This window comes from Rattus norvegicus, chromosome 13 (genome assembly GCF_036323735.1).
Source record: "Rattus norvegicus strain BN/NHsdMcwi chromosome 13, GRCr8, whole genome shotgun sequence".
NCBI classification, from domain to species: domain Eukaryota; kingdom Metazoa; phylum Chordata; class Mammalia; order Rodentia; family Muridae; genus Rattus; species Rattus norvegicus.
Window position 1 is genome coordinate 105,754,567 of NC_086031.1, and position 72,089 is coordinate 105,826,655.

Below are 72,089 nucleotides of genomic sequence, written 5' to 3' on the forward strand. Positions count from 1 at the left end.
GACAGTTTCAGCATCCTTGGTGCATGGTGAGAAAGAGTCTCACTATGTAGCCTAGGCTGGCCTCAAACTTGAAATCTACCTACATAGCCTGCAGAGTGCTACAATTATAAGAATGCACTGTTTTGCCTGGCTAGCTTGGTATTTATTGACCATGAAAGTTATTTATGGTTTTAAATTCTCTTTATGTGTATGGCTCTTCTGCCTTCATGGATGCCTGAGTACCGTCTGCATTTGGTGCCCACAGATACCAGAAGAGGGCACTGCATTTCCTAGGGCTGGAACCACAGAGGGCTGTGAGCGGCCACGTGTGTGTTGGGAACTGAACCTGGGGACCTCTGGAAGAGCAGTCAATGCTCTTAACTGCTGAGCGGTCTCTCCAAACTAAAGGAAATCAGCAGAGAGCCACTGGGGGATGGGGTTTAGAACACAGACTCTAGATTAGCCATCCAAGTCCTAGCCCAGCTTCCACAGGAAGCCTACACACCACCGCCTGTGCCACCGCCATGTCCCTAGTGATCCCTGAGAAGTTCCAGCACATCCTGCGAGTCCTCAACACCAACATCGATGGGCGGGGAAAATAGCCTTCGCCATCACTGCCATTAGGGGTGTGGAGCAGAGACATGCTCATGTGGTGTTGAGGAAAGCGGGCATTGACCTCACCGAGAGGGCTGGGGAGCTCACAGAGGATGATGTGGAGTGTGTGATCACCATCATGGAGAACCCACGACAGTACGAGATCCCACAGAAGGACGTGAAGGATGGGACGTACAGCCAGGTTCTGGCCAACGGTCTAGACAACAAGCTGCGTGAGGACCTGGAGTGGCTGAGGAAAGTCCGAGCCCATAGAGGGTGGTGCCACTTTTGGGGCCTTCATGTCCACAGTCAGCACACCAAGACCACTGGCCACAGGGGCCGTACTGTAGGTGTTTCCAAGAAGAAATGAGTCTTTGGGCCTTTGCTATTAATAAATAGTTTATATACCTATGGGGAAAAAAAAAATCCTAGCCCATCACTTACCACACGGCCCAGAAAAAGTACTCACTTGCCTATATCTCAGTTCCTCTGTAAACTGAGGGTGCTGGTGTACAGTCAAGGTCAAGTGTAAGAGGTACTCCAGTTAAAACTTTCAAAGTTACAGCCATGCCAAGCACATTCTAAACCCTGTATACATTCTGTGCGTTGATTTGTGATTGCTGTAAAAACTCCCCTCAAACTTAACAGCCTAAAATGTGATGCTCTCTTGGTTCTTTTGTTCTACACCACTTTCTATTAGCTGTGTCCCAAGGCTGCTGGAAGGTCCAAAGGGTCCTCATGGGCAAGGGTGACGCTTGTGGCTGGTCATCAGATATGTGCTCAGCCGAGTGTCCATCTAGTTGAGGCCTCTTTGTAGAACTCCTATGTGGCTGCAGGCTTCCTCATGTGGTGATTGGATCTCATTGAGAGTCTCCTAAGACTGCATATGGTTCATCCTTGTAAGTCACCTCAGGCCACTTCCATTATCTTCTACTGAAGCAAACAAGCTTCAGGCCCAGCCCAGATAAGACTGGGGTAGAAGTATGCCCTACCTTCTATTGACAGAGGGGGTAGAGCCGATCTGTCTGTCTGTCTGCAATCTATAACAACTTAATATTACTTTTGTAAAAGTATACGTTGGGGTGGGTCTACATGAATAAAATATTTGATAAAATCCATACTGTTAACTGAATAAATAATGCATCTATAACAAGAAAAGTAAGTAACTTTCCCTTCCTGTCTTCTTGGCCTGTTGTTTTGTTTGCTTGTTTATTTTGTAGGTAAAGTACCCTGATTAGTCCTGGATATCACAGAACTCACTACATAGACCAGACTGGTCTTGAACTTGCAATGATCCTCCTGTCTCTGTCTCCTGAGAGTCCATGCTTAGCCTAGTAATTCTCTTATTTTGAAAGATTACATGAAGATTTAAAAAATTAATATGAGCCAATACTGTGATAGCTTTATCAAAAAAAAAATAAATAAAAGAAAGGGAGGAAGGAAGGAAGAAAGAAAGAACAGACTTAGGTCAAATTACATACATTAACAAAGTTGTGGGTCTAAGGAGATGGTTTAGTGGCCAAGAGTACTTCCTGTTCTTACAGAACCAGGTTTGGTTCCCAGTAGAGCCACATATAACTCTGGCTCAGGGGGATCTGATGCCCTTCGGGGCTCCCTATGCATGTGGTGCACATAAACTCATGCAGGTGCACACACACATGTATGCAAGTGCATGAACATGCAAATATAATAAAGACATGAACCTAAGGAGAGAAGACACTGTAGTCTAGATCAAGAAGGAAGAAGGAAGAAAACACTAACTGTGTGCTGTGTGCTCACTTCAGAACACCACACGCCATGCTGGATTCTGAATGCTGAGAAGCACAAAGGCTGATGTATCAAGGCACAAGTGAGGTCAAAAGGACCCCATGGAGAAGGCTCCAAGGACACCGGAGACAAAGACGTTTGCTACAACACCTATGCTGCATCTCAGGAAGGGCTGCCATGGGAGGGAGGCGTAGCTTCCAGTCCTGACGATCCAGGAACACTGAATGGCAGTGACATGTCAGGGGAGCTTGTCTGAGGTTCTTCATACAAAGAAATTATAAGCTGTAATCTAAATTATAAATCAAAGCACTCTCCCCTACAGGCTACAGCTTGCAGGTTACCTGGAGATCCGTGTCTCAGAGATCTGGAAGATCAGAACCTCACCCTGAGGAGGTAACTGACCCAGATGACATACCAAGTTCCTTCCAAATCCCCGAGTATGTCACGTTGACTTATGTGGGAGTAAAAATCAAACACGTGGTTGTTTGCTCGCAGAGCCTTTGCCCACGCCGGGTTAGAGGCAATGACCTGAGCTAAATGAGTTCTTCATGTTCCTTGATGGCTCTTCATGTAGCTCTTGCCCTTCCTGTGAAGACCTAATGAGTTACAAACATCCTCAGGCAAACCCTAGCTACACAATGATATCTGGGTGTTCACAGCCTTACAGTTTGAAGGCACAGATACACATCCTCACCATATGGATGTGTCCTAGTTAACGTTGCCAACTTGCCATAGTCTACAGTCATCTGACAGGAGAGTGTTGGTTGAGGAATTGCTAAAATCAGATCGGCCTGTGGGCATGCGTGTGTAGAGGGCTTATATTATTAATTTTTATGCAGGAGGACCAAGCCCATTATGGGCAGCACCGTCCCTAGGCAGGTGGTCTTAAGTGGAATCAGAACTCCAGTTGGGCATGAGCCTGTGACCAAGCCAGAGAGCGATCCAGCAAATAGCATTCCTCACGGCTCCTGACCTGCCGTCCCTCGGTGAGAGACTACTACCTGGAAATGTAAGCAGACAAAGTCTTCCTTCCTTAAGTTCCTTTTAATCATAGTGTTTCATCTCAACAACAGAAAGGAAACTAAAACAAGGCACAACAGCCTTCCTGGATCTAGTCATTACCATAGATGGTTACCCGTGGAGGTGGCAAGGCCCCAAAGAGTAAACGGTAGATTCTTGACAGCGAAGAATAGCTTAGGGAGAACGTGGGAGTGTGAGTTTCAGACTTTAAGAGATGGGAAATGGAATCCGTTAGGAAGAGCTAAGAGGAAGAGGTGGCAGTAACCTCTGTGTCACTGCACAGCTTGGCTGGGGCAAGAGGGCTGTGTGCCAGTCTTAGGAGTTCAGCTTTCCCAAACACAAATCATATTGTCTCTATTGATGACTATAAAAACTGCAATCACCTGGACACACCAGGAACTTCCTGATATATGTCTTTCCCTATGAGAGAACATTTAATACCAGTGCAGCGGTGATGTCTCCCCAGGGGCCAGGGTCCAACGGCAGGAGCACTTGCTCCTCCATCTTCTGTGCCTTCCCCACTGCACTTTGCCCACAGTGGCGGCTCCCAGCAGCCATCTGCTCAGCACGAATCCTGTTATCTTGCCCTCAACTGGATCAGAGATCACATATGAAATTGTGTTCAAAGGGAGACCCAGGCTTTCCGTGAGAGAGAGGCTGTAATGTGGAAACCGTGGGTGGTGGAGAGGGGAGAGCCTGCTGAGCTGTGACAGAGGTGTGGAGAGAAGAGGAAAGGAAGCAGATGCCCAGAGAGGAGCTGAGATTGGGACAGGCATCTCTTGACTGGGACTGCGAGCTGCCCACTTCTCTGCATTTTATTGTTTTGGAATCTGACACTTTCCTATCCTCTGGGACAGCCATGAGTCTGTACCTTCGTGGATCTTTGCGTTATGGAAGCCTGGGTGATGGAATGGGAACCAAATGTTCACTAACAGCATTTGACATCTGTTGGGTAAAGAGACAGGTTCTAATATGTTTGCCTGGAAAGTCCAACCTCAGGGCCCTTCAGCTCCCTCCTTGTCTGTCCTGTGGCCGCTTTGGGGACATTTCCCCACAGGAAGTGTGGTGGCAGCTGTCTCTGTCTCTTCAGTGCGCCTCAGGCAGAGCGCTCTGCTGATCACTCTGCTGGCTTTCACTAGTGGGGCTCAGCAGTCCATAATCCCTTCTTTGTAGGAAGGAGGTGAGTGTCCCTGAAGCTGTTCTCACAGGAAGTGACTGACATAGCACAGAGGCAGTTCCTTAGACAGCTGGGGCTCAGTCTGGCTGTGACCCCAGTATTGCCTTTCTTCACCCTCAGTCCCCTTTACACTGGGCACAGGCCTTGCAGTCAGAGAGGTCACCTCACCGTTCCTTTCTTTTCTTTTTTTTTTTCTTTTCTTTTTTTTTCCTTTTCTTTTTTTCGGAGCTGGGGACTGAACCCAGGGCCTTGCGCTTGCTAGGCAAGCACTCTACCACTGAGCTAAATCTCCAACCCCTCACCGTTCCTTTCTACATCTCTTCTTGACCTCTGCCCATGGACTCTGCACCCGGCTAGCATCACCAAGAACCTTGTACCGATGACTAGGAGGTTCCTCATGCTGCAATCTATTCTCATGTGCTTAAGTACCCGACTCCATGTCTATCTGGGAGCCTGGAGGCCCATGTCTGGATTGGTTTTGTGTCTCTGGTCTCTAGCCTGGTGGAGAATCCAGCTGTTTGTATAAACATCTGGGGAGTAAATGACTGAGTGAACAAACAATCAAACCAGCTCAGCTCCATTCCTTTTACTGCCCTTCCAGTCTGACATCGTGAATATGCTGGATTTCTCTAGTCATGTTTGTGGGAAGGAGTGTATACATGTATGTGCACATGTGGATACAGGTGCCCTCCACTGTGGACGTGCATGTGGAAACCAAAGGTTGCTGTCTTTCTCTACTGCCTCTTAGATTTTGAAACAGTCTCTTACTATACCTGGAGCTCACTGCTTTGGTCAGACTGTTCATCCACTTGGTCAGTCTTTGGGGTTCACCTGCCTGTCCCTTACACCACATTATGGATGCTTTCACACCAGTGCCAGAGATCTGAACTCAGGCCCTCAAGTCTGTGCAGCAAGCACTTTGCCAACTGGGCCATCTCTCCAGCCCCTGATTTTTTTTTTCTCCCTCATGAAAATTTTAAATTGTATTTATTGTGTGTTTTGTGGTGTGGGGGTTGGTTACACAGCACATGGCAAGCTGGTGGCAGTCAGAAGGCAACCTTCCTGCTTCTCTCACTCTGTCTCTGTGTGTCCAAGGATCTGACTCGTCTGGCTTTCATGGCAAGCACACTTATCTGTTGAGCCGTCTCCTGGCCACCAATGTTTCTTCCATAGTAGTTGTATCTTTTTTCTCCCTTATATCAAAGACTATGAAACAAACACCTTTCTTTTCAAACCTACTAGCACCACGCTGCACATACTGGGTAACCATTCTGAGAGATGTGTGTGTGTGTGTGTGTGTGTGTGTGTGTGTGTGTGTGAGAGAGAGAGAGAGAGAGAGAGAGAGAGAGAGAGAGAGAGAGAGAGAGTTCTTTTGCTTTTACAAAGCTTTCAATAGCAATCCTTTTTGCCCTCCTTCTCTGTTAGGGAGTTTCACAAATGGTGATTACTTTCCTGCCCTGTCCTTGCCCCTTCCCTCCTGTGGCCTATGGTCACCACCTCAACTCAAATGACCTTTGGCATGAACAATCAAGAAAAGGTTTTGCTCAAACATCAGAGAGAGGGGCAGCCAATTAGCTGTCCTGGCTGCACACAGGGAAGTCCTCCAGGACACATTCCTGCCCTTTGTCACTTGCTGAGAGGAGCAAACAAAGCTGTTGGTAGCTCACCAGAGTCCTGGCCAGTAAGGCAACAGATGTGCTTGGTGCTGTGGTGACCTCTCTAGGGGACACACACCCCTACCATGACTCTGAGGCCACAGGCTGCTCTTCCTTTCCACTACAAGGCAGGGAGAGGGCAGAGTGGCTGGCTTCATCCTAAGGCTGTGGAGGACAGAGGGCTGAGGAGAGGAGAGCCAGACTGGAGAGGCCATAGAGAGAAGCTCTCTGCAGGGCTGGACCATCTCTCAAAGTACTTGGTCCTTCTCCTGAGGAATACCACCTCTCCAGTTGCAAGGCAACCCCACAGCAGTGCTTCCAGGCCCCCGAACTCTCTGGGCACAACAGCTCTGCTATCGTCCTGGTCCACATCACCTTCTTCAGTGGCGAGACAGTTCCCGGAGGGGAATAAGTTTATACAGAGGGATTCACGGGGAGGGCAGCTAACATGCAAGTGCCCGTGCTATGTCAAGAGCCTGTCTTCCCTCCTGTGCCCTCTCTTCTCTTCTTCCTGCCCATTAACAAGGAATTTAATTGAACTATTAAATTGTGCGTGTTCTGAGTTAGTGATAATCTCCTCTAAACGACTTCTCTTTCACACGTCTGATTTGCTGTTCAATCTCTCAACTTCCCGCCCATTAGGCAGGACATGAAACTGATGGACTATTATTCTGACTTCAAAAATATGGAAATTGGGGTTGGGGATTTAGCTCAGTGGTAGAGCGCTTGCCTAGGAAGCGCAAGGCCCTGGGTTCGGTCCCCAGCTCCGAAAAAAGAAAAAGAAAAAAGAAAAAAGAAAAAAAATATGGAAATTGGCAGGGTGTGATGATTCACACCTTAGTCCCAGCACTTGGGAGGGAGAGGCAGGTGGATTCCTGTGAGTTTGAGGCCAGACTGGTCTACATAGTAAATCCCAGGACAGCAAGGGCTACAAAGAGAGACCCTGTCTCAAAAACAAACAAATAAACAAACAAACACACAAACCAAGTAAAGTAAAATTAAAATTAAAAATGAAAACAGGGCTGGAAACAGGGCTCAGAGGTTAAGAGCACCAGCTGCTCATACAGAGGTCCCTGGCTCAGTTCCCAGCTCCCATAGGACAGCTCGCAACTGTCTGTAACTCCAGTTCCAGGGGATCTGGCATCCCCACACAGACAGACATACAGGCAAAGCACCGACAAACAAACAAACAAACAAACAAATAAATAATAGGGATAATTTAAAAATGAACAGTAAGTAGGAAGGAGGAGTCCTGCCTTCGGGAATGGGGCTGTGTGAGATACACCAGGTGCAGGAAGGCAAACCCTCTGCACACGGAGACTCTAAAGTGAAGAGCGAAACTCACAGAGGCAGTAGATGCTGGTTACCAGGAGTGGGGGAGGGGCAGAAGGATGCTGACTCATTACAAGGTGAGTGAGTTGTAGCTGTGAGGTCTCGAGTGTGATTACGGGAGATGTCAGTCATACGTGAAATTCTCGAAGGAAGTAGTCTGGTGTTGTTAACACAGGGACTGAGATAAAGGTATAAAGATAGCAAGAGAGTTGGGGAGGGGAAGCGAGCTGTGTGTGAGAAGAGGACGGTGTCATGGATCTGACTGTAATAAACATGGCATCACCACGTATGCACACATGGAAAGCCTTCTGCATCTGCCCGCTGTGCTACACTGCAGCCTGCCTCCACAGGTCCCCATGGCGGGACCCGCCTGCTCCCCGTGTTCCTGGCCTCACAGACCGGACCTTCTAAACCCCAATGCCAGATGAAACTCCACACTTGTGAAACAGACATTTAAAATATATCTAATTCTTATTTGTCAATCACACCTCTAGAAAGCCTTACAAAACAACAATTATGATGGCATGAACCAGGAATCTGAGCTCTTGAGAAGCTGAGGCAGGAGGAACAAGGATTTAAGATCAGCCTGATCTACGCAATGAGTTTGAGGCCAACTTGGGCTGCATGAGAGCCTGCCCCAAAATATAAACTGAAGTAAAACAAGAGAACAATAAAAAACCGCCCCGCCCCCACCTTTTACATCAACTCAGTGCAAAATAAGCATGTTCCGAATATGGGAAATATTAAAATAAAAGTAATTGCTCTAATCATTAAAAATACAGGAAGTTGCTTGTCTTTTTCTAGCTACACAACAGAAATTCTTCTGTTACATTTCTGTCTGTCTCTAACTTCTCATGAGAAACTGAGTCTCAGACCTATTCTCAGAGCTACAAAGTAATTGAAACATAGGCCTGAAAAACCGGGGGTAAATAGGACCCCGTGGCCCCGGCCTGTAACTCCGGCTATGAGGGAGCTGACGCAGGAGAAAGAGCTGGGGTGTGAGGCAGTGGCCGAGCCACAGGCTGCAGATTAATCGACACACGGGAGGATAAACTAGCTGTGATTGACCCGTCACGTCTCCCCTCTCCTGCAGTCAGATATGGCTGAATTGGCAACCTTCTGTTCAAGGGATGCACATGAATGTGTTACTTCCTGTCTATAGCTTCCTGCCTGTGCCTCTTCCCTAGTATCCTTCCCCTTCCCACACAGTGGGACCCAGCCACAGCAGTGACCCAGTCTTGACTTCAAGGCCTAGGCATGGAGGAACATGGTGGAAGAAATAGGGGCCATTCTGTAATTAGGTGTGACAGGGCACCTCGGGGCCTGGAAGGCTTACCTTGAGTAATTCCATGAGAAAGAAGTAGACCTCTTAAGATCTGGGAAGGTCGGCGGGACTCTGTCAGAGCAACCTGATTACTCTTATGAATATGAAAAACGACCGAGAAATGCTGTTGATGTTGAAATACCTACAAACCATGACATTGTCTCAACAGCTGAGAAACAGAACTGGTGTTAGTTACTGGAAAACTGGTGTCATTTTTCTGTGGCAAAAAGTCTTTGGCGAGAAGTCACTTGCAAGTGGTTGAAGGACAGCCTGCTTGACTGTTAAACCCTTAGCTCTGGAGGAGGAGGCTACACTGTTAACGTGTGCTCCTGCCTCTTCCAACATTTCCCCCCCAGGCATTACAGAAAGATAAAGCTGACTGGGCCGCACCGTCCACAGACAATGCATCCAGAAGGAGCGTCTCTACAGTTAGAAAAGACAGTGCTTGTATACCCTGAACAGGAAGCCAACTGGAGTTGCTCAGAACATTTCCCAAAGGCCACTGAAGACTCCCAGCAAGTCATGAGCCAAGCATCCAGGAAAGTGAGAATATGGTCTAAGGGTCTCCACAGAAGTCTGAGCTCCAGATGGAGAGACCCACTCTCACGCTGGGCTGCTTCAGAGAGGCAAGCCACATAAGAACGCTGTCTGTGAAAAGACCTGGGGAGCTGACTGAAGACTTTCAAGGGAATTAAATTGTCAAAGAAACGATAAGGCTCATCAGTTTAAAGAAGTGTGTACGAGTTTAAGCCTTCAAATGTCGGGGGGTGAGGCCCTCACATCTGTATTGTCAGAAAACACTGTGTGAAATCGTCACAGCTCGCTAGGCATGGACTTTTCAGTGCACACATTTCTCTGGGTCAGGTTCTGCCGGGAGACTTCACTCAGAATGTCCGCCTCAATCTATGTCCCAGCTCCCTTTCCCACAGGAACCTTTGTTTCAATTTTGTCCATGTTTATCTCTGTATTTACCCTGCTGCAGACACCTGCAGGTGGCCCTGACCCCAAAAACTCTCTATTACCCAACTACACTATCTGTATATTGCATCTGGGAAACCAACAGGATTAGCTGTTATAGGCCAGATGTCAACTTCATATTGGAAGGGCTTAAGACCAAGAGTCTTGATAGAACTATGCTCAGGTCTAGCCAGATGACTTGGTAGCACTTTTCCCAAAGAGTAGACAGTGAAAAGATGAACCACGGAGAAGAAAACAGCATGAAGAAGTGATGTAACAACAGCTCCCTCCAAAAGCTTTAAAAGGCACAAAGGAGGAGATTCAAGTGACCAGCAAACAGTATGAAAGGATATTTGGCTCAATTGGTCATGTGATGTAAATTCAGTTCCAGCTGTGGCCTGTGGCTTCTCCTGGGACACAGCTGGGACTGCCAGTCTAGCTCTGTTGAGTGTGACTAAGTCATAAGTGAATAAATGGGGGCAAAAGAAGTCAGGCAAAGCTGATGGTATCCAAGGCAAGAGGATGAAAACAGTACGGTGTGTACACAGAGTGGGGTGCTATTAAGCCTTACAGGAAGAAAAGCCCGCCATTCGTGACAGCACAAATAAATCTGGAAGACATGTAAGTGACATTAGAAGGCGTAGAAAGAAAACTGGTGCGTGACCTCATTTAGACGTGGGATCTGAACAAGTTAAATTCAGAAACGTGGAAGAAAATGCTGGCCGTCAGAGCTGCGGGAGGACGGGAGCAGTACAGCTCATACAGCAGCTCAGAGAGCAGTGCACTCGAGGAGCCTCCTGGCAGAGGGAGGAAGAAAGCTGTGTCCCCGACGTTAAAGCTCTTCATCCATGTGCAGAAAACAATATGATCAGCAGAAACTTCCAGGCAATGCCATGCTTTCTTCTGTGCCATTCCATCCAGGGGCGACATTTTCATCCCAAATGGTTGGAGACTTAATCACAGCTGAAACTGTTAATCACAGCTTATTGATTCGATTAAGGTGATTACAAAGTTCTTGCCAGGAAGTAATAGACTTCAAAGTCCATATATGTTGAGATCATTCTAGTTGCCACCTGGAAGTTGGCAGTCCAAAGTCTGGAGAAAGGAGCGTAAGACGTATCAATGTTCACTAAGAGTCAGCACGGACTGATATGGCAGATGTGTGCACTCCTGTTACTGCAGGGAGCTATTTCCAGCTTGACACAAGAACCCCCACCCATACTAGAGGCCTGGAAATGCAGGGAACAGGGAGCAGATGGGACCTGTGTTGAGATTTGCTAGCAGAGAAATCTGTAAGGGAAAAAAATATCAAAGAACCAGGAGAGAACTGTCCCAGCCCATGGGCTCATCAACCCAGGCATCTCTGAAGGCCTGTTGTGTGGCGACCTCTATGGTGGAGGCAGAATTGAACATGACTGAGAAAACTGGGCTCTCAGGTCTTTTGGCTCTTGTCAGTTGGGAGGGTCCTGGGCTGTCTTGACTCCCATCTGTGTGTCATTTTCAGGCTGGCTTCTGTCACTGTGCCCTAACAGCTCCTCTGGGTACCAATATTTCTTTTATCCAAAACTATCTGGCTATTTCTGCCTTGTGTACCCCTGTTCTAAACAGGATGCTGTAGCTTAGAGGTGTTTTGTTTCCCAAGAGTTCAGATCCAGAGCCTAGTGCAAGATGGTCAGTGTCCCTGGGGACGTCACCTTAGGAAGGGATTGTTACAGCTTCTGAGGGCCGTGATTGGTAGGGAGAAGGAAAGAGCAGCGAGGTGTATATACCTGTTATCCTAGCACTTGGGGGAAGAGGCAGGAGGATCAGGAGTTCAAAGCTAGATTGGGTCACATGAGACCTTATCTCAAAACCAAACCAAACCAAAGGGGGCTCTGAGGATATGGTTCAGTGGATAAAGAGCTTGGTGAGCAAGCACAAGGACCTGAGTTCAGATCCCCGGCACCGGTATAAAAAGCTGGGCATGTACTACCTGAGGACCCAGCTATACCTCTCTTGGGCATATACCCAAAAGATGACCCAACATATAACAAAGACATGTGCTCCACTATGTTCATAGCAGCCTTATTTATAATAGCCAGAAGCTGGAAAGAACCCAGATGCCCTTCAACAGAGGAATGGATACAGAAAATGTGGTACATCTACACAATGGAGTACTACTCTGCTATCAAAAACAATGACTTCATGAAATTCATAGGCAAATGGATGGAACTGGAAAATATCATCCTGAGTGAGGTAACCCAATCACAGAAAAACACACATCGAATGTACTCATTGATAAGTGGATATTAGCCCAAATGCTCGAATTACCCTAGATGCACAGAACACATGAAACTCAAGAAGGAGACCAAAATGCGAAGGCTTCACTCCTTCTTTAAAAGGGGAACAAGAATACCCTTGGGGGGGAATAGGGAGGCAAAGTTTAGAACAGAGGCAGAAGGAACACCTATTCAGAGCCTGCCCCACATGTGGCCCATACATATACAGCCACCAAACTAGATAAGATGGATGAAGCAAAGAAGTGCAGGCCGACAGGAACCGGATGTAGATCTCTCCTGAGAGACACAGCCAGAATATAGCAAATACATAGGTGAATGCCAGCTGCAAACCACTGAACTGAGAACGGGACCCCCGTTGAAGGAATCAGAGAAAGGATCGAAAGAGCTTGAAGGGGCTTGAGACCCCATATGAACAACAATGCCAACCAAACAGAGTTTTCAGGGACTAAGCCACTACCCAAAGACTATACATGGACTGACCCTGGACTCCAACTGCATACGTAGCAATGAATAGCCTAGTAAGAGCACCAGTGGAAGGGGAAGCCCTTGGTCCTGCCAAGACTGAACCCCCAGTGAACGGGATTGTTGGGGGGAGGGCAGTAATGGGAGGAGGATGGGGAGGGGAACATCCATCTAGAAGGGGAGGGGGAGGGGCTAGGGAGAATGTTTGCCTGGAAACCGGGAAAGGTAATAACAATTGAAATGTAAATAAGAAATACCCAATTTAATAAAGATGAAGAAAAAAAAAAAAGCTGGGCATGGCTGGGCCCCTTATGGCACTTAAGGGGCCAAGTCACTGGGTCATGACAGATGGATTTGGCTGTTTTTGTTGGCTGATTTTTGGTTTTTCAAGACAGGGTTTCTCTGTGTTGCTCTGACTTTCCTGGAACTCGATCTGTAGACCAAGTTGGCCTCAAACTCAGAAATAGGCTTGCCTCTACCTCCGGAGTTCTAGGACTAAAGGTGAGAGCCACCACATCCAGCCAAGAGTCAGAGCTTTGAAAGACACGGCTATTGAAGTGCATTCTGGGCTGAGGCTAGAACAGTGTGAGCCTTCACTGAGACCCCCCCAGAGCACAGCACTGCTCAGAGAGGACGGTGAAGACAGGCAGTCTCAGGGAGGAAAGAATTGGATTTCAGCAATTACTAATCGGGTTTTAGCAATGCTAAAACATCCGAGTGAAATATATGGAGAAAGACTGGGGACAGACAGGTCTGGGAAGGTGCTGCTAGAAGCTGTCGGTGTAAGAGAAACAACCATTTGTTAAATGCAACACACAGGCTGATTCCAAGCCCTTTCCTTACATTTCCTTACATCCTTGTTCATTTAAATCCTTAGCCTCTTCCAGAGCTCTGCCCTTTGTTTTGTGTGGAGACAGTCTCTGTACTTAGTCGAGGGTGGCTTTGAACTTCACACCCTCTCGCCTCCACTTCACAGATGCTAGGATTACAGGTGTGTGCTGGTATGCCCTATCCTGAGCATCAATATTTCTATCACAGTTTTGTTAAAAAGTAAATAGACACACAAGAAGTTATTTCCCAAGGCAATCCAGCCAATCGGTGGTTGGATGGGACTCAAACCTGGTACCCAGATTGTGAATGCTGGAGAGTTGAGCATGGGTAAACTGGTTTAGGAATAGAAAAACCCACCTGTTGGTCCTTAACTCAAAATGCCACAGTCCCCAAACGATGGGACTATTCTGACCACGCATTTGCTCACATTTCTTTAGCCTCCCCCCCACCCCCCTTACATGGTCGAGTCTTTTTGGCTACAAGTGCCTGGAAACCCTTGATTCAGCAGGCCAAAGCCACAATGAAAAGTGCCCCCATAAAACAGGAATGACAAGGGAGGCATCTCTAGAGTTAAGGGTCATGGAGAACTTCCTCTCCTCTAGTCTGTGTCTTTAGCTGGTCACTACGCAAAGCCATTCTCTGGATGGACAAGAGGAGCTGCCTGAACCCAAGTGCAAGTCAACACAAAGTCTGACAGCACTCATGGGCAGAGGCCTCCATCTCCACGGCATCTCTCTTTTATTCAAGAAACCTAGACCGTAAGATCTGCCCTCAAATCCTGATGCCTACAGTTGGGTTACACACCCATCCCTGATCAGTCACGACCCCTGACTGGTTTAGTGAAGCTCATGGCCATGTGGAAGACAACAGATCAACAGTAACAAAGTTGGGGTTCTCTTAGAAAGGGTAAGCCTGCAGTGGAGTGGGGACTGGAGCCGGGAAGGTGGGGAGAACGGTAGTGTGAGAGGTGAGAGGGTTGGTGGTAAGGCCACTGGGCACAGGACATCAGCACACAGACTGTTCTTGCTGTGCTCTTTAGAGCACCATCATCCTCCCAAGGGGTAAAAACTGAGGATGGGGGTTGTGGGGAGGATTTTACTTCCTTGATGTGTTTGGTGGCTTGAATAAGAATGGCCCCTACAGGCTCACATATTTGAATACTTGGTCACCAAGGAGTGACACTATTTTAAAGAATTAGGAGGTGTGCCTTATTAGCAGAAGCGTGTCACTGGGAATGGACTCTGAGGTTTCAAAAGTCCAAGCCAGGCCCAGTGTCTCTCTCTTTCATCCTGTGGCCCAGGATGTAGCTATAGGCTATGGCTTCAGTGCCTGACATACCACCATACTGACTGTCATGATGATAATGAACTAAAATTTCAATTCTTCAAAACTATAAGCAAGCCCCAGTTAAATGCTTTCTTTTATAAGAGTTTCCTTGGTTACTGTGCCTCTTAACAGTAATAGACAGTAACTAAGACAGTGTGTAAAACACAAACACAGACGGAATCTGTGAAAGAAATTGTAGTCTATCTAAAGTTAAGCATCTCTGACACACATCCATGCACTTCTCTTGGGTGTTGGGGGCACCACGCAAACACGACCTGCTCTGCAAAGAGCTGTGCTGTACTCAGAGCAGCATTTGAAGAACGTCTAAAATCCACCTCTGGCTACTTGTCTTTCCGTCTCTCATGGTTCCAGAAAGAGTGGCCCCTGTTCATTAAATGTTCTGCCTGTGATAGTCACCCTGTTGAGTGCCTGACAGGCACTGATGGGCTGTCTTTGTCAGGTGACAGGAAGGTCACGTAATTCCTGTGGGGAAGTGGGTGAGTGGCACTTAGGGTAGAAACAAGACTAGTATTGAGGATTTCAATGATGAGAGTCTTCACTTTCCACAGGAGAACAAGATTGCAAAGATGGCTGGAGGCAGCCATGCTGTAATCAGGAACTGCAGCATAATACACCCACACCCACACCCACACCCACACCCACACCCACACACGCACACGCACACGCACACACGCATGCACCCTAAACAGTAGGTATTCTTTTAGTCCTGGCTGTAAATGAATAGGGAAACAAAGATAACAGTTCAAATGCTAGTATTAACTTAACTCACTAAAGTATAAAGTACTATAAACACTGAGAGGAAACAGCTTCACTTGTTAAAAAATAATAATAAAGAAGAAACTTTCTCCAAAGCACTTTGAACAGTGCCGTCCTGTTTGGTAACGCGGAGTGAGTGCTTTCTCTCTGCTCACACTCCTGAGTTTGGATGCCTCCCATCCTTGCGCTTGTGGCACTGGGATTCTCCACCAGAGATGGCTGTAATGTGAAGCTTCACTTCTTCTGGGAACTTCATCTGGCTCCCCAAACTTGCTTTCCCTCCTTAAGTCAGGGTATTGTCCCTCTCGCCTGCTCCCCCAGCTCCTGGGGCTGCACAGGAATCTCGACCAGTGGCAAGGCCTGCAGTCACTCAGGCTTGGTGACAATTTCACTTCTAACGTTACTCTTTTCATTGCTTTGGCACAGTGCCATTTTGGGAAGACAGATTCCTCCTTTTGGATTGTCTGTTTCTGTCAAATGTCATGTGGATCCATCAGGAAGAGACAAGGGATCAACAGAGCAGGCTTCCTGTGTGAACTAACAGACGGATACTGATCGGTCATCAGCTGACAGGCCTCGCAGGAGCTGGTGCGGCTGATGGCTGGTGATGGTGCATGTCCGTTGTTTATGCAGTGATCTGTAATGTGGAAAAGCCATTTGTACCTGGTGCAGCCAGAGTCGCTCAGAGTCAACATGCCACAGAGGCTGAAACGGGAGCAGTATCACCAGGTGGCTGTTATTATGAACTAAAGCATGGTAACTAAAATCCATCCATCCTAAAACCATACAAATAAAGATTTGCTTGCATAGAAAGAAGCAGGCAGATTGGTGACTTTATCAGATGAGGCAACTGGGGCACAAATAGCGCCAAGTGATTTAGTTATGCTTGCACAACAGGGAAATGATCACTTGAGACACCTAATTCAGATCTCCAGATTTCAGATCCAGCTCTCTCTTGTGAAGGTCACTACACAAAAGGGGCTGCTTGCTCATGGTTGACTTTCCCTTATGCCTGCCCTCTGGCACCAGCCAGACAGGGGTCCAGCCTTCTCTTCCCCCTCAGTCTCACTAGATGGAATATGCCTTTAAACAAAAGGGGAACAAACAAACAAACAGACTCAACACAAGTCCTTGCTCAGGCCTTACCTTCTCGCTTTATCATCGAGTATTACAGTTCCCACTGCAGTCATTCCAGGGCAGTGCATGCAACATGCTGAGTGGGGTGCAAAGGCGTATACTCAGATATGAAGGCACTTTCTGTGTCACTGGTTCAAAGAAAAGCAATCAGATCACTGCCTTGAAATCTGCTAGGCCTACAGCTTGGCTGAGGGTGGTCCCTGCAGGTCTTATATAGGGAAATGTCTTAGTTAGGGTTTTCCTCCTGTGAACAGACACCATGACCAAGGCAAGTCTTACAAGCGACAACATCTAATTGGGGCTGGCTTACAAGTTCAGAGGTTCAGTCCATTATCATCAAGATGGGAGCATGGCAGCACCCAGACAGGCATGGTGCAGGAGGAGCTGAGAGGTCTAAGTCTTTGTCTGAAGGCTGCTAGCAGAATACTTGCAGCTAGGATGAGCCCACACCCACTCCAACAGGGCCAGGGCACTTCTTATAGTGCCACTCGCTGGGCCGGGCATATACAAACCATCACAAGAAGCTAACCTTGCCAAGACATAGGAATGAAAATCTGGTGCAGATTGACTTTATCAACCTGGATTAGACTTTGAGGAGTATAATATCAGGGTTTATTCCCAATATATTTAAGCCCAGTGAAATTTTAAAAGTTTCCTGGTGTAATACAATCCCAAGTGTAATTACATTGAAACTCAAGTCAGGTTGGTGTCATCTGTTCCAGAAGATGGGTTCTAGAGATAGGCTACCTGTGCTAGCTTAAGGGCCTAATGGTCTAGCCTGGTCTCTGTCATACAGATAACAGAGGTCATTTGGGCTATTAGCCACCTCTGATTATGAGAACTTAGGGGAGGCCTCACTAAGCCATCTCCAGTTCTGGTTGTAGGAGCTTGCTATGGCCTGGCCCAAGAGATAACACAGATCACCAAGCTCTTAGTCACTCCCAATTCCCAGCTTTCTGGATGGAAGAACACCCTTTTCATCTTTCCCATTGGAACAATGTGCCCCAGAGGCTGGATGGGAATAGTGTCACCAGGTGACTGCTAAGTGTTTCAGTTAATTGTGTGGTTAATTCTCTGGAGATCTGTGGGTGCAGGGACCGTCATGCTCTGTTCCCAACATGTGGTCCTAGCTGCACCTAGACTAAAGGATTCTGCTCCTGCTCAAGCCCCTCCTCTCTGGACTGCAGCTTCCAGCGAAGGAACATCTGGCTTGGGAAGGAAAGTTGCCTTCGGGGACTGCATACCGCGAAAGCAGCAGAAGAGAACATTGGTTGGGAAGAAGAGGAGGAAGGGAGAGCCGGCTGGTGCTCCGAGGGACACCCTCTGCATGGAATCTCCAGCACAAGTAGGTAAGGTCTACTCATGACTTCTCCGGGTTCCCTTCCTGTCTTTTCTACTATAGCTCGCTGACTTCCTTGTGAGTCCACTCCAGAACCAAAACACGTGATCTCTCCCTTCCCTAAGAGAGTTACCAAGTGGAGTCCTTCCATCCCCTTGGGTTGGAGTTTCCCAGCAGTCTCATTAAGTGACTCTAGGTGGGGCTGGGACAGACACTCAAGGGAGGAGGTTGAAGCCGCTGACAACAATGGGACTGGAAGCTGTTGAAAGAAGGAAGGAAAGGTGGCCCAGTCTGCTGTTGACTTGGGTCCCAAGCATGCAGTCTTGCACCAACGTCTCACGAACTGAAAGACAGCAGTGTTCTGTGTGCCTCGCTAACCTCCATACTCACGTACCTAGGCTTGGGACAGCATTTAGACAGTTTTTCCTTTGGGGGGAATTTCCTTTCTCCCCATCTAACGACTTCAGTGCAACAGCCAATCATGAAACCCTTCTCACCTTGCAGTGGTGGGCATGCAACCCAGAAATGGCCAATCAGATCCTTCTCCTTGGCCTTGTATATATGGATTCAGGAAAAGAAAAACCTTAACTAAGTAGAAGTTAAGCTATTTGAAAGCAGAGCCACCCTGGTATAGAAGAATCTGTCCACCTATCTGTCCATCTGTCTGTCTGCACCTTTATTTATCTTCTGGATTTTCATAATGTTTACATACGGCTAGAAACCCTGCTGAGAGCCGGTTTGTGTGTGGAGTGTGCGAGACAGCATGTTTAAGTTGTGCTGTCTCCTGACAACCTATGGGCAGCTGAGGCACAGACCGGCACAGGCAGTACAGAGGAGCAAGGGTTCATAGCAGACTCGTTTGATCCTCAGGTCCTGCAGCAAGTCTGTCTTCCAAGCTGCCTCTCAAAGATGGGTAACCCAGATCCTGTCCACAGAAGCACAGCTTGTAAGGGAGTTGGAGCTGTGTGGTATAAAGGTGGCTGAACGCTGTCACAGAAGCAAGTAAATTCACCAGGCTCCACTAGGGAGAATTAGTTTATATCTAACTGTACTTAGTCACCCACCCAATTTGTGGGATTCCTATTTCCTGGGATGCCAAAGCGAACCTCAAAGTGCCCAGTCCCCCAAAGGTATTTCAGGCTGTTAGGGATACTGGCCATTGAGTAACAAGCAACATTCACAATGTTCAGCACAATAGTTGCATCCCGTAGCTCCCTCCTGCAGAGCCTGGTGCTGTCTGGTCATATTTGCAGTTGCCCTGAAACCACTTGAAGGAGGGTCCCCCCGCCCCACACACAAATTGCAGGGATTCCTTTTCAGGCCCCTGATTAGGCACAAACCACACCCAAACGCCTATTTTCTCAGAGAGATGGTTTATTGAGTGAGGAAGGAGAGTGAGAGCGGCTGTCAGCCCTGCAGGCAGAAGGACAGCAACAGATGGCCTTGTAGGTGTGATTTATAGAAAGAGAAAAAGGGGAGGTCCGTGTTAGAATGAGCTCGGGTGTGGTGGCATATTTTGATTGGGCATGCTAATTAGGTGAACCAAAGGGGACTGCTGGTTGCTGGACTTCAATACTTTGATGCCTGGACCTTTGTAGTTGGCCTCAGGAGGAGGACATGGCCAAATAAAGGAATAGACATTGCTGGCTAGCTTTAGGAATGCAATCTTACGGTTTTCAGCAAGGCAGAGGGAATCGGGGAGAAGGGCAAGGCCTCCAGAGCAATGTTTGCAGAGTCCCTTCACTCTTTCTCCCAAGAATAACTGGCCTTAATTCTCAATCTCTGCTCTACATGTTCAATGGATCCCACTGCTTCCTGCTATAGCCACAGCGAGCAGGAGCTGGGATAAAACTAAATATGTATTATTATTATCCATCATCTGCTGAGAGAAATTAATATGCACATGTCACTGGCAAGCCATTTGCCAGGTGTGTGACTCTGTCTGTCATTTAAGGTTGGTTTTCAACCTTTTCTTTCCCTTACTCTGAAACACTGCTTTCAAACTGGGCAAAGCAGCAGCGTGGGCCTACCCCTCCCTTTCTCATGTACAAGTGGACAAGTCACTGACGGTTACTATGGAGGGAGGGGCCTGTGCAAAGGGTATGAGGAAAGATTGGGTGCATATGCATCTTAGCCACCAAGGCATACCTGACCATGAACCCACTGCCTCGCATTCTTGTCTATAGGCACAGTGACAAGAAAATTACCAAGATGGCTCACACTGTTAGCCCCAGCACCCTGGTCTAAAGATCGAGCTCCAGGTCAGCCAGGGCTACACAGAGAAACTCTGTCTGGAAAAATCAAAACAGTAAATAAATAAAACCAAGAAAGTTAGATGTCAACGAAGCGGTTAAACCCACACCACTGGTCTTAGATCTCAACTACCTGCAACAGTAGAGTTAAATGAGCAATGAATCACAACTGAAAGCAAGAGTGCCAGCGACTGGAAACTTTGACCCACTTACGACACACTGGTGAGGAAACGCCAGCCCAGATGATGCGCACGGGGCCCGGCAGGCCTCTGCTGTGCCGCTGTCAGCCTTCCTGGTGGCAATGCCCACACCAAAAATCCTCAAAATTTGGTTCCCTCTTAGCTTTGCTTGTGAATTTCACTTAGCGAGTTGTCACGGAATAGGGTTCAGAGGTACATAAAGGTAAAGATGTTACAGTCTGCATTTGCTGTCTTCCAAAGGCTCACGTGTTCAAAGTTTGTTCCCTAGTGAAGCAGTGTTCAGCGGTGAGGGTTTGGGAAGTGATTGGACCATGGGAGCTCTGATCTCGTTCATGGGTTAATCTACTGATGATTGACAGATGGTCCATAGTGTGGTGGGTTCTTAGGAGGTGGGACCTGGTTTAAGGAAGTCAGATTTGGGGGCACCTTATCCTATCATCTGTCTTACTATAGACCCAGAACCAATGGAGCCACTCAACCATAGACTGTAACTTGTGAAAATGTGAGTCAAAACACATCTTTCCTCCATTGGGCTGGTTTGCTCTGAGTCTTTTGTCACGGTGCTGACATGCTGACTAGCATATAGCGTATATAGCTTGCAAATGGTTTAGCTCAAAGATTATAGGAAAGACTTGTTTTTTCCTGACTCAGTTTCTAAGTCAAATGGGCCTGAGGGAGAAGGGGCTGGAACATAGCCAGATCGTTCTCAGGAAATTTAGACAAGATACTACACCTGAGAAGCAGGGATGTTTGTCTCCTGTCTTCCCCTCTTGGAGTTACCCCAGGGCCTCAGGCACTAAGAAAACGCCCCAGCTCGATAGGTTACTGCACTGGCTAATGTGTCTTGGAAGGTTTTCTTACTTGCTGATTTTAAAGAAACCAAGCATCCCAGAGCAATGAAGGCTGAGATTGGAGGCTCACAAAAGATTTGAACTATCTTAGTTTAAAAATTAACAACACCAAAAAAAAAAGTTAGGAAGTAGTTTGGCAGAAAACCTGCAATGCTGGCCTTCAAAGGGCACTATGCCTGGGTATTTCTACCTTAGAAATTAACACTTTCCCATCGCATAACACTTCAGCTCGAGAAACACATTCGCGTGTATTACCAAGTCTCCAGAGAGCAGGTGTAATCTCTGAGGTGACCTGAGGTAATTCACAACTCTGTGACCTCTTTTCCCTTCTTCCTCTAACCCTCTCCTCCTGTCTCCTTGGGTTTGTATTCCTCCTAAAGCTTTTCCTTTCTCTCTTGTTCATTTTGCTGTTTCTTAGTTTCTGCTTTAATAGTTCTTTTAGCTTTTGTTCAGCCTCAGAATAAGCCATAGGCCTATGCAGGGTTAATCAGAGTTCAGACCCTGTTCTAATCCAACCAGGACTTTTGAAGTCTGTTCTATAATATCAAAATATTTATTTTTCCAAATGAGTGAGGCAGACCTTCCATGCAAAGCCCTTTGTTTTTAGATACTCAAATAGTGAGTGGGTTGTGCACGGAAAGCCAATGGGATTCTGTCTACATTCTGACCCCTGAGTCCTGGCCTTCAAAGCCGTGAGAAAATGTAACTCTGTTCTTATGCTACCCAGTTCATGGTATAGAGCATGACCCCTGGACAGTTTAGAAAAGGGAGCAGCATACACAGAGACTCAGTTCCCCCCACCTTGTCACAGGATTGTTTTAAGTCTGAAACGGTCTAAGAGAAACAAGCTTCAGAGACGAAGCTGTAATGATGATGAAAGAGATCGGCACTTGTTTTGGAAAAGCTTGGTGTGTGTGTATAGTAAGAGCCACCTGCAAGGGAAGGTGCCAATACTCAAGAAAGGCAGACAAGCCCAAGGCTGCAGAGAAGGCATCCAGCAAAGACTTATGCATAGAATTACAGACAGTAGGTCATCTACCTGTGGCCTCCATGAACCAGCCAACACAAGCTGTAAAATCTAAAGTTCAAAGCAGCAGAGGTCTCTTATGGGCTTCATTGTGCCCCACCTCTCCAGATTTACATTGGAAGTTCTGTCTATCTCAGAATAGGACCTCGTCTGGAACATGACAGACAAACGGTTATACAATATTAAAATGAAATTAAAAATGAAGCCATACAAGTGAGACTCGATGTAAATGATAGGTATCTTCTATAAAGGGGAGATTAAGGACACAACCACACACAGAGGAAAGACTGACCATGTGAGAATACAGGGGGGAATGGCTACCTAACAGCCAAGAAGGGAGGCGTGGAGCAGGCTGTTACTTCACAGCTCTCAGAAGGATTCTGTCTACATCCTGATCCCTGAGTCCAGCAAAGACTTATGCATAGAATTACAGACAGTGGGATCTGCATATCTCAAAGAAAGAAGAGATTTACATGCTAAGCTGGACAAAGGTGGAATGCGGCCAATTGGAATGTTCCCCAGCTTTCCTGGGTCTGTGTGTAGCATGAAATACTGGGCTATGACAGTGTTTATCCTACAGGGTTTGGAATGTGTGCCAGGGTCACCTGATTCCAGAAATGGCGACAGTGGATGGCAAGATGATTTAGTGGGTGAAGGCATTGGCCACCAATCCTGACAACACATCACTGTGAACGGGATGGTAAATTCTAGCTGTCCTGTATAAGGGGCTCACAGTCCAGGTATTTTATTTTACTCAAAAGCTGTAAGCCTGGATTGGGCAGCTTTGGGGCTATTCTAACTTATTTCCCAGCCATCTGTCCCTTGTTTCTTGCTGGTTTTCCTGGCCATGTACTCATAGTCTGTCTTCTTTCAAGCTGGCCTCTTCCACTCTCCGTGTCCTTTCTTCCTTCTCTCTCTCTCTCTCTCTCTCTCTCTCTCTCTCTCTCTTTTCTCTCCTGAGAGCCTTACTTGATCCTTAAGTCCCACCTTTCTCCCTCCTCTGCCCATTCACTGGCTCTAGCCTTTTATTGACCTTGGGGAGCAAGGCTTACGAAGCATCACTTGGTTTACATGAGGATCTGCTCAAAGGGTGACCAGATCTTGGGAGGCAGTATTTAGCATTTAAATACAAGCAACACCAAACCAACCCCCTACACATCACCACATAAATAAATTAAAAATGTAACTTTGAAATGGCTATCATAACCAGGAGCCTGTGGTTGGCTCAAGCTGGGTTCCTACTGTGCTAACATAGTGTTCTTTGATGCTAAATCAAAGTTCCTGTCTTTAGAATGAGTTCTCTTCAGTGGGCACACCTGAATCCCTTCCCATGGCTTGTTGCTTTCTGTTCATAGTACTTAGAATCCTCTAATGGTCTCCATGATTGCTACTTGTCTCTGCTGAAAAGGGCATTGAGAGAGGTCCAGGACTTTGGGCTTGTTCACTGCTGGTCTCATCAACACATGCCCGGCTCATACAGGGTCCTCACTGGGGTCAGTGTTGAGACTACATTTGCATCCTCTTGGCTTCGTTGGACCACACCTACTGATCCTCTTAGACCTGTTCCCGCAGTCTTCTCCAGGCTCCGCCCTCCACCCCACCTTAGAATGCTTCTTCCATTCCTGAGCTGGGGACTGAACCCAGGGCCTTGCGCTTCCTAGGCAAGTGCTCTACCACTGAGCTAAATCCCCAACCCCTCTTCCATTCCTTTACAAGGACATTTCCATCACTCTACAGAGCACACTACATTTTCACAATGCCTGCTTTTGCTCTGCTTCTTGTTTTTGTTCTCTCTCACCCCTCCCTTCCTCCTTTCCTTCCCTTGCTCCCGCCCCCTTTCTTTTTGTGTTGTTGGAGACTAAACTCGGGGCCTTAAGCATGATAGATTAGTGATCTGTATCTCCAGCTATAACAAAATACCCAAGGCTGGGTAATTGTATAAAGAAAAAGATGCGTGTTTATCTCAGAGTATCGGAGACTCAAGAACATGGTGCCAAGCACCAGTTCACCCTGTTGAGGGCCTCGGCAGAAATGTGTCAGTTAGTGGGTGGTGAAAATATAGATCATAGATAAGGCAGGAAGCCAGGGACTGTTCCAGGGTCGAGTTTGGCCTCTTGTAAAAACTCATGCTGTCGGGGCTGGGGATTTAGCTCAGTGGTAGAGCGCTTACCTAGGAAGCGCAAGGCCCTGGGTTCGGTCCCCAGCTCCGAAAAAAAAAAAAAAAAAAAAAAAAGAACCAAAAAACTCATGCTGGCAAGAAAGCTACAAACTACAGGGGCCCCACAAAGATATAACATAACCCCAAAGACTTCAGGACTTCTCACTAGGCTCCACCTCTTGAAGGTCCCACTACTTCTTACATTGTCACAAGGATGCCAAGCTTTAAACAGACACATGCCCATGTCTGACAACTTACAGTAACCAGTAACTCGGGAGCAAGTGAAGGGCGTGGGTCAGCCATGGCTCACTGTGAGGTACCAGCCTTACTATGTAGCCCGAGAGCTGAAATAACCAAACATGAGTATGGGAAAGAAGGCTTACTGCCAGTCCCCAGAACGGGATGGTAGGCTAACTTGGATGATATGAAATCAATAAATCAGAGCAAAGATTGCAGAGCCTCCTTATAGATGAAAATGAAGGTCTCCTTGATATGCAAAGTGGAGTGAGCGTCACCTGGTGCATCTGTGAACGCCTTGGACTCTGATGTGGCATGGTGACCTTGCTGGAAAAGAGAGGGTTGAGACCCTCAGAGTGTGAAGTAGCTGGCCTGGGACCACAGGTATCAGACCATCCTGGGAACAGGCTGATGGGAACTGTACCCCAAAGGTGGAGGAAAGGGAATGGAAGTGCTGTGAGGCAGGTAGTATGGAGTTCAAGTACAACAGACTGATTTCTCTTCCCCTGAATCACGATGTTGTTTGCATTTTAAAGAGAAGAAAATACAAGCTGTGAACGTCTCTTTTCTGAGGGAAGAAGTAAGGCTCTCAGGTTGATGCTTCCCATGTGGAAAGAATTGAGGACAGGTCTGCTTGCCTGCCAAAGCAGCAACCTGTGGAGTTTCTTAATCCTGGGGCTGGGGCGGGGCCACAGATGTCATCCTGCCTGTTCATTCGTTTACTCACTGAAATGTTTCCAAGCCAAACACTAAATTATACAAAAATAAATGTTCACACCTAGTCCAACTAAAGACCATAATCTGGATCTGTGTAATCCATAATGCAGTTGGAGCATGTGCTCTCTGGCAGCCTTCGGGGCAGGAAGTGGTTAGGGAGCCCACTTCACAGTGGTGGCAGAACTGAACAAATTCTAGTCCACTGGGTCAGCCTGAGATTACAATAATATGGCTTCTTGCTGAGGATGTTGACAGGGACTATTCGAGCAGAAATATAGCTCCAATTAGGCTACGGGCACAGCCATAATAATCACTTAGCTGCAGTTGTCAGTGAGCCACTCAAGGGAAGACTTGGTTAGACAGACCTGAGATGCCTGCAGACACGTGAGAAATTGTTGCCAGTGTCACATCTCTCCTGACTAGATCACTGCCTTCCAGAAGCAGAAAGATGAGCCCAGTCTGAGCCATAGCATCTAGTTTCAAAAATACAAAGTATATCTCTCTGGGAAACACTGCAGGGCAATCCCCTAGATCGCATGCATGTGTGTTCTTGGCCTCTCTTGTGGGTATGCTGCATGAGTGATGAGAAAATGCTCCGTACTTATGGGTGTGAAGAAAGCACATCCCTGAGAAAAGGAAGTTGTGAACATTTGAATCTGTTTATTCTCAAAGTAACAAAACCTCACCTCCGTCGATCTCATTGGCCTCAATTTGCCAAGTGATAGCTGGCCACGGACAAGCACACATCAAACCATAGTTCCATCTCTCTGTCTGTTTATATGCACCTTTTAGAATGGCTACAAAAGGGTTAAAGGAGGTACTGTAGAGTTCAAGTTCAAGGAGGCCTTCTTGGCAGAACAGAAAACTAATACAAATGCTCAATTACTGCAGTGCTGAGGTAAGAGAGTAAGAAGCCAGTTGCTGTAGAGTCTCGGGGCTGAGTTGAGCTGCAAAGGTTCTGTACCTGTAGAAGTAAGGTACAGGAACAGGTGTGGACAGGCAAACTAGGTAATTTGAGTGCATCAAATCTTTGCATCAGTGGGGACTAAGCTGAGTGAAAGCCTAGGGAAGGAAGAGAGGTCCTCTTTTCATCCTTTACACACACACACACACACACACACACACACACACACACACACACACTCAAGCACGCACATTTATATACACACACTATGCATACTCAGAATCACACACTCAAGCACACAGACATACTCCTGCACAGGCGCACGCACACACACACACACACATACACACTGTCTGTCTGTCTGTCTGTCTGTCTGTCTGTCTGTCTCTCTCTCTCACACACACACACACACACACACACACAGTGGGTGGTCAGATGACAGGTCAGCAGAACCATTACTACTGCAGTGTTGGGTGTCTAGTGTTTGATAGCTTCTTGAACCAGAATTCTGATCTGGTTTTAAACTACCCATGCACTGATGTGTTCCAAGTCTATCTTGATAAATTTATAGTTGGTCTTTAATTTCATGCATCAGTTATTTATTAGTCTGTGATCATGAGTGGTATGGGACAGGTGACAGTAAGATGTAGAATCCCCATGCCTCCACATCTGCACTCAAAATGCTACTCACAGAATGGAGTCTGCAGGGACAAGGCACAGCCTGAAAGCCATTGTTTCATACAACAAGAAATAATGTAGAGCAAGGCATAGCCTGGTCTACACAAGGTTCCCACCTCTTGTCACGGGTCCCTCTGTCTGGCACTATGCTGTTCAGGGAGATGGAGCAAAAGAAGACAAAAGCAGGTAACAGAGAACACTCCAGCCAGCCCTGCCTAGGCTTTCTGTCTCGTAGGACTGTTGAAGGTTGGGATCCCCTGATCTGAGAAGATGGCTGGGGACAAGAAGTTTATGAAGGTTCTCTCTCTTCCTTTTTTATTTTGTTTTACAAGATAGAGTTTCTCTGTGTAGTCTTGGCTGTCCTAGAACTAGTCTGTAGACCAGGCTATCCTCAAACACCCAGAGATTTGTCTGCCTCTGACTTCTGAATGTTGGAATTAAGGGCTTCCAATTATATTGTTAATGAGTCATAAGATAGCAGGTTTCAGATGGCAGAGAGGCACTGCCTGCAATCCCAGCACTTGGGAGGCAGAGGCAGGATCTCTGTGTGATCAAGGCCAGCCTGGTCAATACAGTGTGTTCTGGGACAGCCAGAGCCACACAGTATGACCCTGTTTCAAAAAAGAAAAAGATGTTTCCTTATGGCTTTTGTATACCTTCCATTTTTTGTTAACCATACTGTGGTCGGTTGAATAAAAATGACACCATAAGTTCATATATTTGAATGCTTAGTCATCAGAAAGTGGCACTACTTGAAAAGGATTAGGAGGTGTGGACTTGTAGGAGAAGTATGTCACTGTTAGGACAGACTTTGAGGTCTCTCTTAGGCTCCAGCTATGCTCATTGTGACAGTCTCCTGCTGCCTTCAGATCAAAATGTCGAACTCTCAGTTCCTTCTCCAGGTACCATGCTTGCCTGCACTCTGCCATGTTTCCTGCCATGACAATGATGGACTAAACCTCTGAAACTGTAAGCCAGCCCCTATTAAATGTTTTCTTTCATAAGAGTTGTCATGGTCATGGTATCTCTTCACAGCAAAGGAGACATTTTCCTTACTCATCCCTCTGCTGATGAGCATCAAGGTTGACTTCTACCTGTTGAGAATAGAGCAGCAAAGAACAGACAAGTGTAAGTGTGTGTAGAGCAGTGGCTCTCTACCTTCCTATGGCTTCGACCCTTTAATACAGCTCCTCATGTGGTGGTGGCTCCAACCATAAAATTATTTTCAGTGCTACTTCATTACTGTAAGTTTGCTAGTTATGAATCTTAATGTAAATATCTGTGTTTTCCAATGGTCTTAGGTGACCCTAAAGTATATGAGCAGGAGTCATGGTGAGAAGACTCCACTAGGAGTGGCATAGCTGTGTCATAGGGTAGTTCCATTTCTAACTTTCTGAGGTTTCTCCAGGCTGGTTTCCAAAGTCATTACACTGGTAACTGGTAACTGCTTCCCTCACATCCACATCAACATTTGTTGCCATTTGTATTCTTGGTGAATATCCTGAGTGAGATGAGAAAGATTCTTAATGTAGTTTTAATCTACATTTCTCTTGTAGCTAAGAATGTTTTTTAACAGTTTACTAACTATTTGCAATTCACCCTTTGAGAACTTTCTCTTCAGTTCTATAACCCATTTTATTTGTTTATTATTATTATTGTTATTTTTGTTGTTTTTTGAAATAGGGTCTCTCTATGTAGCCCTGGATATCGAGGAACTCACTGTGTAAAACAGGGTGGTCTTGAAGACACCCTTGCTTCAGAGCCCATTTTAAAATAGGGTAGTTTGTTTCTTGTGCTTAATTTTTTAAACCCTTTATCATATTCTGGATACTAATTCTCTATTGGATGTATTGTTCATAAAAATTCTTCTATTCTGTGGGCTGTCTCTTTACATAATTAATAGCATGAGATCCTGTCAATTGTTTGTCTTATTGGAAATGTAAGTTGCCTGTAAGTTGAAGCACACTCTACTTTTTCCTCTAGCAGTTTCAGGGTACCATGTATTTTGTTGAGGTCATTAATCCATTTCGGTTGAGTTGTGTTGATGAGAAATAAAGATCTAGTCTCATTTTTCTCCATGTTGAAATCCTGGTTTCCCAAGCACCATTTGTTGTAGATGTTTTTTTCTTCAATGTGGTTTTTTTTTTTTTTTGGTGTTTTTGTAAAAAAAAATGAGTTGTAGTTTCATGGTTATGAAGCAGCAATGAAAATAATTTTATGGTTGGGAGTCACCACAACAAATAAAGGACTGCATTAAAGGGTTGCTGCTTTAGGAAGATTGATAACCACTCACTCTTGCAGAGTGGGGGATGGAGAAGGGGAGAGGGAGAGAGGGGGAGGGGGGAGAAGGGGAGAGGGAGAGAGGGGAATAGAGAGAGAACGTCTGTGAAGAATTGTGTTCGAGTTTTGATGAGGATTGCATTAAATCTGTACATTGCTTTCAGTAGGGTGGCCATTCTCAAAGATTACTCATATCAAGGAGCATAGGGTTCCTTTCCATTTTCTGGTGTCTCCAGGAGGGTCTTAACGTTTTCATTGTGGAGGTCTTTATTTCCTTGGTTAAATAGGTTTCCACGTATTTGTGTGTGCTCGTGTGTGTGTGTGCTGAGGTACTGAGAATGGCATTGTTCCCTTGATTTCGTTTGCAGTCTGTCTATCATTGGCATATAGGAAGCTTCCTTATATTTGTGTTTTAATTTAGATCATGCCACTTTGCTGAAAATGTTTATCAGCTCCAAGAGATGTGTGCTGGAATCCTTAGGGTCTCCTATGCATAGAATAATGTCATCTACAAATGTGCTTGGACTTTCCTTATTTTACCCTTTCTCTTCCTCTGGTTGTCTCTACCTGAGACCAAGCATCTATTGAAGAGAACTGCAGAGACCGCACACCCATGTCTTGTTCCAGATCTTAGTGGACATGGCTTTGATTTTTCTCCATTTGGCAGGGTGTTTGCTATGGGTTTATTGCATATTAAGCTGAGGTTTCCTCTACCGTCAACCTTCCCATAATTTTTATCATGAAGGGCTTCTGGACTTTGTCAAAGACCTTCACTGCAGCTATTGAGATGATTGTTATTTCTATCTTTAAGTCTATTTGTGTGATCAATTAACATTTATTGATTATGTATGTGTTCCCTGCATCTCTGGAACAAAGCTAATTTGATCACAATAGATGATCTTTTTCATGTGATCTTGAATTAGTTTTGCTGAGAATTTTTGTGCCTGTGCTCATTAGGGAAACTGGTTTGTAATTCCCTTCTTTTTGTTGTCTCTTTATCTGGTTTTGATATTATGGGAATACTGGCTTTATAAAAAGCCTCTGGAGGCCTTCTCTCCTTTCTTTAGGGGATAATTCAAGCAGTGTTGGTGCTAGTTCTTCTGTGGAGTTCTGGTAGGACACTGTGCTGTCAGTCCCGGGGCTGGGGTCTCTATTAGTTGGGAGACTTAACGATTGTTTGACCCTCACTGCTGGTTATAGATGTCTAGATGATTTATTTCACCTGGTTTAACTTGTAAACCCTCTATCATATGTGACAGGCTCAATGATGACAAGACTCCATCGCTGCTTCTATGGCTCAGCCTCTGAGCTATGTTCCAATCTCCTGGAACCATTCCCTCCCAGGCCTTTACCATATACTCTGTTAGGTTCTCTGCCACAAGGAGATGGTCAGACACATGGAGGCACTGACTCAGCCCAAGAAACCAAAACTTCAGTAGATGGCTATGCTTTGTTGCTCAAAATGGCAAATATTCTCTTGGAGAAAGAATGGATTTAGAGAGAAGCCCCTGATGTGGTAGCTGCCCAGGGTACTCAAGATCTAGTACCTGGCCTCTCTTAGGAGGCTGGCTCGCTATGCAAAGTATCAGGAATAAATACCCGAGGTGGAGTCCAGCTCAGTGGTAAGGTGCTTGCTGGGCACACACAAGGCCCTGGGTTCAATCCCAAGTAATCACCTCCCTCTCCACACACACAATGTCCAACATGCTGTGTCTTCCCAGGGTGGTCGTGCCCCTGTCTCCTTTGCTGGTAGCAGCGGCCAACTCTAGGAGAACCCATCCCATCAGCCTGTGCTCCCACCCTGCACTGGAACCACAGATGTATGTTAGAGAGTTTCCTTCCCTTACTAGGTGAGCTCTGCTTCCCGAGGAGAGGAGGTATCTACTCATCTACTCCATTGTACCACCTTCCATCCTGGAGCTCACAGCAAGCTCCAACCAGTTTCTTAGAGTCCATGGCCTCTTTGGACAGCCGTGTCCCACCTTAGATATCTCTAGTTGATATTTTCCCAAAGGTGCTAGAATTGGAGTCCACATTGGCCAGAGCCAGAGTTGCCTGGCGTTGGTTTCCACCCTTGTCAGTTCTCCCCTGCACATTCTTGCAGAAGGCAAAGGAAATGCTAAAAATGGTTGCTTTTCAGGGAATTCAATATTGGCTTTTCATAGTTTTGAATGTTACTCTCCATCAATGTTATTAATAATTAATATAGCAATAATCTATAAATATCTATAATTACTCCCTTACGAGGTTACATTGGGATCTAAAGCCAATGTGTGTAAGTCCATGACACATCTATGATATTGGAAACATCAATGATAATTATGAAATTCCACATTTCCAACCTCACACTGCTGTGAAGATCAATCGTGATAAAACTGGGAGTTGTCACTTAGCATTGTGCTCATCATAGCATGTGACGAATAGGCTTTAGTATCGAAATGACTGTGGTTCTGGGGCTCTCACCATTGTGCTGGGCCTGGAGGTCTCATGCTGTGTCCTTGCTAAGGTTCTCTGCATCCTTTTCTCCCTTTTGAGATATGTACATTTTTGAAATTAAGAAATTTTTGGAAGAATTCTATTGTGTTCTTTCCTTCTGATCCTTGGCACATCTATTTGTACTACTTTTTGTTTCCCGTGAGTTCTCCAGGCCATGGTCTTGGCATTTTTCTAACTCAGGACATTCTTGCTGCAAGCCTGTCAGGCAGATTCAGCACATTCAGTGATATGGAAGCACTCTGTTCAGTATCAATCAGTCCTTGATTATTCAGTAGTGCCCTGGACTCTGGTCATGACATGATGCTTGACTCATGCCTTGGTTGTTTTCTGCAGGAGTCCCCTTGCCCACTCCTGAGCCACCATTCAGTGTCAGTAACAACTCTCCTTCTACATTCTCTCAGTAGTGCCTCTCAGGGCATGTGGTCTCCTCTCACCTGTGTCCTGTCTTGTCCCTCTCTTGCGCACATAGGTCCTTTCTTCTGCTATGTTTCTTCCTTTTATCTGTAGGCCCCCCCTTTGGAAGCTATAATAATATCATTTAAATTTTGTGCTATTTCTCATACTCCATTTCTAAAATAAGACTATGCTAAATGGCTTGGCTAACAGAAACATCTAAGTGTATTATTTATATGCAAATATACAATAATTGGGGCTTTTAAAGATTTATTTATTTATTTCATGTATATGGGTACACTGTCTCTGCCTTCAGACACACCAGAAGAGGGCATCAGATGCCCATTAGATATGGTTGTGTGATACCATGAGGTTGCTGGGAATTGAACTCAGGACCTCTGGAAGAGCAGTTGGTGCTCTTAAGTTCTGAGCAATCGCTCCAGCCCAATAATTATGTTTTTATAGACTACAGATTGAGGCTGCTCAGTTAGCACTTCCCGCTTTTCCAGGGATCTCAGTGTGAGTAGTGCCACTTGCCCTGCAGCTTGCTGTCTCTCAGAGTGGCAGGTGGCTTTTGGGAAGTGCTCACCCATGCAGCTGTGCCCTGAGACTCTGGCTCCCTGCTCTATTTGCCTGCTCACAGGCCCCCCACTCAAGTGCCCAGTGGCCAACTATGCTGTATGGTGAGGGAGAAGAGGCCTGCACTTCCACAAGTGAATTTTCACATTTACCAGCTTTGGTTAAGTAAAAATGGCTAGAGCCAATTACTGGAGGGATCAGAAGTAAGTGGGTTTTTGAGTTCCCTGGTTGAGCTGGGTGAAAAAGAGTATGAGGGAGAGAGAGGAGAAAGTGCCATGAGAGGAGAGGTGCCATGACTGGTACACGGCTGGGGAGGTATCTAGACCAGCAGTTAGAAAGGTGGATTAGGGGTTACCCCCAGTAAGTGTCAAAGCCATAAAATAACCACAGTCTGAGTCTGATTTATCTGTAACCTAGCCAAGGATAAGCATGAATTGGTTGTACTATAAACTGGCTAACCAATCTGAAGCAAGAGCTTATTTAGAACCCAGGTTTAGATCACAGGTCTACCAGGTATTGTTTTATAAAACAGCAGCCCTGGGGTTGGGGGTGCCTTGGCAGGCCTTGCCAAGGTGTCCCCCTGAACAGTCAAGCCATGCAATAGGCCTAATATAAAAGGGAGGGAGTTTATTTGGGACCTGGAGGAGGGGTAGAGGCAGAGGAGAGAGAGGGACAGAGAAAGACAGAGAGAGGAGAGTGGAAGAAAGAAAGAGGGGAAGCGACTGGGGCTCTTGTAGTGAGCACGGATTGTACCTGGCTGTTGGTAGGTAATAGAGAAAATGTTAACAACTAGGAGAGTCACAACACTCCCCTGCTGCTAGGAGAGATTTAAGGCAGTGCTTTGAAGCTAGGGCTGCTTTGGACTGGTTGGCCCATAGCCCTGGGAGGAAGCCCACACACTGCTGAGGCCCATGGACTAAAACAGCAGCAGCCTGTCTAGGCCCACTGAGTCCCCAGCCAGTGCCTGGTGAGAGGCACTGGTGGATGTCAGGGGATGAAGGCTTAAAATTGCACAGAAGCAGAGCATGTTGAAGAGGACTGGCCAGGCTGGCAAGAGGTTAAGCCAGGAGCCCTGAACTAGCTGAACAGCTGGGGCAGGACTGACATGGCACAAGGTACAATCTACAAGGTTCAAGAGTCTAAACTGATAAGGTATTGAGTTTAAAGAACACTAAAAGAGAAGGAAAACCAAGTATTAAAAATCATAGAAACATTTAATTTAAATATAAGAAAGTCCTTAGGGAGAAGTTTTGAAATTAAAAAGGAAAAACGTTTTCTGTATTTGGGATGGAGGGAAACACAATGACACCCTGCATCTAGATTCAATACCATGTTACATTGTTTATCAGCATACAAATGGCTATTTTTAAAATATTTACAGTTTTGTATTGTTCTCTTTGGAGAGAAACCAGAATAAGACAAACTTGAAGAAAAAAAAGGAGACTGAGAAATTAGAGACTAGATTAGAGATCATAAAAGAGAGGTTGAAAGAATCTTTAAATCAAAATAGAAAACCCTCAGAAGAGTCTAATCTAGAACTTAAAATAACATCAAAAACATTGTTGCAGACAGAAGTTTTCATGGGGCCTTCAGGTACAATGAATGCAGTTAAGAATCCAGATTCTGTTTACTGATGGTAACTTATTGCAATGCCACACAATGAATTATGTGTTTCATTTTATAGATGTTGCAGAATTGAGATATGTACACATGTTGATAAATTATACAACTGACACATGTTCAGTTCCAATGGACTTCTGAGGGGCATGATTCTGAGACTGCACATTTATTAGAGATGACCGCTGTCTTGAAGATGCCTTTATAGATTAAAATAAATCATCCTCAGACTATATGTCCATTAAAATACATCAATTTTATGACCATTATAGCATGAAACCTATTGTGGGGATAGCATATAGTCCTACAGGTCAAGCCATTATAAAAAGGCCTCACAGGACTTTGAAGGAAATGCTCAGAGAAGAGAAGGGGATCTGACAGCTCCCAAAGATGGTTTAAAATGTGCTTTGCTGGCTTTCGATTTTTCAAAAGTCAATGAGACAAAGAGCACAACTGCTAAGGCACTCTGGAATTTAGAAAGGACTGCTGAGTTAGATCAGCCTTTAGAAGTCCTAATTCCACACTGGAAGAAAAGGGATATGGTTTTTTGGGAAGAGATTTTACATTTGTTCCAACAGGAAAAGAAAAGCCATTATCTTCCATCCAAATTAATGAAAGTAAGATTTTGACCAGGGAAGACCCCCCCTGAAAATCTTGGCTATAGACAAAGAGGGAGATTGGCAAGATTGACAAGACAGGTAATGTATACACTGATCCTGTTACTTGAGAACAGCTCTGAGACTAGCTGAGACATTAAAAAAAAATAGTCTTTGCATAGCAAATAGATTTTGACTACAAAATCTTCAAGACTTTTCATGCCATTTTAAAAGGTATAGATAAAAATTAACATCCTAATCTGATATATAATCCAAACAAATTTGTAAAGAAAAACAGGTACTTTTTTATTTGCTCAACCAAAGAGCAGAAAATTGTCCTTAATTGATCTTTGCACCTTGCACATTCCATGAAAATGCTTTGTAGAACTATATATCTCTTGTAAGGTATGGATATCACAGATTGGAAGGCCAGGAGGGCAGCCCTGACAGGACCCACCCTCCAGGATGCTGGGATGCTTGGTCCTGCCTCACCTGATACTGTTTCTAGAGACTTGTTTTGAGAACAACTTTCAGGACAGGCTGCTAACCCCAGATGACCTTGGTTCTTCCAGCCTTTCAGACTGATTCAGTCACGACTTCACTTAATCAACACACAGAGACTGGGCAACAAAGGCTATAGCAAGCTTTCTTAAGACCAACCACTTTTCTCATTTTTCTTGCCTTCTAATTCAGCAGGAATCAATTACAAGTAGACCATCATCCCAGTTACTTAAGTTTGGTGGGTGGTTTAGTCATTTTTTGAATTACAGATGTGTTGTAATTTTAAGGATGATTACAAATAATTGAGACCTTGGATAGAAAAGAAATGAAAGAAGAGGGATTTCTTTTCTTTTCCCATTTCTTTCCTTGGTCTTCCTTTTTTCCTTAGGTAAGGGAAAGAGGTTTGAAAAGGAAAATAGAGGGAGGGTATAGAAATATTATAAGAAATTAGACAAATATGGGAGGATTGAATCTACTCAAATCAAAAATCATTTTTATAGTCATACTCTTACATTGGTAGAGAGATTTATATTTTGGCATAGAATTGAGGATATATTTTGTTACATTGGTACCAAATTTTGTATATTCATACAGGTTTCAAGTTTTCATTAGTATAAATCTTTTGTATATTGATACAAAATTTAAGATTAATTTTGTTACAACAGAATACATACATACATATACATATACATATACATATACATATACATATACATATATATTTTTGTTACTTTACACCCTGGACTGCCCGACTATACTCACCCTTTGGGCTTGGGGGTGAGATGGCATGGAATCAGAAGCTCACATTCCAGGAGGAGGTAAGAAAGCTGTAGCAAGCTCATGAGAACACCACCACCACTCATTTATTAATCCTTGGGGACGTCCTGTGTATCCTCTACCTATGTCCCATTTTTCCCAAGCAAGCATGTCTTCCAAGTGTCAGTTCCCAATTGGCTGGCTTTGTCTGCATCACCAATTTTTAGGCTGTCCAGCAGTCTTCAATTAGGTCCTCATGTGTAAGTTGCCTCCTCAGCTGAGCATCTCCTGACATTTATGTGGAGGCATTCACTGCTCCATCAGTGAGGCCTGCCATTCCTCCTACATTTCTACCCTTCTGTTTTTAGATTTTGACAACCTAGTGGGAGCCAGGGTGCTATGGTCTTGACATTGTTGGCCCAACAGCAGAGGATTCCCAATATACTGGACTGTGTCTTTTTTAGTTTGTCCTGCCTTCCAGGATCTTACCCATCATTGACTATCAGTCCTCAAAGAGACATTACTCTGGAGGCATGTTGTGCAATGGGGAGATGTGAAATGGCCTATATGGTGGTTTCATGGATCTCCACCATCTAGGCTTTCATCACTTTCTTAGGGGTGCCACGACTGGATTCTCAAGAGTCACCTGGAGGGTCACCTTATTTATGGAGCTATGCCTGGAAATGTGCTGTCCAAGACATTTAAAATGATTACTAGTATGACAATTCCTCCTATCATAGTGTAAGTGGCTATCCACAAGGTGTCAAACAGCCTCTTAATATTGTCACACACTTTTCCCAAGAATCTGGCATCTGGGGAGAGCACAGATACTCTGGTCCCATTGAAGTTGGCTATGTTCTTTGTTAACAGTACAGAATAGTTACGGAATTTGTCTGACCAAGTACATTCAAGATATTGAGCCAACTGTTGCTGGGTTTCAATAGCATTATATACCTCATAAGGGGTTAGGTAGGTTAAATGAAACCTGGGGCTGTATGCCAATAGAGACATGTCCCTAACAAGGGTCAACTCTTCCATCAGTAAGTCAATCCATTGTTACAAAATGTGGATGGGCTGATAAATATGTTGATTTAGTACCTCCTGTGGTTGTAGTGCCTTAGCTGACTTAGAGACTACCATATTGACAGTCTCCACTCTCATGGCTATCTGGGTCAAGGCAACAACAGCTATTGTCACCTTACCAATGCCTGCAATAATATCCTCAAAGATGACAGCCATAACACCAAATTCCCTCTTTCCCCAGTGTAGAGGTTATAAGTGACTATGGGCCATCAGAGTGACAACATGAAAGTGAATGGTATTTACTTACCATAGGCACCCAAATGGCAGCTGGTTCCCTCATCAGGATGGCCATTGTTAAATACCCCAACCAGCAGATGGTCAAGAGACATTTTTCACTAGAGCAGTTAAGGCTGCCTCTGATAATGGAGATATTGTTGATCAGAAAGAAAAAGGGAGGCTGGACTCAGACTGGGGTGGCTTTCTAGTCAACCTGGCTGCCAATGGTCACATTCACGAGGGGATGGTCGCTCCAGTCCACATTTTCACAGACCAGTTTGTATTCAAATATGTCCCACTATAAAGGCATAGATATCCTGGTTGCATTGAGGTTGCAGCCACCTTTTAAGAGAGTAGGGGGTTATAGATCAAGACAATTGGAAGGACTGCACAGATCTCAATTGTTCATAATGGGGTCATATCAGAATCTAATGGGATCCCTGTTAACATAGGGAGTAATATTGGAAGCATCATGTTAGGTAAACCTCCACATGCCAAGTGTGAGCTTAGATGACAATGCCAAATAGTCCCTGGTGAATTTTATACCTAGTGCAAGTTGGCAGTGCTCTCAAGGGATAGGAAGTTCCATGAAAGTGAGTACTTAAGGGACTCTTGGACATCAAGGAAGGGGTGGACATGATATGTTTGGGGGATCCTTTGGGGATTTATAATCAGCAAGGGGAATGTGAAGTCCCGTGCCTAACATGGGGCCACAGGTTAGATTATCATAAAAGTTTCCTGTGGTCATATTGTCTAGTTAGATACAAGGGGCAGTGGAGGAGACATTGGTGGTAAGGTAGAGAATTTTCTCTGTGGGACAGGTGCCTTCCAATTATCATGTAGGAGTGTCTAAGTCCATGAAGGGCAAACCCAAACTTGCATTGGAAGAAAACCACCACAGGCAAAAGAATGGAGGGCAGGGACACCAAAGTCCCAAGCTCATCAGCTATCACCAGGCTGAAGAAAAATTAATTAATAAAAACAGTATGTATGTTACCTCTCCTGGTCCTGGTCCTCTCCTGACTCCTTCATCATCCCCTGGTCTATGGCTGGACAAACATCTCTCAAGGGCACCTATATTTGTGCAGCTGCATCCTGGGAGAAAACACAAGTATAACCTTGCCCTTTGTCAGAAGCGGAGCAAGCAGTTGCTATTGAGAGGTTATTGGGTCCCTGCCTCTATCTGGTCAATGGTAGGAGAGTGTCCCTTGGCAAAAATGCCCAATGTTTGTAAGCAGAGCTTCTTCTCAAAGGAGAGAGAGTTCGCATGAAATAGGACCTCCAACAATGCCAAATGTGGGTCTCTTTTGGATACTGGGGAGGTGACCTGAGCAAGTACTTCTTTCAATGAGCAATTCACTCTTTCTACGATTGTTTGGCCTTGGGATTATAGGGTATCCCAAAGGAGTGACTGGTCCTCCATGAGGATAGGAAGGTGCTGAACTGTTGAGATGAGTAACCAGGTCTATTGTTAGTCTTGAGTGCCCAAGGCACTCCCATTACCAGCATTGTTGATGTTATGGTCTTAATAGCAGGAGAGGCCGTCTCACTGACATAGCCACTGTGTATATGAAAGGTAAGCAAGTATCTACCATAACATGAACATACCTAAGATTACCAAAGTCTGGGTAATGGGTGACATCCATTTGCCAGATTGCATTGTTGAATAGGCCTCTAAAGTAGTCATGCTTTGCCAAGGGGTCGCAAAGGCACAAGAGGTGTGCACATTGCACAGGACCTTGCAAGATGTTTACATTGCAACATAGGCAATTCAGGTAGGAGCTTATGCAAATTCTAAGGGGAAAGGTGAAATTGCTGGAGTAACATTCTAGCTTGTTCTAGCAATTCCATGTCTACAGCCCTAATCAGGGCATCAGTTCTCTCATTTCCTTCTGCATACTTGCCAGGCAGTTTAGAATGCAATCTTATATGTGAGATGAACCAGGGATATGCCCTGTTCTTGAGAGCCTTCTGGATTGGTCTCCTGCAGACACTAACAGGGCTGTTTGCTCTTTAGTATTGGAGAAAGACAGGGTACAGTCAGTCTGCATTGCATATTGGCTATCTGAGAAAATATTGACTGGCTCCTGTTGTCAACACTCAAACATTTTCATGAGTCCAAATAATTCACCTAGTTGCACTGAGCCAGGATTAGGGAGAATGTGAGTCATGTTGTCTACCCCCACCCCCAATTCTGGATAAGGACCCCATATCTGGCTTCATTAGCATCAGAAAAGGCCATGGTGGCCTTGGGAATGGGGTGAGAGCTAGGTATGCTATGGGGTTTAACTGTATTGGCAGCTGGGGGAAAGTAGTAAGATACTTGTCTGCTAGTGGGTGATTATTCTATAAGCTTGTGAATTCCCCTCCATTATTTAAAAGCTGATAGAATCAGCTCATGATGATTAAGAATATCAGAGAGAATGGTAGAATTATTTTGTCTGGTTCACTGTTACAAGTTCTCCTTGCTAAGCCTCTCACCTTGAGGGCTAGGCAGAAGGCAATCTCAAACTTGAAAATAACCTTAAGTCGATCAGAGTGGGCCTGGTGTAACCACATTCCTAGGACTCCCTCAAGGGACCACGGAATTATGGTCAGGAGGGGTTTCCATGGATCATGCCTTTCTAGAGTTGATGTAGCTGTAGATGTTAGTTTAACCCTGGAGGAAGGGCTACTCGGCCCCTCCAATGTGCCTCACCTCCTGACCTAGAGAAAGGTTTGAGCCAGTTAACAGTTCCACATAATTTTTATAACTCCACAGGGAGTAGGGTTATTTTACCATGATGGAGAAGGCCAGGAGCTTCTGTCAGAAATAGAAATCCCAGGAAGGCATATGCCACTGCTTTGTCAGTGAGGCCTTCCATTCCTCCTACATGGTTCAGCTTTTAGACAGGCATTATGCCTGCCTATACAACTCATTTAAAAATAAAGGATTTAGTCCTAATTTGTTTAATAACTGCTATTACAAACTGTTTAGGATAATTAAGTAATGCATGTTAATAGTTAAACTCATGGCCTTGTCAGGTAGTAGTCTGACACACACACACACACACACACATATATATGTGTGTATATATATATGTATTTATCATAAGTATATCACAGAAATATACATCCTGGGTTGTATACATGATATGTAGCTGGAGACAAGAAGCATTTCCTTGTTCACATATGCTATAAATAGACAGATGATCTTCAGAAAGCTCAGAGACTCACAAAATATGGCATTTAAAGATGTTTGTACTAAAGGCATTTTGACATTGAGATATCTCAGCTCCTGGCAATACCCTGGTCAACTTACAAGATTATGAACACCAATGGATTAGGAGCTCCATTTGGAGATGACTGCAATTGTGGCAAGTTAGCCACTGGGCAAAGAAAATGCCCTAACTTCATCTGCAGACAGAATCCTATCCAGAAAGGATAAATGGATACAGGGAAGTCAACTGCCAAGCTCTGCCAAGACAGGGTAAGCAAGTCCTTCATAATTTCTGCTTCACAAAAGGTCTGTCAGATGTTCTGGGCCAGAAGGTTGAAGACAGATGCTCCAATGTTACAGAGAATATTAGGAACTATCTAGGCAATCAGCTATCTCTGTCATTTCTTAATTTTTGGAAGTTGTGTCCCTGCACTTCCTGCATACTCAGGTAATATTCATTCCTTTTCAGGTCTCTGATGACATTGAAGACTAGATAGTTATAACCTTACTATAAGCTTAAGTTCTTTAGTATTGAAGATGTTCTAGGTCTAAGAAGATATTTTTCAGGTTGATAATGCAAGTTAGGATAGAAATTAATTTAGATACAGAACTCTGAACTGACCAGGATAGATAGGAGTTGCCAAATATTAACAGACTAGACCTTTTAAATGTAACTCTTAACAGTTTTCACAAATGTTCATATTTGTTTCTATTGAATGTTGTTTATTATTATAACCAAAAGAGCCTTTTTATTTAGACAAAAATGGGGAATTGTTGGAGTTTGGGCTTTTGCTATGTATTGTAATGCTAAATTTTTTACCCATACATAGGTCTAGGCTAGAACTGGATTCTCCACTAACCAGATTTTGTTGTGCAAACATAGTTCCTTAATTTAAAACTATTGGTTAAATAAAAAAGCTACAGTCAATTACTACAGAGACTAGAGGTAGGTGAGTTTTCAAGTTACCTGGTTGAGTGGAGGAAGAGAGTATGAGGAAGAGAAAAGAGAGGGTGCCATGAGAAGAGAGGTATCATAAACATGTGGCCAGGAGAAACAGCAAGTATTTGGGGTACAGTGCTGGGTAAGTTGCCAGGCCAGCAGTTAGAAAAATAGATTAAGGGTTATCCCCCAGTAATTGTCAAAACCAAATAAAATAACCACAGTCCAAGTCTCATTTATTCATAAGCTAGTCAGGGAAAATCACAAGCTGGTTCTACTACAGGCATGGTTAGTTCATGCACTGTGCTGTATGTGGAAGAAACCATGGCTTCTATGCACTGGGACCTCTTCTCCCACCTAGTTCAGAGCATGTGTGGCTTTTAGGGAAACCTTTTCCCACCTTTCCATTTTGCCCCCTTTTCAAGCTGTAAATCTGTATTTATGCCCTGCAATGTTCACAAATTATAATGTGATTTTCTTGGTCTGCTGGTTCTCAAATAATGACATGGAGACCTTTTATTAATTATGATTGCTTAAGATCTTTGCTTAGGCTTGTTCCCTACTAGCGCTTATACTTTAAATTATCCCATCTACACTGATCTATGGTCTGTCATGTACCTAGTCATTACCTCCTGATACTGGTATTTGCATCACCTTCCATGTCTGGCTTACAAATCTCTTGCCTCCATGTCTGACTGATGAATCTCCCATGCCTGTTTCTTTTTCAGAGTTTCTATCTCTCCAGGAAGTCCTCCTTTCCTCTCCTCCATCAGTTATTATTTTTTTTTTTTGGTTCTTTTTTTCGGAGCTGGGGACCGAACCCAGGGCCTTGCGCTTCCTAGGCAAGCGCTCTACCACTGAGCTAAATCCCCAACCCCTCCTCCATCAGTTATTGCTGTTCAGTTCTTTATTAAAACCAATCAAAAGGTATTGGAGAGGATGTTTACAAGATCTAACATATCTATACAAATAGCAAGATCAAAGTCCGGGTGTGCACTCAATTCTCTGCCAGCACAGAAATCAGCATTTGAATAATACAAAGACAATCTGTACACAAAAAGATCACTCCAATATATACATATGTGTATATATATATATATATATATATATATATATATATTTCCTATTAAACAATTAAGTTAAGGTAAGGAACTGGACATGGTAGCCGTGGTGGTTTCAATGAGATTGGACTCCATAGGATCATATATTTGCATGCTTACTCCCCAGTTGATGAGCTGTCAGGGAAGGATTAGCATGTGTGGCCTTGCTGGAGGAGTTATGGCCTTGCTGCAGGAAATTTCAAAAGCCTATTCCAGGCTCAGAATGTCTCTCTGTCTCCATGCCCTAACTCTACACACACAGCTGCAGTGGATCAGGATATAAAGCTCTCAGCTATTGCCTCAGTATCATGTCTTCCTGCCTGCCACTATGCTTGCCACCATGGTAATACTGAACTAATTTTCTTAAACTATATACAAGCCCCAATTAAATGCTTCCTTTATACGAGTTGTGTTGATCATGGTGTCCCCTTACAGCCACAGAACAGTGACCAAGACAGTGGCATACGCTTCTAATGCCAGATCTTGGGAGGCGGAGGCAGAAGACTAGTCAGGGCTCTAAAGTAGATTCAAGGCCAGCCTAGGCATAGAGTAAGCCTGTCAGAAAACAACTAGCCCCAACAATTAATGCCTAGCACGAGTGAGTCTCCAAGTTCAATCCAGAGCATCACCAAGGCAAACAAAAGAAAGAATATAAGTTAAGAAAAGATAATATATATATGAGAATATGTATACATGTTGTATATATCTAAACTATATTTTAATATACCATCTGCTTTGAAATAATCTTTCTTTCCTACCATTCGGCTGTTAAAAGTTTAAATGTTTAAAATAAATAGGCTCTCACTTCAGTCCTGTTCTGAGATCTTGATGTTCAACTAGAAGAGTTTTCTTAATGCAAACTCAGGCCCCTTGACCTGTTTGGTTTGAGAGAGTTTTTGCACAATGCTTATCTCAAAAGTTGAAGGTGTTTTCCAGTCAATCCTACTTTTCCTAAGAATTCATTATAAACCCAAACACATTGTCTGTATTCAGAAAATACATTGTATAAATCTATACCACCTGATATATTCCTTCTATATATGAAATAGTATATGAGGGTCATATACGATTTGTCATAACAAATAGTCATAAAAAGAGATGTATTTAAAGATGTGTTTGGACAGTCTACATTAGACCAAATTTCTTAAACATATGAGATCATGTAACTGAATGTGGGGACCATGAAAGATAAACTGGCAACAATAAATGGTTCCTGACTGCGCAATAGCCCAATATTAATTGAAAATCAAAACCATGATGAACCGAAAACATGATTTCTGAGGCACTTGCTTCTGTGGCATCATGAGCTTCAGTGTAGCCTTTGGTCTGAAAATACAGTGTGTACACTCTGTACTGTGCACATAGTCAACCATGTAGCACCAATGAGCGCTACCCAAAACACCTCAGCTCAGTGTTGAGACTACCGTATGTGCTTTTACTCCAAATGCAAAGTTTTTTGCTTTTATAGAAACAGCAGTTCAATTATTGAAAACCAGGTCTTAGTATTTTTCTTTCATTTGTTAGAATGTATCAAATTAGTTTATCTTTGTACTATATTGTGATAGAATGCTTAATTTATTAAAAAAAATAAGAATCTTGAGTTGCTGAGTCAAATTTCACTTAAAAATAATTAATTTTGGCTCTGGGTTAGAACAGAATTTTCAACAATTCTGAAATGGCTGTAATCCATTTCTGCCATTTTGTACTACACATATATGTAAAAAGCAGTGTCCTCAGCATTGACGACACAAAGCCAGGTATCAGCCAACTCTGAAAAACTGAAGTTCTTATGTGCCCTTATAAAATCAAATATTTGGCTAAAATGTAGTTCTTGATGTTGAAATAAACACAAATTTAAAACATGGAGCAGATTTGTAATCCCAGATACTTGGGAAACTGACTCAGGAAGATCACAGATTCAAGACTTCCTTTGAGTAAAGAATGAATTTAAGGCCACTTAGTGAGACCTTTTCTCACCAAATAAAATAGCTCAGTGTTCGAGGACTTGCCTCATCTACATGCGGCCCTGAGTTCATTATCCAGGACCCTCAAAATAACTAACAAATAAATGAGCTCATCCATTTCTGTAGGTAGAGTTGTTCTTGGCTTCAATGGATGGTAAAATTATATACATACCAAATAATAGTTTGAAAGTACATTTCTCTATGATTTCTTATAAACGGTCAATGTTTGAATGGTATCCCAATTATTATACCTGTAAACCTGGTGAAAGGGGGTCAGGAGGCCATTTAAGAAGTCCTGCATGAGGGGTTGGGGATTTAGCTCAGTGGTAGAGCGCTTGCCTAGGAAGCGCAAGGCCCTGGGTTCGGTCCCCAGCTCTGAAAAAAAGAACCAAAAAAAAAAAAAAAAAAAAAAAAAAAAAGTCCTGCATGAGGTAATATAAACAGAAGTGTTAGTTCCCAAACACCATGTTTAATGATTAGGCCAGGTTTCTAAGGTTGTATTTTCCCTGTGTACATTTATTTGGTTACATTTCAATGACTTTATTCAGCATATAAAAACATGAAAATAGTAGCCCAAGGATGAGAAGTGGAAGAGGGATTGATTGTATCTCCATTTTCAGCAATTTTAAATAAATCTATTGTGAAATTATTTCAGGTTTTCACCTGAAGGGCTGAAAGAGAAAGTTCTTGAAGTGTAGCTGCTTGTATTACAAATGTTGATTATGTTCCCCAAAAAACTGCTTACACAAAGGTCTGTAAGTAGCTTCTGGGAACCTGGCCCCAGTTGGGTCCAATTGGGAAATAAAGACGCCAACAGCCAATAAATAGCTGGGGAGGTCAGACAGAGGTGGGATTTGCCAGGCTTGGGACTGGGAGGAGAAAAAGGAGGAGGAGATCCACCATGCTGGGGGAGAAGAGAGGAGAGGAGAGGAGAGGAGAGGAGAGGAGAGGAGAGGAGAGGAGAGGAGAGGAGAGGAGAGGAGAGGAGAGGAGAGGAGAGGAGAGGAGAGGAGAGGGGAGCCATGCCTAGGAAGAGTGCTGGACAGAGAGGCATAGCCACCATGTGAAGGAGTTGAGAGAGCACAGCCCAGGGGGCTGCTCACCTGGGTCTAAGGCAGCCAAGACAGAACATGGAATTTAATAAGTAATTACTGGAATTACTGTCAGGAGGTAGATTCTATCAGCAGTGGAGGGTAGGCAGTGACCCACCCTAGTGCTGTTTAAGGCATATTAAAATACAAAGGCTCTGTGTGTGTGTTTCATTCAGGAACATAAACCATTTAGACAGGTAGTGAACCCGCCGTCGAGATTTATAATAATTATTTCAACACTGAAGTTTCCCAGCCATTGTGTAAGGTTGAGCAGCAGTGGAGTGTTGCCAGGTGCTCTAAGCCAGTGTGTTGAAACTGAGGGATGTCGCTTATCCTCCCAGCATGATGGCATCCAAACAGAATCATTTCTGGTTAATCAAGTACTGAGTTAGGTCCCAGTGTGACCAAATGTTAGTTGTCTGGTGTCAAGAAAGGCATTTAGTCTCTTCCGGTCTCTTTGGCCTCGCCGGTAGAAGCAAGATGACAAAAGGAACGTCATCCTTTGGAAAGCGTCGCAATAAGACGCACACACTGTGCCGCTGCTGTGGCTCCAAGGCCCACCACCTTCAGAAGTTGACCTGTGGCAAATGTGGCTACCCTGCCAAGTGCAAGAGAAAGTGTAACTGGAGTGCCAAGGCTAAGAGGCGAAACACTCCCGGGACTGGTCGGATGAGGCACCTAAAGATTGTCAGACATGGATTCCGTGAAGGAACAACACCTAAACCCAAGAGGGCAGCTGTTGCAGCATCCAGTTCATCTTGAGGATTTCAATCGGTCATAAAATAAATGTTCTGGTTTCAAAAAAAAAAAAAAAAAGAAAGACATTTAATTCTGTTTACTTGTCTATAGAATGGTCCAACAGAAAGTCTTCTCCAGCTGTTAAGAGAGTATGCATAGCGTAGGGATCGGCAGTAAGTTGGAATCAGGGGACTGGTAAGACAAATGAGTGAATGATGAGAGAACTATGTACTCTGTCATTAGGAAGTACTCAGGAAAGTGGCTGGAAACTTTTTATGGCAATGTAAATAATAAAGTAAACCATGGATCACAGTTCATGGATTCTTTAAGACAAAACTGAGGAGCTCTTTAAACACCCATGTCAAAGGAAACTGCCCTGCAAAACTGTGGCAAGAAGCAAATTACCTTGACTCTGCTAATTTCAAAATACCAGCAAGGCTGGATTTATGTTACATGATATATTTCACAGATAAAAACCAGGGTCCAGAGTTACTAAGGATAGCACGGGGTGAAGGTAGAAACTGCATGCAGGAGACAGGAAGGTGCTGAGTGGTCTGAATATCACAGCAGCTGTAGATAATGGGCAATCAGCTTCTGAAGCAGCAGGAGGGTAAGTGCCCTCACAGACTAGCACACAACCAGACAGTTCCCAAGAATTCTGAGCCCTCAATGGTTAGAAAGTATCTATTCCAATAATTCTCAAAGTAGTCAAGTATTTCCTAAAGTGTGGTCAATCTCAACACTAGGAAGCAAGTTGGTGCCATTCCCACAGAGATGAGATTTGAAAAAGATATAGTATTTATATAGGATCCTAGCCAAAACCACATAACCAAAAATCTAACCACGACATCAGCCAAACCTGCACTAAGGAATGGTTTATAAAGAACTAGCTTGTATTCATTTAAAAAATGTCAATCTCATAAGAGGAATGAAGATAGGCTAATGCACAGTTCCAGAATTTTTTTTTTAAAAAAAGGATGTCACTCTAGAGATAATGTGTGTCCCTGGAATGGATCTCATATTGGGGAAGAGAGGCGCTACAAAGGGCATTATTAAATCAATGTATTATGTATGTATTATGCATGAGATGATAGTACTGTATTAATGTAAGATTTCCTGAATAACCAGCAGTAGTTATTTAGAGACATTATTGTTATTCTTAGGAAGCACTGAAGTTTTTAAGGTAGAGATATAATGTGCAACATCTTCTCAAATTGTATTAAAAACACTTTGAGACAGAAAAAGGGATTGATAAAGTAATGATTAATAGCCCTGCTTTTTATTCCTTTTGTATTGTTCTAGAAATGTAAAATTATGTAAAAAATTAAAAGTTGGTTTTAGGTGCCATGGATCACCTGCATCAGAACCCAGGAGAACTGTATTTGCTAATGAAACAGATTCATAGAATCTGCCACTCAATACTGAATAAGAAATTCTAGGGAAGAGCCTGGCAGAAGGTCATTCACTGTGGAGTGCTTGCCTAGCATACACAAGGCTCTGCAATCAACACAGAGAACAACAGAACTGGGGGAAAGTCTGCGAACTTTCACTAAAACCATCTCCCCAGCAACTATTTTATTTGAAAGCAGTTGGCATGGATTTTAACCTATGCTTCCATTTTATTTTAGGGGTTAATATATTTTCTTAAGTAATTACTTTGAAGTCTACCATGACTAGTTAAAATGCATCTTATAGTCAATGATACTGATTTTTTCAATTATCATAATAATTTCTATAATTATGTACTTTTTACAGATGAGGAAATAGGGCACAGGAAGATGATAGAAAGGCAAATTCATGGTTAATAAAGGATAGAGACTGGGGGCTGGAGAGATGGCTCAGTGGTTAAGAGCACCGACTGCTCTTCCAGAGGTCCTGAGTTCAAATCCCAGCAACCACATGGTGGCTCACAACCATCTGTAATGGAATCCAATGCCCTCTTCTGGTGTGTCAGAAGACAGCTACAGTGTACTCATATACAAAATAAATAAATAAATCTTAAAAAAAAAAAAAGGATAGAGACGGGGTTGAGGATTTGGCTCAGTGGTAGAGCGCTTGCCTAGCATGCACAAGACCCTGGGTTCGGTCCCCAGCTCCGAAAAAAGAAAAAAAAATAAAGGATAGAAATCCAAGGCAGTCTGGCTCTAGTGCCAAATACTTGGCCCTAGACCTCTCTAGGAAACTGTATGCTGAAACGACTGGCTTTGGTTATCATAAACTGCTATGCTGCTTAGTTTATAAAGTCCATCTTGACATCCATATTAAGGAAAGAGGAAGCTGGGCAGAGTGGTGGTTTGAATAGGTAATGAAGGTAAGGGCCTATGGACTTAGGCGTTTGAATGCTTGGCCAAGGGAACATTACTAGGAGACATGGCTTTGTTGGAGTAGGTGGAAGACATGTGTCACTAGGAGATGGGCTTTGTGGTCTCAAATGCTCGTCAGGTCTAGTGTGACACTCATTTCCTGCTGCCTTCGAATCTGGATATAGAACTCTAAGTTCCTTCTCCAGCATCATGTCTGCCTACACACTGCCATGCTTCCTGCCATGATGATAACGGACTAAGCCTCTGAAACTGTAAGCCAGCTCCAGTTAAATGTTTTTCTTTATAAGAGTTGCAGGGATCATGGTGTCTCTTCACAGCCATGAAACCCTAAGACAAACAGCTAACCCATGTGCATTGTGATAAGACATGGGGTCGCCCTGTCCATGCCTGCCGTGATGACAGAGCCTTGGCTCTGTGATGAAGGTTAAGGCCACCATCTGTTCCCTTCCTGAGCTCTACTGTGATGTTTGTCGTTTGTTTTACATTTATTTTTATTGTATGTGTATGAGTATTTGTCTTGCATGTATGTCTGCACATCGTGTATGTACCTGGTACCTGTTGAAGCCAAAAAAGGGCACTGGGTCTCCTGCAACTGGAGTTACAGATGGTTGTGAACCACTTTGTAGGTGCTGTAGATAGAACCTGGTCCTTTGCAAGTGTATCACGTGTCCTTAACTGCAGAGCCATCTTGCTAGCCCCTCAACTATGATTTTTCCTACCACATACCTCTTGATCCTTTTCAGCCTGCAAGACAAAGCTGGGTGATATCTGGATACACCTTCACCTGAGCCTCAGGGCTGGGCTAAAACTGAGCACCAGAGGGTCTCCTCTCAGAGGGGGAATCTCGTGTTTTAAATGAGAAAAAGAATTGACCCTGATAAAAACAAGGAAATTATTTAACTACAACTAAGGCATTGCCCTAAGGTACAACTTAGCCCACCCTGCTGGAAACGTTACTCTTCTGAGCTCTGCGAAGACAGTCTGTCCACAGCAGACAGCCTATCAGCAGCTCCCTGGACCCTTAAGAGCAATCCTGTGAGGTAAGCTGGGCAGGCATTGGTCTCACTAAAGTCTCTATTGCAATTCTATTTCTTTGTTTGCTTGTCTACTTTTACATTTATTTTCATTTTATGTTTATGAAGTGTTTGTCTGGCATGTGTATTTACACACCATGTGTGTGCTTGGTGCCTTGCAGAAGCCAAAAGAGATGTCGTGAGACAAGGACAGAGCTGGGCTGATTTCTTTCAGTTACCAAGGTCAAGATCGTGCTACCTTAGAAGGCCGCCTCCTAAGTGAAGCACGTCAACACTGATTGTTAGAATTATTGCCTCCGTGTTGACTGGGAATGCTGAGTGAAACTTTAAAAGTAGAAATATGTTTTCAGTTACATCCAGCTGAAAGGTAATGTGAAACATTATCGATGACTTTCCTTGAGAGATCACATTTAATGTACCAATCTCCTGCCTGAATTTTCTCTGTGCTTTGCCAAGGATCAAATGCTGTGCAATAAACAAATGTTCTAAACATATCTCTTCCTCAGCCTTAAGACTCAGGTGATTCAGGTTCCTAATGAGAAGAGTGAACACTTTCAGCATGACACCACACTGTTTTGAGAAAGCCACTGTGGAACCGTGAAAAGCACCCTGGTTCCCAGTTGAGGAGGTTTGAAACCTGGGTGACCCTGAGAGATGGTGGGCCTTTCACGTGACTCCTAGGAAACCAGGCTGGTCACTAGCCACAGCCCTCCATAGATCTGTGGCCATCAGTCACAGAAGGGCAAGACCCAAACCCCTCCACACGTAGAGGATGTGACCACAGTCAGGTAGGCTCAAGACAGATCTCCACCATACCTAAAGGCCTGGATGCTTAGCCAGTAAGTCTTCCTTCCCAGACACTCCTCCCTGCAAAAGGTATTTAATCTCAAGCCCACCCTGAGAAGTGGGGTACAGTTTTACTCATCCACCCTCTGCCATGACAATAAATGTCTTAAAACCACGGAGAAGGCCCTCACCTACAGAGCTGCCTGTAGAAGGCCTCTCTGTGCCTCCAGCAGCAGCCACCACCAAACCAAGCCTATAGCCTGCCACTGTCAAGCCGAGGACGACCCCCAGGGACCAGACAGAGAGCTCCGCTTCTTCCCCTCAGCCCTGGGCTACATTCAGCTTGTGGGTCCCCACTCCATTCTCAGCTCTTCCTCGGCATCCCAGCGGTGCCTGGATGTCCAAGAGCCTGAGAACCTGACGGCCGTGGCCTCCTTGCAGGTCCAGGGACCCCTGAGCCAGCTCTGGCTCTGTCCTGCTCTCAGACTGCATTTCCCCACCCCCTGAGCAGTGTCCTGGTGCTGCCCGAAGGCAGACACAGACAGTGCAGGATAAACTAGTAAAACCTCCTGCCTCCCTGAGCGGCCAGCTGATGCAGCACCTTGATTAGCCCTACAAGCCACCGCTAGTGCAGCTCTGCACTGCACACCCCCCCCCAATACCAATGCAGCTGCCATCATTCTTAAGACCCTTCAGGGTACAGGTAGCATGATTCGATCTAATGATTAGCTTGAGAGACACTTTTAGAACTTGTAGCTAAGCTCAGCAGAATTGGAACATACAAGATTAACATTTTTAAAAATCAATTATAGGGGCTGGGGATTTAGCTCAGTGGTAGAGCGCTTACCTAGGAAGCGCAAGGCCCTGGGTTCGGTCCCCAGCTCCGAAAAAAAGAACCAAAAAAAAAAAAAATCAATTATAAATAGAATGAGTAAAACAAATATATTAACAATAGCATAAAAAGAAAATACTTAGAAATAAACTGAATAAAAGACATATAGAGGCTTTACTTTGACACCATAACATAACCATAACCATAACTGAAATTAAAGACCTGTAAGCAAAAGGACTTCACTGTTAAGATGGTCGTGTTCCCAGGGCATTCACAGACACATCACAATCTTAATCATAATTCCATCTGGCTTTTTTTTTTCAAAAATTGGATAATCTGATTGTAAAATCCATATGGAAATTCAATGCACCAATCTTGAAAAAATAAAATAAAGTTGAAAGACTTGTGTACTTAATGTTAAACATACCGTAAGCAACAGTGATCAAAGCAGCACAGAACTGGCTGGCATAGGAAGGACAGAGCAGTGGAGGGGATGGAGTTCAGCGCCCTCCTAGAGCTGATCAGATGGTTTTTATCAGCTTGCTAAGACCATCCAATGGAAGAAGAATATTTGTTAGCCAAATGTAATGCCTTAGTCAGGGTTTCTATTCCTGCACAAACATCATGACCAAGAAGTACGTTGGAGAAGAAAGGGTTTATCCAGCTTACACTTCCACATTGCTGTTCATCACCAAAGGAAGTCAGGACTGGAACTCAAGCAGGTCAGGAAGCAGGAGCTGATGCAGAGGCCATGGAGGGATGTTACTAGTTGAAAAAAAAAATGCCTTACAGCTGGGTCTCATGGAGGCATTTCCACAACTGAGGCTCCTTTCTCTGTGATAACTTCAGTTTCTGTCAGGTTGACACAGAAAATCATGTAGTGACACACTCCTTTAATCCCTGCACTTGGGGTGGGGGAGCAGAAGCAGGCAGATCTCAGTGAGTTCCTGGCCAGCCTGGTTTACATAGTGAGTTCTAGGGCAGCCAGAGCTATACAGTGAGAACATGCTTTGAAAATAAACAAACAAAAAATTTTTTTAAAAAAAGGAAAGGAAAGAAGTATTTGGTTAATAAATGATTCTGGGCAGCTGGATAATGATATACAAACTAATACAGTTGTAGTAAGGGAAGTTCAGGGGTTGGAGAGGCTTAGGGTAGGAGGCAAAGGTGAGAAGAGTTGAGAGTAGCAAGGACTTCAGAACAGGTACTTGCAATACTGAGAAAGTTTGGCAGCCAACATCTGTTTGTCCTTTTGGAACATATTTTAGACCTATTAAAAAAACCATTTCCACGATGTTTGATTAAAGCAAGCTATATTTAGAAGTGCAAAGGGGGACTGGTCAGATGACTAGACTCCCCTAAGTCAGGGTTTCAGAAAGCAGCACCTCACTAGTTTTTGAGGTCCCTTTTATGGAGAAGAGTTAGGGTTAATAGGAAAACAGCTGTCGAGATAATTGGCACTTAGCAATTGAAGAGAAGAATGGGGAACTCAGGGCTTGAGGTTGCCTGTGGGGTAGATACTAGCAAGAATACATCATGTGGAAGGGGTTGTCATCACAAGGTGTTCAGGAGTTTAGCAAGGCAACAGGATGGGTATATATCAAGGGGTTACAAGTTCAGCGGAGGCTGAAAGACATGGTTTGCAGGATACATTAGGCTTAGGAAACAGACACTCTTGAAAGGTATGGAGACTTGTTACAGTGTATAACAATGTAGCTACCATTTTAGTTTCACACCTAACAATAAATCTTTGCAGTATTGGAGTAGGCAATGATTTCTTAGATGTGGCAGCAAAAGCATAAGCAACAACAGAAAAAATTAGATAACTAGGATATAAAAAAGGCTTTGTGATATACCATCAAAATGGGAAAATATCGGGTTGCTTTTAGAATATATAAATTTATAATTCAACTATAAAAAGAACTTAAAGGCAGAAAAAAGTTTGATGGTTATTTCTCCAAAGAAAGTATACAAATTGTTAGTGGGCACATGAAAAGATACTCATCATTAACCATGAGAGAAATGCAAATCAAAACAAGGAACTGCCATTTCACAGCTACTAGAAAGAAGGTGTATTGGTTACTTTTGCATCACTGTGACAAAATATCTAACATAAGCTACTTAAAAGGAGTAAACATTTGTTTCCATTCATTGTAAACCACAGATTATTGTACTGCTAAAGCTATGGAAGGGAAGCATGGTGGAGCAACTTACCTTGCAGCAAACAGAAAGGGAAACACAAGAAAGTCCCTAGTGAGATATAACCCAAGGACACATCCCTGAGTGACCTACTCCCTGCGGCTAAGCCCTACCTCCTACTTTAACCACCTCTCCCAAATGCCACCAAATTCTGAAACTATCAAGAGGTTAAGTCATTGATTCGTTTAGTGCCCGAGTGATATAACTTGTCTCTGGAAATGCCAACCCGATGAGGAGGGCTGCACCAATCCCTTAGGTTTGTCTTAATCCAATGAAGCTGACAATTAAAAGCAATCATTCTAGATGGCTGTGATCAAAAAGAAGGAACATAAGGGTGTGGAGAACCTAAGCCACCTTCCTTTGCTGGGGGGATATTAAAGAGTGTAGCATGCTGTCTTAGAAAATACTTTCAAAAATTTAAACAGTTACTGTTATCTGTCCCACAATTTCACGCCTAGGTATACTTTTAAAAGTACTGAAGACAGGCCCACAAAAAAATTAGTTCATTAATATCCACAGCAATGTTTTCATAACACCTACAGAGTAGAAACAACCCAAACTTCTGCCAGTTAACGAACTGATTGACACATGTGGTATATACCCAGACAATGGAAATTTTTGCAATACGTATGGGTGATATTCCAATGCTATTTACAACACAGATAAACCCTGAACAAATACAAAGGAGCCAAACTCAAAAGGCTGTAAATTCTAGGATTCAACTTATCTGACATGTCTAGAATACATAAATCTTTAGAGAAAGAAAATAGTTGTTTTCCTACAGTTAGAGAATTCCAGGAAAGATGGTGAATAACTCCTAATGGTCTTGTTGGGCTGATAAAATACTTTCATGATGACAGTTGTGCAACTCTACGAACGCCCTAAAGAGCTTCATATGCTTTACATGAAGAAACCATGTGCATGCAAATCACATCAAAACAATTGACATGTACACTGCACATACTTCTATGTACATAGTTCTTTATAACTACAATATACTTAATTATATCATGATATATATTTATTGGTATATCTGCATGATGCACGCACACACACACACATAAATATCTTTCAGGACTGGTTCTTTTCCTCCTTTTCTCTCAGCTGATCAATAGCTCTTCTTTATTACTTAGAAATGTGATAGTGTATCTATTTTTCCTCCTCTCCTTCTTCATTGAGACAGGGTCTTGCTTGTATCACTTGCTAGCCTGGAACTCCCTATGGAGCCCAGGCTAGCCTTGAACTTGGAGTAAGCCTCCTGCCCTACTCCATCCCCACAGTGCTAGAATTGGAATCATGTGCCATCTACTGAGTTTTATATAGCAAACAAACTGTTATCTTGAGAAACATGAACTATAACTTGTCTAGTTGATGAGAACCATTTAAAGATGTTTACAGAGAGGTTCTGTTTGGGGGCAAGAAGACTGGACTTTAAAGAACAGATGCATCGACCAATACTTTAAAACTATCATTTGAGTAAAAAATACACATACTGCACTTAACCTATGGAATGCCATAGCTTTAGCAGTACAATAATCTGTGGTTGACGAGGGGTGCCCTGACTGCCCAGCACTGAGCGTATAGCACTGTATATCACTTGTCTAGGAAAAAACAGACTCAGAACAGGAAGCAGTTTCTACCTACACACAGCCCTTTGTTGTGGATGAAATGCTTCCCCCAGCATTCCAGTGGAGGCTGAAATTTCTTGTGCTCCAGACAGAATAGTTCACAGCTGGAGAAGAGTGAGAAAATAGTAAGGTATAAACTGCACCGGGTAGAGGGCAGTTCCAGTCGAGGGGCAATGGCTTTGTCTTCCTCTAGCATCTGCTCCTTTAAGTCTTGTTCTGCAGTTTCTCGTCCTGCGGTCTCCAGCAGGCACTGGCTTTCCTAGAAAATGTTCTAACTAGCTGGGCAGTAGTGCATGTCTTTAATACCAGCACTCAGTAGGCAGAGGCTGGTAGATCTCGAGTTCAAGGCTATCCAGTCAGGGCTACACAAAGAAACCCTGTCTCAAAAACACAGAAAAGGAGGAGGAGGAGGAAGAGGAAGAAGAAGCAGAAAGAAAGAAGAAAATGTTCTTACACAGAACTCAGTCTGTGATAATTAGATGCAAGAGCATGTACAAATGTGTGATCGCACATAAAGTCAGGAAGTTTACTAGGGAAAAGGGCAACTGTACTTTGCAGACATTTCTTAGGTGGGGGCTTCATGGGAACTGGCCAGAGCCTGCCCAACCTGGTTTGTTATTTTTCCTAAAGCCCTATCCCTCCTCTTATCTGGTCAGCACGGCTATCTTCATATACATCTAGACACCGTATCCTTTATCCTCTTCCGCATTCCTGCTATCTTAATCCTCATACATTTTTTAACCATAGCAGCCTCTGTAACAATGTAACATTTCTAAGCATCTTAAGTTGGGGGTGTCAAGAAGACATTAAATTTGACTTGAGACACATGGAGTGAAAAGTTGGTCACAGCGCTCGAGATAAAAGGATTCCCAAGTGCCTCAGCATGCTGGCTGAGCCTGGAGCCATGGTATATACACTATGTAAGGAAGGCATCTGCTTCATACTGTGATACTTTCTCGGGTTGGTCCAGGAGCTTCACGTCGGCATAATTCTGCTGGCAAGGTACAAAGTAAGGAGCAAGGGGGACAATGAGAGTGACTGAAGTGGCAAGAGAGGTGAGAGAAACACAGAGGAAAGGGCATGTGGAAGATCAGTGAGCAAGATGTGAGGGAGTGAGAGTGGGGGATGAAGGATGCTGTGGTAACTGAGCTGACCTCATGACCTTTGGTTACAGTTACAATGTCAACCACCTTCAAGATGACTTTGGTCTGGAGCTTCAAGGCACTGCAGCAGCGTGTGCTTTGTTACTCATTTGTTTGTTGGTTTTTATAATCAGTTATTCCCAGGAGGGGAAGCAGGATTTAGTGCAACCTTTAAAAAGTGCAGAAGCTGGGTATAGTGGCACACACCGGTAATTCCACAACGAGGGAGGGAGAGGCAGGAGGATTGTGTGTGGGAAGCCTGATTTGCATAGTGAGAACCTGTTGAAGAAGGCCAATCCTACCAAGGCAGGCAGGCAGAGCACCCAGGCCTGCACACCCTCCCTCCCATTTTTTATGTGTTTGACTCGACTTACCTGAACTTATCCTAGCAAAGTCCAGGCCCTTCTGTACTTCACTGATGTTGCTTTAGTATTTTATAATGAAATCAATGCATTCAGGTTAAAAACACTCAATGACACAGGATGTAATGAGCTCCCCTACAATAAAAATACTAAATATACTTAGACATATAATTATTATAATTATATTATAATTATATTATATTTATATATATTATTATTAATTATTTGGGGTTTTGAGACAGGGTTTTTCTGTGTAGCCCTGATTGTCCCAGAACTAGCTCTGTAGACCACAGTGACCTTGAGCTCAGAGAGATTCACCTGCCTCTGCCTCTGCCTCCTGAGTGCTGGGATTCTAGGCATGTGCCACCACCTGGCTTTATACTAAGTATTATTTTACAAAGAAACACTCACACTTTAAATTTTTTTCAGTACATGTTCACTGTGCTTTGCTGGGTTTCATAAGGACAACTTCTAGTATGTATGCCATATTTGTTCCATATTTATACCCCAGACCTGCCCTTTTTCCCTCCTCCTCTTCCCTCCCTCCTTGGACTTTATTGTTAGTCTGCTTGTAATTTATTGGTCAAAACAAAATAAAAGCACTGAAAGTCCTTGAAGGCTTATGAGAGACTTTAAGTTAAATATAACCGGAAAAAAACAAGGCACGAAGAGGGACGAGGCTAGCCTCATACTCGGACATCTGCCTGCCTCTGCCTCCCAAGTGCTGGACCTAAAGGTGTGGGCCACCGTGCCTGGACCACCTTTTGATTTTATAGTATCATGTTTTCCCCTTGTTTGCTTAGCTCATAACACTAACTTTAGTAGGCTTCTAAAGTCACACATTAGTTTCATGGTGTATACGAGAGCACAGCAACTGAGAAGCTGTATGTACTGTTTGTTAGACTGACTCAAGAAGTGGACTGTCTTAGAAAGGACGTTAGAATGAGCACAAACAGCAAAGACAATCCTAAGTAAGCAGTAATCTTAACTGGCTTTAGCACATGAGCTTTTGAATCATGATAGAAAAGCATTAGTTTGAAGCACACTTCTTTTTTTTTTTTTTTTGGTTCTTTTTTTTCGGAGCTGGGGACCCGAACCCAGGGCCTTGCACTTCCTAGGCAAGCGCTCTACCACTGAGCTAAGTCCCCAACCCCTGAAGCACACTTCTTACACCAATAGAACTAAGTTAAGTAACTCAAAAGCTACAGAAGCACTTGCCAGAGGGAGGAGCAGCACTGAGAATGGATCCAGGTTGAAAGACTTTCTTGGCCTCATTTCCAGTGAATCTGCTTGGGTTAGGCGTAGGGTCAGACTATAAAGACTGCTTTCCTTCTGGAAACACTGATTTGAGGTGGTCTAGGTGGCCCTTGCCTGAGGCAACAGACATAACTATTCATTAAACCTCTTAACTCTTAAGCCCAGGTACTAGGCTAGTTTATGATTTGCCCAGGACCTACCACTGTGTTTGCTGATCACGGTAACATAGAGTGCCCTGTGTGGGGAATGCAGACTTCGTTCTCATGCCTCAGTTACTCCATATGGTCTGGGATGTGGTTCTTCCCACCTCTTACCATGTTCAGCCCAATTTTACCTAAATTTCTATCAAGTGCATCTTCTTCTCAATTCCACTATCCCCACTCCAGCATGAGCTACTACAGTGTTTTCTCTCATGGCCAGATGCTCCTGAAAAACATAACTGGTCTGGGTTTTATAAACTGTACCACTGCCTTTATGCCTTCATGCTATTAGTTTTCTTCACAGCTGTAAGGGAGGGGTTGACAGGAACAGGAAGATTAGTGTTATGAGGGGTTGACAGGAACAGGGAAGGGACATCAGATGGGACAGACCTGCAGATGTGGCTGCAAACATACAATTGAAAATTGAGCCTGCCGGTCATTTACTTGAGGCTAGCACTGCTTCCCAGCAAGATGTTCACCACCCAAAGTTCCCCGTCCTACTTAGAAACCGCCTTCCTACTGCCCTTTCGGGCCCCCAGGGCATGAACCTCTCCAGCCTGTTCTTGTTCTCACAACTCTGGTTTATCCTCGTGGAGGAAATGTGCGTTCTATCTGCCTTTACTAACTTAGCATCATCCTCTTCTACCCTCCATGTTAGGTCCCTGGGATAGCCTCTCCGGACATCCTACCCTTTCCCTTCAGGTCATTTACTTCATTCGCCATTGCATAATTACTCATCAGTTGTCTGACATCTAAACTCAGCATCTTGGTTAGCATTTCTATTGCTGTGACAAGACACCATGACCAAAAGCAACTTGGGAAGGAAAGGGTTTATGTCATCTGGTTTATAGTCCGTCATCCAGGGAAATCAGGGTAGGAATTCCTGACAGGAACCTGGAGTGAAGAGTGTTGCTTACTGATTTGCTCAGCCTGCTTTCTTATAGCATCCAGGACTACCAGTCCAGGGGGGACACTACGTGCAGTCAGCTGGGCTTGCCCACAACATTCATCAATAAAGAAGATGCACCACAGGCCAATGTGATAGGGACATTTTCTCAATAGAGTCTCCTCTTCTCAAATGACTCTAAGTTGTGACAAACTGACATAAAATAGCCAGCACACCAGGCCATGAACTCTGCATGACGTTTGTGTGGCACCACTTAGCAACACCTCCATCTCCTACAAGCTCAGCGTAAGAACCATACCTGCTTTTATCATTGTGGATTTAAGTTCTAGACTGGGCCTGGCATCCAAGAGGCTAAACAAACACCTATGCTGGCTCCACCTCAAGTGCCATAAGCCAGAGGGGTTTTGAAGCCTTCCCTGCTGTTAGTCTGCTCACCTTCTGAGCCCTGAGAGTCTGCTGCCATTGCCAGTGTTTCAGATGTGAGCGCCTTCACTGAGCACCACTGGCACGGCCTTCTAAGCTCATCTCTGATCTGTCCCTCTACACAGTCAGAACAGACACTCCTGTTTTACTTGAGAGGAGATAAGGGTTAGCGTGATTAATAAACCACAGGTTACTAAGCCCAGACAAATCAGCTTATCATGGGGGAACGGTTTGTTTTGCTTTGTAGTTCTGAGGATCTCTGCCCATGGTCTTGTTAACTGTGGTAAAAATCATGGCAGAAGCTAAAGGTGGGAAGTGCAATTCATTGAGCTACCAGGATAGGAGACTTTAAAGAAGAAAATGGAGGTTTTGGGATCTACTATCCCCTTCAAGGACACACTCCTAGAACTCAAAGGCCTCCTCCTAGGCTGCACCACTTGCCATCATACTACAGATTAGGTCCTTTATCTCATGGGCCTAATGCCTTCACCCTTTAACACTAAAATACTTTGGTTCCCATGACTAAAAATTAGTTTTTTGATTCTTGCCCTCCCTGCCTATTGATCTCCACTAACGGCTGCCCAGGAGAGACACTTATCAGTCACCCAACATTCTTACCTATCCCTTACCTCTCTCCTTCCCTAACTACACCTACAATGGCCAATCACAGGCCAAAAAAAGGGAAATTGTAGTTGCTTTCTCACAGCCCCTTCTTTCCCTACTTCTACCCCAACATGGAAGTGGTCCCTGCACTAGAGAGCCCTCTGCAGGCCCCTCTGCAGGCCCCTCTGCAGGCCCCTCTGCAGGCCCCTCTGCAGGCCCCTCTGCAGGCCCCTCTGCAGGCCCCTCTGCAGGCTTCTCACTGACTCGAGTCTGTGAGATCATGAGTAGCTTGTCCCTCTGTCTTGCCTTCTTACTGAGCTCACAGTCCCTACTTCACTGACAGGAAGGAAAGGCGTAAGGACAGGCCTAAGGACAGGCGTGTCTCTATTCTTCAGAGCTGCTGCAGAGAGTCACCGCCAATCTTCTGCTTAGGTCTCACAAACAGGGACACTGTCACATGATCCCACCTCCCTGCCAAAGAGGCTGGGAAATTCAGTCTGTGTTTGCTATGAGACCAAAGATTATTTCTACTTAGGATTTATTTTATTTACTTAATCTATTATCTATTGTTATTAATTATCATTATTATATTAATCAATGTAATCAATATATTTATGTCACACAATTTTATATAAAATATACATTTTATTTATAAATTGTATGTTCTGATATTTTACATTAAATAATTTATATCACTATATTTTATATATAAGTATGATTATATATAATATAAATGCATGTATATAAGACAATAGTTAGATACTATAGAAATATAAAATTTACATAAAATATAAAAATTAACTAATATAATTATTAATAATGATGATGGTAATAATTTTGAGACGGTTTCATAGCTCAAGATGCTTTTTCCTCTTACGAGTAAGAAAGGAATAATGGGTGCTGATGAAAATAACCAGCATTTGCTAACCCACACCAAGCCTCTATTCCTGTAACTGGACTTTGCTTCCTTTTGCAGAAACATGACTTTCAAATCTCTCTACATTTCGGCTTCATCCAGATCACATTAACCCTTCCCCACACTGGGGCCTTTTATCACTCTATCTCTCTAAAAGCCAAGCCCATTTTCCCTGTCTTCTTGTCCCTGACCAGGTGACGCCTTCTCCTCCACAGGGACTGACTGCTCCAGTTAGCTTCTTCCCCTTCTTTGAAATCCAGCTGTAGAGCACACCTTTAGTCCATCTGCAATGCCAGATCGCCACGAGGAATGGGGCATTTCACCAATCCTCTCTGTCATCTTTCTTCCCCTAGGAAGGAAGAGTAAAGTCTAGATACTAGCAAACACCTACTAAGTACTTATCGATTAATATGTAAAGCTGGCCCACCTATTCTAGCACTTGTCTAGACCTCTGTCAGAAGACTCTGTCAACATGAAGTTTGCATAGTGGGACTTGTACACTCCCTCTCCTATGAAAATAGATTCATTTAAGGAATATTTATTGAGCTTGTTACAAGCTCCAGGAAAGAGCTCTCCCCACCCAGATCAAGTAGACACAGCTCTTACTTGCCTCCAGGTTGTGAACTAACAACCTTAAGCACACTGGGGTCACATGGGAATCTTATTAAACATGAAGTCCTGGCCCAGGAGATCTGCAATACAGTCTGAAGTTCTAAACAAATCCCCTGTGACTCCATGATGGAAGACGCTCTGGGAATCCCACACCACCCTCCTCCAATCACAGGAAGCCACTACGTCTAAAACCAAAGCTCATGAGCTTGCCCTAGGCCCTGGGAATCAGAACGTCTGGAATGGGGTTCCAGAATCAGGGCTTAAAAAGTCTTCCCAGATATCTACATAAACACAAAGTCTAAGTTCTAAACGAACTGCAGGTGATTCCTATAGTATGGCATGTCTAAGAGCCTGATGTGGGGTAGTCAACTTTTGGAAGAAACTTCTAAGACAGAGAAGTTAAAGCTACCAACTCTTGACGCAAGAACCTAACTAAAATGATTCAACTAGAGTAGTTCTAAGATTTACAACCCTTACCCGGGGCTACAGGCAGGCTCAGTGGTTAAAAGTATCTACTGTTTATTTGGTTCTCATCATCCACACTAGGGGACTCACAACTCCATGTAAGTAATTCCAGCTCCAAGCGTACAGAGAACATGTGTACACACACATGTACATACACACACACACACAGAGTACCTAGTGTGATGGTATATTGCAGTACCCAGGAAGCAGAGGTAGATGAATATGAGTTTGAGGCCAGCCTGGTCTAGTGAGGTAGTTTCTCCAAGGATAAGTAAGTAAGTAAGTAAGTAAGTAAGTAAGTAAGTAAGTAAATCTTTTAAAACCCCATACTTAAACCCATACTTTTAACATCTTTCTTTTACCCAGAGCTTTAATTCTAAGCACTTAAAATTAGAGCTGACCCAGCCCCAGCCCCAGTCTAATTGGTGGTTTCTCAAGGTTGTTGGGCTGCCAATGGCTGACTTAAAATAATTTAGATCTACTTTAGTGGATACTTTGAAGAGAAAATTTGTGTTTGTTTGTTTGTGTGTTTGTTTTGTTTCAAGAGAGAGTTCTGTGTAACCCTGACTATCAGGCTGGCCTTGAACTCACAGAGCTGTCTGCCTCTGCCTCCCAAAGTATTGGGATTAAAGACATACAGGACCATCACCTGGCTAAGGAGAAAGTTTAAGAGAAATAAAGGATTTAAAAGTATGCTTTATAAACTACTACAGAAGTCATTTCAAGGGAAAAATCAGGCAGAGCAAGTCATGGGGAGCAGGCCAGTAGGCTTCTGCACCAGCTATTGCCTCTGTTCCTATCCTGCCTGAGTTCTTGCTCTCACTACTTTTGACGATGAACTATTATATGTAACTGTGAGGGAAGTAAACCCTTTCCTTCCCAAGCTGCTTTTTGGTCATTCATATGAGGTTACTAATCATTGGCCAGGATTGAAACATTTGCAGGGTTTGAAATGCTCAATGTTAAAACCGTAAAAGGCCTGAGTAAGTAGGATGTGTTGGTCACTGTAATGGCTATTCCTGGTTGTCAACTTGACTATATCTGGAATGAACTACAAATCCAGAATTGGAAGGCTCATCTGTGATCCTGATCTTGAGGCTGGGAGATACAAGTTACCTGGATCTTGGCATGGAGATCTTGAGGCATAATGGCTATGAATCCCAGGAGACTAAGGCAAGATCTCTGAGTTCAATGTCAGCTTGGGACAAAACAAGTCCCAGATCCAGGTGCGTTGGTACACACCTTTAATCTGGGCCATATCTTCTGCTGGAGACCTACATAAGGACATTGGAAAAAGGAAGATTCACTCTTTCTCACCTGCTTGCATTTACTTGCCAGCACACCTATTGGAATCTAGCTTTGTGGGACTGAGCAACTTACTATATCCTTGGACTTCCCATTCACAGTTGACCATTGTTGGGGAGTTCAACTACAGACTGTATGTCATCATAATAAATTCTCTTACTATACAGAGACTATCCATAAGTTCTGTGACTCTAGAGAACCCTGACTAATAGAGTTACCTTAAGATCACAGTCCAATTTTGGTACACTCTGTGATGATCTGGTCCCTAATTTCTCCATACCTCAATTCCCCATTCACAAATGGCATTACTGTATAAACTTGGTTTGGCAGTAGAAGCCTTTCATCCAAGTAGTAGAGAGGCTGAGACAGGAGGATCAAGAGTTTCATAGCTGGTAGCATATGCCTTTAATCCTAGTGCTCAGGGGATCAGAGGTGGGTGGAATTCTTTAAGTTCAAGGCCAGCCTGGTCTACATTGTAAGACCTTGTCTCAATATATACACAGATATTTAAAAAATGTTCCAGGTCAGTCTGGGTTACATTGGGAAACCTGTCTTATTCCAATTCCCACCAAATTGGAATTACCCTGTTTTCCTTTCATGAGGAATTCATTTCTATCATTAAATGTCACCAAACCTCAACCCTTGAATATCAGAATAAAGGTGACCCAGAATTGTTTGTTTTTAATTTGTGATAAACTTGGAGACATAGGACACTTGTAGGGTTCCAGAACCTAGGAATTCATCTGTGTTAGGACTTGCTACTGTGAGAGGAAACATGAGATGTGGCATTCTGAGGTCTTCTAGGGGCTGGGGGAAGAGGACTAAGGGAGGCATGAATTAGTTCAAAAGCCAGTTAAGGAACTATGCATAGGAAGAGTTCTGCTTTGGAAATGTCTGTTCAGGGACATTGCCAAGTTGGGATTTCCGTGACTCTGAGCAAACTCAAAACCCAGGAAGTAGACAAGAGCCAGCTTTCCCAGTGGGGTCTCTACCCTCAAGTTGAGTACTGCTGCCATTCAAGGCACCAGAGCAGCTGGAAAGCAGCAAAGGAAAAGGAGGAAAGGAGGTAGGTGCTCTGGAGCCCTCAGAGCAACCTGAAGTGTAAGTGCCCAGGCATTCCCCAGTGACGTCAGCAGAGGAGGCTGAAGTGATCTAGGAGTGTGGAGATGGTGCTGTTGACTTATTAGCCACAGAGCGTGGATTTGACTTGTAGACAAAGGGAAGGGAAAAGTATGAGATTCTAAATGCAAATTAACTAACCACATCTCCTCCCTCTGCCTGACTGTGGCTACTACAATTAGGGACATGGCCAGAGGCCAGCAGGAGACAAGCATGAAAAGGGACAAGGCTGACGAGAAGGCACGTGGATGAAGTCGTCCTTGTACACATAGGACTTGAATTCAGATCTCCAGCACCCACATAAAACGCTGGCTGTGGTGGGACACAAGTGTATCCCAGGACTCACTGGACAGCCAGTCTAATCAAAAAGGTAAACTCCAGGTTTGGTGAGAGATCCTGTCTCAAAAAATAAGGTGAAGAGTGATTAAGAAATATACCTTGGACTGAAGAGATGGCTCGGCAGTTAGGAACACTGACTGTTCTTCCAGAGGTCCTGAGTTCAATTCCCAGCAACCACATGGTGGCTCACAACCATCTATAATGGGATCTGATGCCCTTTTCTGGTGTGTCTGAAAACAGCTACAGTGTACTCACAAACGTAAAATAAATAAATCTTTATAAAAGAAAGAATTGTCCCCAGTACTCAAGGGAACACAGCCAGCTGTAACCCCAGCTCCAGGGGGATCTAAAGCCCTCTTCTGGATTCTTGGGTACCTACAGTCATCTGCACACACCCTCAGACCTCAGACAGACAGACAGACACACTACATTAACATTTTTAAAAGAAAGACAGACACCTTTCTCGCAGCCCTTGTTCCCAGAATGGCGAGTCTGTGACTAATTATTAATTATTAAGTGCCTGGGCCATAAGCTTTGGCTCATTCCCTGATTAGCTCGTAACTTATTTAACCCATCAAACTATTCTATGTCTTCCAAATGGTTGGTTACTTCTCCTTCAGTCCTGACCTGTTCTTCCTTCTCAGCTTCCCCTTTTTTTTCTACTACTATTTCCCAGAATCCTCTTCCTACCAGCATCCCACCTCCTATTTCCTGCCTCAGCTCATTGGCCATCGGCTTTTTATCGATAGGCGATGCTTGTGAAGAGATTTGCTGTGCATTATCTCAGAGCTGGGAGGTGGAGGTGGAGAGCACCTGGGTTTGGTAACCAGCTCAGCCTTCTTGACCAGTCCTTGACCAATCCGAGACCCTTTTCAGAGTATCTGACACCGGATGTTGAGAGAGAGGGGGTGGGGAATGTGTTTCATGTGTTTCTGCCAGCAACTAGCTCCCAGAGAAGCACTGCAGATTGTGGTCAGGAGCACACGCTTGAAGGGAACTGAAAATTCAGTCCGGACTCCTCCACTTGCTAAGAGACCCAAGGTAAACTGCCTAACAGCCCCATTTCTAAAATGCAGGTAACAATAAGCCTTATAAAGTTGTTATGAGGATTAGAAGGAGTGCAGAGTGTGATGACACAGACCTGTAATTGCAAGCACACGTGAACAGAGATTTGAAGATTGTAAGTTCCAGGCCAGACTGGGCTACACCATGAGAAGTTATCTCAGCAAAAATAGCCAAGAAAACAAATACTGAGAGAATGAGGCCAGTGAAGTGGCTCAGTAGATAAGGTGTTTACTGAGCCCGCTAGGGTTTGAGCCCTGAAAACCTCTTAAGGTGGAAAAAAGAACCAACTCCACAAAGTTGTCCTTTGACCTCCATACGTGAATTCTGGCCTAGCCCCCAACCCCCAACATATGTACAATAATAAACAAATGTCTTAAAAGGAACGTACGCAAAGCACTGAGAACATGACTAGCAATCTTTTGAGTGTGCACACTCAGTGCTGGGGTGATTACAATTAACAAATAAATGTAAATTGTTCTTTTGTTTCTTGCCTCAGGCAAATACAATTTTAAACCTGCATTGGTCTTATTCATAGGTATACTATGTGAATTTGTGGGTTCTGGAGGAGAAAGAACTTGCTGAAAATTTTTTTAGAATATCTTACCTACTCCAGCCCCTAAGAAGCCACCAGTAGAAATGAGGTGCAGCTTTGGGCTTGTAGAAAACGTTAACTAACCCTTTAGGAATAGGGAACCTTTTCATAGCCAAAAGCTATGTGTTGTGTGCCCACCTCAGTAGGCAGGACGGATAGGGTGTGCTTAGGAAAATGCAACACTGGGCAGAAGACTCTAGTTTAGGGTGCTATCTATTGGTGGGGTCACTGTCTTATGGATTCTCCAGGGCCCTAGCGATAGTTTTAGCTGGGGCAGAAGCAAAGGGAAACCAGATGGGCAGGAAAGTTGCCCAGAGAAGACAGAGATTGTTTAGGTCATAAGAAGGTTGTTTGGAGACAAGCCTGTTAGATTAGTTACTGAAATGTTTCAGTCCAGACTTGAGGGTCTGGCCCACCTCGTCTGGAGGACTTTAAGATGATAGCCCCACAGGTTTTTATGTGAAATGACTATGGATATCTTTTTGTCCAGTCGGACGCTGGTGCTGACAGCAACTGGAATGCCAGACTCTCTGGGGCTGCTGACTTCTAGGTGGCCCCTGTTCCCTAGCAATCCCAGGCCTCTGCCAAGTCACTGCACAGGCACAAAACTGCTGGTGGGTTCCCCCTAGAGAGGAAATAGTTCATTGGAGCCTCATTGTAGAAACCAGCACAGGCAGGTAAAATGTTTTTATAATTGCCACTAGGAAAAAGAGCGGGCCCAGGGGGAATCTTCTACCCAAGGGGCCCCCCTCTAGTTATAACCTAATTTGTTGTGTGTATGTGGATCATGTGGGTGGAATTTATCCTTCTGAGGTGTTAAGTTAGATTGTTTTCAAATGTGTGGAGACCCCAAGAAATGGAAGCTGCTGCATTTTCCCACCATGTTCTGTGGTTCATATATAAGGTTTTGAGACAGACCTGTCACTGTAAGGTAGGATCTGTTTCCTTTTTTCCCTATTAGGGTTGTACACAAAGGGTCTGCAATTCTGGAATTGAGGTTTGTGTTTTGTTAAAAACAGCTCTAAGGTGCTGGGTCAGGGAACTGGAAGTCAGTTGTCACTGGATTTTCTACAGCCATTCCTGTCTTCCTGTGAGGATCACTCAGGGAATTTATATCTCTATTTGCATGTGGTAGAGTGCAAATAAACCACAGGAAAACCTCAGCAAGTTAGTGTTAAAAAGTGGCAAGGCAAAAAAGTGTTCTGGCAAGAGGTTATTATATGCAAGGTGAAAAGATTAACATGATTAAAAAAGATGCAACATGATTAACTAAAATGAACTTTGAAATTAAGAAATAGGTGTAAAACCATATGAAATGGTTTCCTGAACAAGTTGGACAAAACACCATTTTACATGATTTATAGAGGTTTAATTGTCTTAAACGAACATAATTCTGCTAAGAAAAAGAAAAGAAAAGCCCTTTCCACACACTCTTGGCATATGTATACCTGTAGCCTGGTGTGCTGCATAATTAGCTGAACTTCAAGAAAAGCTACACAGGCAGCTTCCCTGTAAGAGAAGGCTAGGGGTATAGCTAGATCTGTCAAGTGCCTACTTAGCAGCATTCAGCCCCGGGTCCCCCCCAAATAACAACAAACAAACAAACAGATCCTCCTGGGTTGAAGCTACTTAACATAATGAGATGACTGAGGGAATCGGGGTTCCTGGTGCTTTGCCTGAAGAGCTAGTAAACTGACAATGTCTGCAGTATAGAGACTGGAATGCTATGGCTGAACAGCACCCCCAAAATTCATATACTGAAACTCGGTTTCTGCTTTCTCAGAATTCGAATAGACCTGGGGCCTTAAAAGAGACAACAGTTTTGAAACATGGCCATTAGTGTGGGCCCCGATGCAATCAGACTGGCTACCTTATAAGAAGTGTGACTGGGTGTGGTGGCACATGCCTCTAATCGCAGCATTTGGAAGGAGGATACTGCTGTAGAGTCCTGTCTGGACCAGATAAAGAGCCGAAGGCTGGCCTGCTGGGCTTCCCATGGAGACCTGACTCTCAGACTGAAACAGCAGCAGGAGAGATTTGGATAAAGCTGGAGGCAAATACTTACAGAGAGACTGCATGGGAGACAGGGTAAACCAAGAAGAAGGCCAGAAGAAACCAAACCTGTCCACACATCCTTGGCTTTAGCCTCTAGAACTCAATGAAAACTAGTGACCGGTAACTACTGTTACCAATCTAGCATTCTGTGGCCACCGTTGTGGGCTAAGGCAGACAGAATAGATGAGATCCAACAATAACTTGCAATTGAAAGGTTGTACCTCTGAGATTCAGGTTTCTTAAAGTCTATAAACTATCAACCTCAGAATCTCCTATTTACAATTTTTGTTTGTTTCTTTGGTTGGCTGGTTAAATTTTTGAGAGAAGGTCTCTCTCTCCCCATAGCCTCAGCTGTCTTGAAACTCACTACATAGACCAGGCTTGCCTCAGACTCACAAAGATCCACCGGCTCTGAGTACTAGGATTAAAGGTGTGCTCCACCTCACCCAGCATTCCTTTAAGACTCTGAAAAGTGCAGGCCCCCGAGATCCAGTGTTATGCTATCCTGTTATGTATCTGGGTTCTTACTGTGGTAAAATGTCACAAATGATGCTTTTGAAACCCGAATCTTGAGCTTCACTGCTTGGCTAGCAGGGGCTAATTCTCTTAAGTCAGTGCACTGACTGTTGAGGCAGATGGTCTACTATCTAGGAAGCAGACGTCCATCTCCGTGTTTGTTATGAGAATACAATGACGCAACTGAATGGTCATCTTCAGTACATGTTATTACACTTCTCTCCGGAGGTTTAGTGGAAGGTCCAATATCTTGGTGCCTAGACTGACAAAGGAAGAGCAGGAAATGAATGAGTGTATCTAGCTTTTCTACTGCCACTCATGAGTCCCTATGGATAGCCCTGACATGCCCAGTGGCCTTTAATTCTTTTTAGTTGTGCTTTGTCACACGCTGGCCTGGACCTTGAACACACAGGTGAGCTACATCCCTAGCATGCCCTGTACAGTAAAATATGTTTGTGAACAGGTAAAGAGTAATAATAGCTGTAAAGGCTAAACATACATGGAAGGGTACATATATTTCATAGTTTTTGGGTTTTGTTTTTGTTTTTGTTTTTTGTTTTTTTGTCATTCCTGGATCAAAGTGGGAGGGAAAAGGGGGATTATAAAAGCATGAATTTTTTTTAATTGATTTTTTTTTGACTAGGTCTGACAGCCTTGGCTGGTCCAGGACTCCTGGTACTCCTGCCTTAGACTCTCTGGTGCTGGGATTATCGATGCGTACCACCACACTGGGCTTTGACATTTTCACAGTACAGACACAATAAGTGATACTCCATCACCCCTTAGAGACGTGTGAAAACTGCCATCCTACTGGGCATTGTGGTTCAAACCTACAATCCCAACACTGGGGAAAATGAGGCAGGAAGATTTCTAAGTGTTGGAGGCCAGCCTGAGCTGTTATAAATTACAGATCAGCCCTGACTATACAGAGAGTAAGGCCTGGTCTTAAAGAATAAGAAAACAAACTGCTGCTCTATTCACAGGGCTTTACTTATTCATAGACAGGGTCTCACTCTGTAACTCGTATAGGAACTCATTCTGTATCCCAGGCTAGCCTCCAGCTCACATCAACCCTCCTGCCTCAGCTTCTCAAGTGCTGCCATTACCGGCAATGAGCTACCACGCCCAACAAGAGATACTGTGTCTATTAGGACTCTTGGTTTTGTCCAGCCTTTGAACCCAAATTCAGCTAATGTCCTAGTAGTGACCAGGGCTGGCTATGAGTCCTATTATGGATGTGGCTAATTGTTTTTTATTCTTCCATATACTCAGTTCTATTTCTGTGCAGACCACTGGATTCTCACTGGATCCGCCCCAACCCCGTGTGTGTGTGTGTGTGTGTGTGTGTGTGTGTGTGTGTGTGTGTGTGTGTAGCGGGATTGAAGATGTTGTCATTCAAGTTCCAGGTGCTTTCCAGAAACAAGGATTCTGGCACTTAAAAACAACTGATTTAAAAACGCTAGACCGTAATACCTTGGGGAGGTTCAGAAGAAAAGCCCTGAGCGCAAGCGGGTTTCTTTAGGAATGAAAAGGAGAAAGCGTGCCAGCCTGGGCAGCCAAGGAGCCTCAACAATGCAGCACGGCGGCCCTTGTGGCTGAGAGGGGTCCAGGAGGGTCCAAAAGGTCCCCGCGCGCTGGGAGGGCCGGCCTTCCTTCCAGACCTTTCCGAGCAGCCTTCTGCCTCGACTCGGGGCTCGGTGAGGTCGGGGGCCTAGGCCGGGCGGCCCGGGGCGCCCTCAACCGCGCACTAGGGGGTCCGCGGGGCGGGCGGCGCCGCGCCTTCGTTAGAGGGCGCTCAGGGGCGCTGCCGCTTCCTCCCGCCAACCCTCCCCGCCGGCCGGGGCGCACGCAGCCGCCGGGCCCTGGGGAGCGAGTCTCCACGCCGCCCGGGACCTGGAGCCCGGAGGGCCGCGCCGCCGCCGCCTCCTTCCGCCGGCCATGCATTCTTCCGGCTCCCGCAGCCCGGGCCGGGCCCCGGCCTGCCCGAGGTAACCTGGGGCGCGGCGGGCCGGGCCCGGGAGGCGCTGGGGGCGGGGAAGGGTGCCGTTGGTCGCGTGGCCTGTGGAGGAGGCGGCGGCGGCCCGAGGGCCGAGGGCGCGGTAGGCCCGGGGAGGAGGCGGAGGCGGGGGCGCGGGGCATCGCCCGCCTCCCCCGGACCCGCCCCGGTGACAGGTCCGGCCTCTGAGTCCCCGCCGCGCCTCTGTCCACAGGCAACCGCGAGGGGACTAGGGCGCCCGCGCGCCCGCTCGCGCCGCGCCTCGGGCCGCCTGGGCCGCCGCAGCCGCGTCCATGACCGCGACCCCCGGGCCAGGGACTCCCGCCGCCGCCGCCGGCCCTCGGCCCTGTCGCCGCTCGCCGCTTGCGCCCACTGAGGTGAGCCCGCTGAGGAGACCTGGCTGAGGATACCTGGCTGAGGGGAGCCCTCCGTGGAGAGTCCGCGGAGGGGGAGCCGGCTGAGGGGACACGGCTGAGGAGAGCCTGCCGCGGCGACCCGAGGCCGCCCCGCTCCTCACCTGAGGAAACCGCTGCCCGAGCCTTCTCGGCCGGGCGTCGGGGGCTCCGCATCCCTCGCCCCTCCGCTTCACCTTCTGGTCCCGCTCCCCCTCCCCCTCTCCGCCGGCTTCCTCTCACCTTCGTCCTCCTTCCTGGGCCCCTCTCCTTTCCTTCCCCCTCAGAAGCGAAGCGAAGCAAGCACCCCGCTGTTGCGGACGAGCCCTTGGGGAGCCCCGGTAAAGGCATGGCCGGGCGTTCAGGACCCGCGTGGCGGGACCTCCGGCCGGCGGGTCCGGGGCAGCGTGCGGAGTCGGAGGGTCTGGCGGAAGCTTGGCGGCCGCGGTGGGTCGCGGTGCGGGGCCGCCACCGGCTAGCGGGACGGTCTA

General features: G+C 44.7%; 2 protein-coding genes and 1 pseudogene across 5 annotated transcripts in view; all 3 read left to right on the forward strand.

Annotated features, from left to right (window-relative positions):
- The first annotated feature begins 503 nt into the window (after window positions 1-503).
- Window positions 504-7,046, forward strand: Rps18-ps10 (ribosomal protein S18, pseudogene 10; annotated as a pseudogene).
- Window positions 7,047-46,271: 39,225 nt separating this feature from the next.
- On the forward strand, window positions 46,272-46,611 carry Rpl37l2 (ribosomal protein L37 like 2). The gene has a single exon (XM_039091508.2). It carries the CDS (start codon window positions 46,272-46,274, stop codon window positions 46,551-46,553), a length of 282 nt encoding a protein of 93 aa, XP_038947436.1. The 3' UTR covers window positions 46,554-46,611.
- Window positions 46,612-71,063: 24,452 nt separating this feature from the next.
- Lpgat1 (lysophosphatidylglycerol acyltransferase 1) overlaps window positions 71,064-72,089 on the forward strand; it is a 70,737-nt gene continuing 69,711 nt past the window's right edge. For 2 of the 4 annotated variants that reach the window (XM_039091091.1, XM_063272597.1), the window contains exon 1: window positions 71,064-71,198. The gene's annotated coding sequence lies outside the window, so the exon portion shown is untranslated. Of the gene's footprint in view, window positions 71,199-71,446; window positions 71,584-71,806; window positions 71,940-72,089 lie in introns of those variants that run through there. The other 2 variants (XM_039091090.2, XM_063272598.1) reach the window with 2 other exon arrangements.

What these genes read in the sequence shown, in the direction of transcription:
- Rpl37l2 (XM_039091508.2), top strand. Translation starts at nt 46,272, where the DNA reads ATGACAAAAGGAACGTCATCCTTTGGAAAGCGTCGCAATAAGACGCAC.